This window comes from Eumetopias jubatus, unplaced genomic scaffold, assembly GCF_037043125.1.
Source record: "Eumetopias jubatus isolate StellerSeaLion01/CBP00866 unplaced genomic scaffold, mEumJub1_p1.0 scaffold_5, whole genome shotgun sequence".
NCBI classification, from domain to species: domain Eukaryota; kingdom Metazoa; phylum Chordata; class Mammalia; order Carnivora; family Otariidae; genus Eumetopias; species Eumetopias jubatus.
This window is the reverse complement of record NW_028274811.1, coordinates 1,859,862-1,920,809: the sequence shown is the minus strand read 5'-3', so window position 1 is coordinate 1,920,809 and position 60,948 is coordinate 1,859,862. Positions and strand designations below refer to the sequence as shown.

At 44.5% G+C, this 60,948-nt stretch overlaps 2 protein-coding genes across 2 annotated transcripts; one reads left to right on the top strand and one right to left on the bottom strand.

Moving 5' to 3' along the window:
• Positions 1-10,721: 10,721 nt before the first annotated feature.
• CBY3 (chibby family member 3) lies at positions 10,722-12,616 on the bottom strand. Its single transcript, XM_088023560.1, has 2 exons — positions 12,567-12,616; positions 10,722-11,409 (listed from the first exon to the last, which is right to left on the bottom strand). Exons 1-2 carry the CDS (start codon positions 12,614-12,616, stop codon positions 10,722-10,724), a joined length of 738 nt encoding a protein of 245 aa, XP_087879686.1.
• A 14,272-nt stretch (positions 12,617-26,888) lies between these two features.
• Positions 26,889-60,083, top strand: CANX (calnexin). The gene is made up of 15 exons (XM_088023206.1): positions 26,889-27,046; positions 42,920-43,096; positions 43,357-43,430; positions 44,314-44,372; positions 44,820-44,961; positions 45,526-45,607; positions 46,121-46,313; positions 48,547-48,736; positions 51,204-51,317; positions 51,614-51,770; positions 53,640-53,855; positions 54,536-54,655; positions 55,516-55,642; positions 55,824-55,903; positions 57,712-60,083. Exons 2-15 carry the CDS (start codon positions 42,923-42,925, stop codon positions 57,763-57,765), a joined length of 1,782 nt encoding a protein of 593 aa, XP_087879332.1. The 5' UTR covers positions 26,889-27,046; positions 42,920-42,922; the 3' UTR covers positions 57,766-60,083.
• The last annotated feature ends 865 nt before the right edge of the window (positions 60,084-60,948 follow it).

Genomic DNA, 60,948 nt, shown 5'->3' with positions numbered 1-60,948 from the left:
TGAGATCAGGAGTTGCAAGTCTGCTGAGCCAGCCAGGAGCCCCTAAGAGGGTTGGTGATTTTTGAGATTTCTTCCATAGGATGGGTATATTAAAAAACAAACAAAATGAACAAAAAACCCCCAGAAAGTAACAAGTGTTGATGAGGCTATGAAAAAGATGGAGCCCTCACACATTGCTAGTGGCAATGTAAATGGTGTGGCTGCTTCGGAAAATAGTCTGGCTTCCTCAAAAATTGAAACAGGGGAGCATACCCAAGAGAAATGAAAACACATGTCCACACAAAGACTTTTACACAAATGTTCATAGCAGCTTTATTTATAATAAAGAATACAATAATAAAATAAATGATAACCCCAAACTGAGAACACCCAAATTTCCACCAGCAGAGGAATGGATACATTGTGGTATTTCCACATGATGGGCTACTACTCACTAGTAGAAAGGCACGCTGATGTGCCTAACAACATAAATGAATCTTGAAGTACTTTCGCAGAGTCAAAGAAATTAGGCTTTCAAAAAGTACATACTGTATGATTCCATTTGCAGAAAATTCTGGAAAATGACATTTAATCTATAATAATAAAAAGCAGATCAGTGGTGCCCTGGGGCAGGGGGAGGAGGGCAGGGTTGCCCCTTAAGGCATGAGGAAACTTTGGGGTGTGATGAATATGTTCATTGTCTTGATCGTGGTGATGGTCTCATGGGTATGTAGATACATAGGAACTCATCACATTATACACTTTGGTTTTTTGTTTTTGTTTTTTAAGATTTATTTATTTTTAGAGAGAGCACAGGTGCGGGAGGAAGGGCAGAGGGAGAGAGAGAAGGAGATTCTCAGGCAGACTTCCCGCTGAGTGTGGACCCCGAAGCCGGGCTCGACTGCATGACCCTGAGATCGAGACCTGAGCCGAAATCAAGAGTCAGACATTCAACCAACTGAGCCACCCAGGAGCCTGTAAATTATACACTTTGAGTATCGGCAGTTAATTGTTCACAAAATAGGATAAACAATACTTAACATTTTTAGGGCACCTGGGTGGCTCAGACGGTTAAGCGTCTGCCTTCGGCTCAGGACCCTGGGATCGAGTCCCGCATCGGGCTCCCTGCTCCTTGGGAGGCTGCTTCTCCCTCTGCTTCTCTCTCTCTCTCTCTCTCTCCCTCTCTCTCTCTCCCCCTCTGTCTCTCATGAATAAATACTTTAAAAAAAACAATACTTAACATTTTTAAAACAATGAATGTAAGCTTTTAGACAATATCTTTTTTTTAAGATTTATTTTTAAGTAGTCTCTACACCCAACATGGCCTCAAATTCACAATCCTAAGATGGACAGTCACATGCTCCACTGGCTGAGCCAGCCAGGCATCCCGATATCTTCTATTCAGTTAGAAATTCCTTTCTATTTCTAGGTTTTAGTAAGAATTTTTTTTCAGGTGGAATATCTATCAGATACTTTTTTGGCATCTGTTATATGGGTTTTCTTTCTTTAATCTGTTTGTGTGATACGTTTATAGATTCTCCAGCATTAATTCATCTCCGTATTCCTGGAATAAACACAACTTGATCATGACACATCGTCATTTTAATACGCTGTTGAAATTGATTTGCTAATAATTTGCAGGGCTTTTTGCAATTATCTTTTTATTACTAGCTAATTTAATTGCTTCCATCATCCTAGTGAGAATGGCCTGTGGCTTTCTTGGGCGCACGGTTTGCTCTCAGCTACGCTGGCCATGTGCTGAGGAACAAACGTTCTCTCCTTCCGTTCTCTGGAAGAGTCTGTTCTTTTATGGTTGAGATGATCCGTTCCTTGCCAGTTTGGTGGAGCCTGCCTATGAAGCCAGCTGGACTTGGTAGTTTCTTTGCGGGGAGATTTGTAATGACTAATTAAATCTCTTTAATGGTTCCAGGGAAAATTCAGGCTTCTCTTTTTTCCCTTTTTTTTTGTGTGTGTCAGCATTTTTTTTTTGTTGGTTTTTTAAAAGATTTTATTTATTTATTTGACAGAGAGAGAGAGACAGTGAGAAAGGGACACAAGCAGGGGGAGGGGGAGAGGAGGAAGCAGGCTTCCCATGGAGCAGGGAGCCCGATGCGGGGCTCGATTCCGGGACCCTGGGACCATGGCCTGAGCCGAAGGCAGACGCTTCACGACTGAGCCACCCAGGCGCCCCTTCTTTTTTCCTTTTGAAAAAAAATTTTATTACGGAAAATATCCACCACACAAAAGTATGGCGAGCCCTCATGTCCCAGCTTATGACTGCATCTTTTCATCTGTACCCCCACCCGCTTCCCCTGCCCACATCCTAGACCACATGGAAACAAATTCCAGACACCTTATCATTTCATCCGTAAGTATTCTACTAATTCTTTCCAAAAGATAATGATTTTATTATTTTATTTTTATTTTTTAAAAAGATTTTATTTGAGAGAGCGCACAAGAAAGGGGAAGGGGAAGAGGGAGAGGCAGGCTCCCCACTGAGCAGGGAGCCCAATGCGGGGCTCGATTCCAGGACCCTGGGATCATGACCTGAGCCTAAGGCAGACGCTTAACCATCTGAGCCACCCAGGCGCCAAGATAAGGATTTTTAAAAAACACAAAATGTAACCCTTATACATCATGCCTACACAAATTTAACAGTTCTATAATATCAAATAGTCTGTTTCCATCTTTCCCCAGTTGTCTTATGTGTTGGGGGGTGGGGTTTGTGGTTTTGGTTTTGTTTGTTTCAGTTAGTTTGAAAATCAGGAGCCAATTAATGCCCATACATTGTGACCGGTTGATGTGTGTCTTCAGAGGCCTGCCCAGCATGTGAGCGTTCATGCCCCCCAGTGCCATCTGTTTTCACTTCTCCGGCCACGCAAGGCCCCCCCCCGCATGGTCATCCACACCCCCAAGCCACTGAGCGGCCTTGCACGTTCCCCAGGAGAGTTGCGCGCCTTCTGGCGTAGCCCCAGGACATGGGTCTCAAGGGTCCACACCCAGCCCACCCCCGGTGAGCCCACGGAGTCCCCGAGACATGGCTTCGTCCCCTGACTTCAGTTCAGTCCTGGCTGATCAGAACTAGCACACAGGCCAGTTGGAAACGGACTGAGTAGGTGATATTACAGTATTGTTAAATATATTAGGAGGGGACAGAAAGCAACAGACGGGCCACTGGTGGTGGCTCCCAAGGGGGCAGGGGCCAAGGCTCCTGCTCTGTGTCTCCAGGGACAGCAGTGCCAGTGGCAGCCCTAGGCCACCCTGCTCTCCCCCCGCGAGGCCTCCTCTCTCCCTGACGGTGCTGTTCCTGCTGACCGCACGAGTCCTGTGGGCCTTTGCTCCCTCTGCAGTCCCCTGTGGCTGCACAGGCTTCTGTGGCAATCCTGTGCCACGTGTGTGCAGGTGCACATGGGACATCCTGGGCACAGGCTTCTGAGCGTGCTCGTTCTGGTTCAGGACACGCCGAGGACGGGCGGCAGGCCAGGAGCTGCACGCGGGGGGCCTCCCAGACTGCTTGGGGGAGGGCGTCCACCCTGCTAGGAGCGCCCCCGGAGCAGCAGAGTCTCGCCTGCATCAGAACTGACGGGGGAGGCTGGAGCGAGGGTGAAGTGACCGGGGACAGCTGTGTGGCACGGAGCCGGATGGAAGCAGGACAAGTAGAAAGCTGGTGTGAGGCTTCGCTCCCAGACAGACCAGGCAAGCAGCTGGTTGTGTGGGCAACACCGGGCCGGCTGGGTGCCCTCCGGAAGCGGGAGGCACAGTCCCTCTCACAGGGCACCCCCCCCCCCCACAGAACCGGCATCTGCGCTCGCTCAGCAGTCACTTCTGTTCCTCTCCCTGTGATCCTACACATGTTCTCGAAAGCACGTCCGTCTGGGAATTGCAGGCTGTCTTCCGGACAGATACTGTTTCTCAGACACGGTCTGTTTTCCCTCTGCGCGGCTCTGCCGCTATTCCATTCTGGGCCTGTCTCTGTACCGTCGCCGCTAGCCATGTGTTCTTCCTCTTCATTGCGGGACGATACCTGGGACAAAAAATGGACTGTCTCCACTATTTTCCAGTGTACAGTTCAGTGGTGTGAATGGCACTGACACTGTTGTACCACCATCACCACCATCCATACCCTGACCTCTTCTCTTCTGGCTCAGCTGGAACCCCTGGGCATTTCTGTTGACCAGTCACCGCCCAGCTGCCATCCGTCACCGGGGCCGGTGGGGTGGGTTGAGGGGCAGGTCCTGGGGCTCATCGCTGCTGCCGGCTGAGCCTGCTTCTGATTCTGGCATTTGCCTCCTGTTAGAGACTGTGTCTCCCCCACTCCCCCAAATTCATATGGCAAAACCCTACCTCCCAATGTGATGGCATCGAGAGGTAGAGCCTCCGGAGATCAGAGTTCGAGGAGATCATGACATGGAGCCCTCATGATGGGATTAGGAGTGGTGAGAGAGCGTGCTTCCCTGTTCCGCCATGTGAGGACACAAGGGGAAGTGGGTCATCTGCAAGACAGCCCTTGCCCGGCCACGGGGCCACCCCGATCTTGACCTTCCCGCCAACTTCTGTTGCGTAAAAGCCACCCAGTCTATGGAATTTTGATAGCAGCCTGAACTGAGACATAGCCAAAGGCGGTCCGTTACGGTCACATTTCTCAGCGTCTCATGCTGCCCAGTCTCCTTGTTAGGCTTTGTAGGCAGGACATGTCTCACTCCACATTTTCAGGGGTGCAGGGGATGTGGTTTTAAAATGTTTCTCTGTAACTTACTTTGTATGTCACACCTGCCGCTCTCCTGCAGTGGTAGAAACCTCACTTCAGTGGTGGAGCTTTTCCTAGGACACGTCTAAATACTGACCTGATACAAAGGCATTTTAACAGCAAGTCAGAGCTCTGCAGGCCTGTCTCTCGTCCTTGCTCCCCAACCCCATTCTAGCACTCACTCTCTGCCTCCTTTGGCTGCCCGTGTATTTTGCCCCTATGGATACCATGGCATTGCCAGAGAGCTCTGAGGAGCAAGAACCCCCTTCTTGCTGCAAGGCATGGTAAGAATGCCCTTCTAGGTATCACGTCATCGTCACCCGAACAGTTAATGCCATGCGAGAATCCCCTCATTTCCAATGACACTAGGAAACCCAGCTCCACGGCAGCATCAACTGCTGTCAACTCTAGCCCATGGGGGTCAGCCACCAACAGCTTCCAGATGACTCAATGCCCCCTTCACTGTCTCATCCCCTACTGCCTTAGCAGAGGGACCATCCTCTGGGCAGCCGCCGAAGAACAGTCAAATAGGGGCACCTGGGTGGCTCAGTCGGCTAAGTGTCTGACTTTGGCTCAGGTCATGATCCCGGGGGGTCCCGGGATGAGCCCCTCGTGGGACTCCCTGCTCAGCGGAGAGCCTGCTTCTCCCTCTGCCCCTCCCCCCTGCTCGTGCGCGCGCGCGCGCTCTCTCTCTCTCTCAAATAAATTTTTTAAATCTTAAAAAAAAACGGAACAAATGGTGAATCTTCCGGTTTTATGTAATAAACCCACTCTAAGATCCCCACTCCCCTGAGCCTTCGGGCTCCTTCTTCCAAACTCAGCCAAGGCAACTCTGGCATCTCCAGCTCATTGACTGAGGCCACCAATGTGTCCAAACTTCTGGAGGCATTAGGATAAGCTCTGGGTGTTCTTGGTAGGACTTTAGGTCTTGAGTCATGGGAAATGCTCCCATTATCAATCAACTCGCTACCCAATATTATATATCCCACCCCCATCTAGTACCCTCAGGATCCACTCCTGCATGTGCTGCCCTTAGGTCCCGTGGTTAGACCGTTCCTGCAACTTTTTGGCCAAATGAGCTATTTCCTCCTAGAGTAGGGACTGCGCTTCACTGCTGAGGCTAAGTGGAGACCCAGTTCTAGTTGTTGGTCTGGAGGCAATGGGCGGAGGTGATCTCGAGAGTGATGAGCATCATTTCATAAGACAATCGGCTCAGGTGTGATCTCTGCATGGTCTCCGGGCAAAACGAGGCCATTCTTCTCTATCAAAGGGGGTAAGGAAGCAGCAGCTGCTGGCCAGGGGGATTCGGGGGCTCTGGGGCTCAAGATCCTTAGGTATATCCACCCAAACATCCCCATGCCAGGCCTCAGGAGCACCCCCCCTCGATACCCTGACTTTATAGCACAGGAAAATTGCTGAGAATGACAGGTCTCCTCTGCAGCTCTGCAGCTCTGCAGCCCTTAGGATCACATCGTGGGCCTCGCTGTCAGCATGCTCTGCTTCCTGGCTGCAAAAGTGAGCATTTCCTTACGTTGCCTCAGGAGACTTTCTGGCTTCCATATCATGCCCTGTCAAGGAGGTTCACTTGAGCCTTATGTTCTTTCAGCAAAGTTTCTAAAGCAGGTTTAGAAAAACTAGCCACCTCCATAATCCTAGTAGCTACAGCTGCCTTCCCATCTTTCAAGTGCCAAAGCTACTTCATAAGCCAAGCTCTCCCTTCCACTTCTACCTTATTCCAATCTACCGAAGGTAAGCGTCTCATGCTCCAGGACCCAAGGGGTTAGCACCACCACTGACCAATGGTGGTGAGCGGTCACTGTTGCCTTCTGAATGGTGGATGAGCCATAGTTCTAGAGTCCTCTCCCCACAGGCTCCCTTCTAGGGCTACTCCCTACTGTTTTAGCTTGCATCCCCATAAAAGCTGAGCCTGAGCCTAGAACTTGGGTGCAGTTGATTTGGTAGATGAATCCAGGAAATGGGAGAGAGGGAGTGAGGAGAGTGACACAGGGCAGACGGAAAAGTCAACAAAGTCTGTTTTGGCTCCCGTCCCTTATGGGGTGAAGGCATTTGCTCGCATGCACTCCCAGGCTAGGCCTGTGGGGTTGAGAGAGCTCCTGAGGCTTAGGAGAAAGCCACAGTAGACGCTGGAAATGAGGCACTGACAGTGTCCACGGAGCCATCTACCCTTGCTGTGGCTGAAGTCAGAGGTGGGCTGATTGGATGGAACCAAAAGTTCCAAAACATCTAGTACACCTCTCTTGCCTTAGCAGGGATCAGAGATCTGGGACAATACCAAAGGCCACACACCATCGGCTCCCTGGGACTCAGGTGCCTGCCGCTGTAGACCTTTGTGCATTCTAGAAGTATGTGGAAAGGGCCTACTAAGTGTTGATTAGGACTTTTCTACAATGAGATACAGGAAAGAACAGAATGAAAAGCCCCGAGGAGCTTACGTCCTAGTGGTGGGGGCAAAGGAGACCGACAATAAAATAGCATGCGAAGTGGTTACGGATGCTAGAAAACAAAACGGGAAAGGAGGATCCGTTGTCCTGCTGTGGTTGGGCCAGGGAGAAGACGGACTCCTTTAAACAGTCATCAGGAAAAACCTCGCTGAAGAGGTGATATTTAGGCAGACATCTGAAGGAAGTGAGAGCAGGACCAGCCAGATACCGAGGAGGAGGAATGGGGAGGGAGGAGGGAAATAGTGCCCAGGACTCGTACGTAGTGCCTCGGAAGCCAGGTGAAGACGGTGTTTCCGGGAGGAGCAGGAGGCGTCAACTGCAAGAAATGCGGCTGATGGGCCAAGACAAGGACGGAGATTTGGCCAAAGTCAGTAACCCTGGCGGGTGATGGCGTCGGGCTGGGGAGGACAGCAGGCTGGGGAGAGTGGGCGGTGAGAAACCCAAGCTCGAGGGGTATTAAGAGCGAAGAGGGAGGGGAGGAATTGAGGACAGGGAATACAAGCCACTTTTTGGAGTTTAGTTACAAAGGGAAGCAGAGAAATGGGGCAGTAGCTGGAAAGTCAGGTCAGGTCAAGGAAGGCTAGGTTTTCCAAGATGGAAGATCTACCAGGTTCTCTACTCCCACTTCCCTTCATCTTCCCTCTTGCTGTTGACAAATCTGTGACCTTTTTGACCTCCCTCTTCAAGCCCAAAAATACTTTTTGCAGCGCTCTAGATACCCAGAGAGTTCTGAGCTGTAGGAGGCAAAACCCACAAAGAGTCCTTTGTTGCTGCTTTCTGCTCTGTCACATCCTTCCCTGGGGCAATGAGCCTGGCTGCCTCGTCAGGGGGTGAAATTCCACAGCAGAAAGAACAAAGTCAGATATCTCAAAATATCATCCTGCTCCATTTATTTCGGGCCCTTTAGCCACTTGGATGCCTTTCCCTAAACATGGGGCTCCCTGACTGCCTGCTGCTGGTCTAGCAGGACAGATACCTTACTCTAGAACTGTTTATTTTCAAGTAGTCTGGCCAAAGCAATATTCCCTAAACTTTAGGCATTCTTGGATCACTGCTACGATTTTGGCTATTTTCCCATACCTCATATAGTTTTTACTCCATGTTTTTATATAAAGCACTTTCCTTTACATTTTTTTTATTGTCTAAAATTTGCCTAACATAAAACTCACTAAAGTGTATACGATTCCGTGGCTTTTAGAACATTCACATTGTTGTGCCACCATTACCAAACAGTTCCAAAACATTTTTATTCAGTCTAAAGGGGAACCCTTCACCTGCCAAGCAGTACCTCGCTCCTTCCCACTCCCCCCAGTCCTTGGTAACCACCAATCTGCTTCCTGTCTCTACGGATTTGCCTATTATGGATATTTTATATAAACAGAATTATGTAGGGGTGCTGTCGCTCAGTCGGTTGAGCATCAGCCTTCGGCTCAGGTCATGATCCCAGGGTTCTGGGATCGAGTCCCGTCTTGGGCTCTCTGCTCAGCGGGGAGTCTGCTTCTCTCTCTGCCCCTCCCCGACCTCCCACCCCCCCCCGCCCCCGGCCGCTTGTGTAATCTTTAAAAATAAATAAATAAACAGAATCCCAAAATACATGGTCCTTTGTGTCTAGCTTCTTTCACTTGTATGGTTTCTCCATTAGTCCCTTCTTTTGGGTTTGATTTTTTTCTAGTGTATCCCTTCTCATTTCCTCTTCTGTATATATATTTTTTCTTAGTTATCTTATTTAAAGATTTTATTTTTATTTATTCTTTTTAAGATTTAGTTGAGATAGAGAGAAAGCATGGGGGGGAGAGGGAGAGGGAGAAGCAGACTCCCTGCTGAGGGTCGGGGGGAGGCTCCATCCCAGGACCCTGGGATCATGACCGGAGGCAAAGGCAGACGCTTAACCGACTGAGCCACTCAGGTGCCCCAAGATTTTATTTTATTTTTTAAGTAATCTCTACTCCCAATGTGGGGCTCGAACTCCCGACCCTGAGATCAAGAGTCACTCTGCTCTTCCGACTAAGCCAGCGAGGCCCTCCGCTTTCTTAGTTATTTTAAAAGGAAAATTTATTTCACCATCGTAACTATTTTAAATACTTTGTTTAATCTAGGTTAATGTAAATATAGAATTATTAAAATACAAAAAAGCACTGCTCAAATGTTTTTCAATTTTGTGTCTCATGACCTGTTTTGTATCGCTTTGCTGCTTGAATGAATAAGGACACATTTTTATACAAAGCAGATGTTGAGTAATCCCTACTCTACGCCTCAAACAAAGGCTGAGTCAGGACACCCACTTCTCTCACAGCTGTCATATGGCCCTTGAGAAATGTGTCCCCAGTCTCAAGTTTCAGTGGATGCAGAAATGCACTGTCTATATTCCAGGGAAAGAAAAGGTTACAGATTGCAAGGACCAGTGTCACCACAAGTACAGTACACTCCCCAAAGCACCTTATATAGTGCCTTGTGTGTATGGGGGTTGGGGAAATGGACTCCCCACGTCCTGGGAAAGAACACTGATCCAGAAGGGATCTAGAAGGTGGCCAAGTCTCTTTTTCAGGAGAACACAGGAAATCTGGATTTTTACTGTGAAATCTCCAAATTCTTAAATGTTGGTAACGAATGCAAAAAAGTTTTTTAAAGATTTTATTTATTTATTTATTTGAGAGAGAGAATGAGAGAGAGAGAGAGAGAGAGAGCATGAGAGGGGGGAGGGTCAGAGGGAGAAGCAGACTCCCCGCTGAGCAGGGAGCCCAAGACGGGACTCGATCCCAGGACCCTGGGATCCTGACCTGAGCCGAAGGCTGAAGCTCAACCGACTGAGCCACCTAGGCGCCCACGAATGCAAAATTTTTAAGCAACGTGGGTGGAGCAAATCCTATCTGTGTACAGGATTTGTCCCGGAGAGTGCTTGTTTGTACCCTGGGTCAGACAAACCCTTTATTCTACGGAGGAGAAAAAGCGAGAGGCCTGTAATAGAGAGGCGACTCGCCAAAAGCCACACAGCCAGGCGGGAGAGGCTGAGCCCAGGTTTGAGAAAGACGAGTAAGATACACTTACTCTGGACTCAGGCTGAAACCCTTCTGGTCCGCTCCGCGCCTCCAAACCAGGGCGGGGGGAGCCAGGAGCAAGGTTCCCGCCCCGTCGGCCTGCCCGCCTCATCGCACCCTCCATCACTGAGCGCCCAAGGTTTCGCTGCCCCGCCCCCAGACTCGGTCCTCGGTCCCTTGGGCCAAGAATGCCCCTGCCTGCTCCTTTTTGCCATCCTCGCGCCCCTTCCCCGCCCCGCTCCGCTGGCACTGCCTGTTGCAAGCCTGGCTTCCCATCCCGCGTTCCCAGCGGGCCGCACACACAACACCTTCCTCCACGGCCCTATCGCGCCCTCCCGGGACCGGCTGCTGGCTGAGTCACCCGTCCACACTGGGCACTAAGTGACGGTCCCTACCCGCGAGTCGGGAGCCGGGGCCCGGCCCACTTCACCGGCCACGAACGCGCCGGGGCCGGCGGCGAGGAGCGAAGCGCGCGTGCGCCGCACGGGCTTTATTGCGTCAGAACGACTCCAGAGCGCGCGGCTCGATCATGAGCACGCCGCTCGCGCCTTCGCGTTTACGCATCTTCCTCTGCCAGGCGCGCGCCGCGGCCGCCGGGCTGGCCTGGGTGCCGAGCTTCTTCTCCAGCAGGTGCATGCGCGCCGTAGTCTCAGTCAGCATGTCCATGAGCAGTTCCTGCTGCAGCTTCAGGTAGTTGTTCTCCTCCAGGAGCACCTGGCTCTTGCCCCGCTGCACCGGCCGCTTCCAGCCCGAGATGGTCGGCGAGGACAGCGGTGGCCGCGACCGCACCGGCAGCCCCTCGGCGGCCCACCGGCCGCCACGGAACACGAAGGCTTCGTCGCTCAGGCGCGTGCGCGGCGCGCCGTAGCTGAGGCCCAGCTCGGCCTGGCGCGTCCTGTGGTCCAGCAGGTAGAAGGTGGACATGGAGGAGATGCGGCGCAGCGGCGGGCGCCGCGGCGAGAAGCGCCGCGAGACGTGGTCGGCCCAGAACTGCCGGAACTGCTCCCACAGGCGGCCGGCGTGGCCCGAGGCGGGGCACCTGAAGGCCTCCAGGGCGAGGGCCGAGTGGGCCGTGTCGGGTGCGCGGGTGCCAGGTGCCGAGCCTCGAGGACGTGGACGACCGGGGCTGCGCCCTTGCCTCCGGAGTCCCGGCGTCCGGAATGATGAAGGCGAGCCAGGGACACTGCTGGGGAGCAAGAGTCCGGGTGAGCAGCCTGCTTGGACAGGCTGGCCCGTCAGGCCGCGAGCACCGGCGGACAAAGCTTAGCTCTGAGGTCGGCGCCAGGGGCTAACCAGCTGCTGGTCGCTGGGGAGCCCGTCCCTGCACACTGGCGCTGACAGAAGTCTCCTGAAACTACCTTCCCCAAAGACCACTCTGTGTCAGGCGCAGGGGACGTATATGCAGATGAAGGACCGCAACCCTGGCTTTCTGAGCCTCGGCGGGGCTGCTGGAAGGGGTTAGGGGCCCGGGAGTTGGGACTGGTAGAGACAGGTACTTAAAAGTTAAGCAGGGCTTTGCTAGGTGAATTGGGGGTAGATAAGGGAGAGAGCCACTAGGTAGAGTGAAGAGCCGGGCACAGCTTGCATGTTCGGGATGTGAGGAAGAGCTTGGAGTACGGTAGGTGTATGGTACTCGGCTGGGAATACAAGAGGAAGCTGGAAAGGGGACCAGGGCCTAAACTTCATTCTGGCGCTGCTGGTTTACAAAACCAGGGCTAGCTCTGGATTCAGAAAAGTATTCGGTAGGATATCTAAACTAACCAATGGCATAATGTGCCCTGGGCCAGGCCTGGTCTGGGCAGGGGTTCTTAGCCTGTGGCCGCCCTCAAGATGCTACTGGTCCAGCTTGGAACCCAGATGTGTGTGTAGATGACAGTAGTTCAGTATGCTCAGCGACATTCTGGGGGCACGTGCCCTGGGCTTGGACCAATGCTTAGGGTTTGAGGTCATAGGGGTTATGCAGACTACACGTGACTTTTCTCCCAAGCAGACAACATCCTCAAGGAAGCTGAAGTACAGATAACAAGTCTCATTCTCTGTCTCCCCCAAAGCCTGGAAGTGCTGACTCTATTCTATGGGGAAAGGACTCTATGTTCCCTCTTCTCCCACATGGAGGGTGAAAAGGGAAAGAACCCTCTGTCATGCCTACATCAATCCAATACCCACGTATTCCTCTTGCACATAGCTGGGCCGAGGGGATGGTACTATCCCCTAGATCTGACTCAGGGTGACATCTCTGAAAGCCCAAAGACGGCCCAAGAGGGTGCAGCCAGGCCCACGTGTAAGGCTGCATCTTCCCAGAGGACCTTTTCCCGGTAATCCTCACTGCAGGTTGTGCCTCACCTGGAGGATGTGTTGGAGGTGCTGAGCTGCTGTCCCAGGCCTGGCCCCATGTCTGAACCACTCAGCTGCTCTCCACCAGCTATGACTCACAATGCCTCCAGGCCAGACTAGCCCAGGACAGAAGGGGTGCCTACAGTCTAGCCATAAAGCGGACTCTGGGCTCTCCCTGTATTCATGCAACACATGTATAGAGTGTTTGCTGTGTTCCAGGCACAGCTCTGCAGAGCTGGAGATAGGAATTTGATGTAAGGGAACGAACAAGGTAGTCCCCCGTGAAGCTTTCCTAGGGTGTTATGGGTCAGGTTCCCAGAAGCAGAGCCAGAGATGAGAATTCTTGTTTGAGTGATTTATTGGGGAAGTGCTCTCAGGAGAACGGTGTGAGAGAAACAGGGCAGGGAAACTATAAAGTAAGCAGGAGAGTGGCCTCAAGTGGAAACTAGCTTCAGCCCCATCCCACAGATAACTGCATAAATTGCACCACAGAGTTAGGCACCACAGGAAAGCCAGTCTTTTGTACCCTCTCCCTTCTCTCCCACACCCTCATTTCCCATCAGTTATTGGCAGGGGCAGCTGTGAGGTGTCAGCCAACACTTAAGGCACATATGGGGTGAATGCATCAGCAGGAAAGGGGCTCCGTTGGGTCCCAACAGCATAGAGGTGGGAGGAAGAGAATAAATAATAAAAATAAATAGAAGGGGCCCCTGGGTGGCTCAACAGGTTAAGCGTGTGCCTTCGGCTCAGGTCATGATCTCCGGGTCCGGGTATCGAGCCCTGCATCTCGGGCTCCTTGCTCAGCGGGGAGCCTACTTCTCCCTCTCCCTCTGCCTGCCGCTCTGCCTACTTGTGCTCTTTCTGTCAAATAAATTTTAAAAAAAGTTTTTTGTTTTTTAAGATTTTATTTATTTGGGCGCCTGGGTGGCTCAGTTGGCTAAGCGGCTGCCTTCGGCTCAGGTCAGGATCCCAGGGTCCTGGGATCGAGCCCCGCGTCGGGCTCCCTGCTCAGTGGGGAGCCTGCTTCTCCCTCTCCCTCTGCTTGCCTCTCTGCCTACTTGTGCTTGCTCTCTCTCTCTCTATCAAATAAATAAGTAAAATCTTAAAAAAATAACATATTTATAATGTACAATTCAATATGTTTGTATAACTTGATGTATGAAATCATCACCCAAATCAAGATAATGAAGACATCCATTATCTTCAGAAGTTTGCTCTCATCACTACATATTCATTTGTATTTTCTAGAATTTTATATAAATAGAATAATTTAGTATGTCCTTTTTTGGGCACTAGCCTCTTGCAGCATAATTATTTTGAGATTCATCCATGTGGTCGCACTCATCAACAATTTCCTTATTGATGAATATTTCCCATTGTATGGAAATACTACAGTTTGTTTTCGCGTGTATTTGATGGAAATTTGGGTTGTTTCCAGTTTGGGGGCTTTTACGAATTAAGCTACTATGAATATGTGTGTATAAGTCTTCGTGTGGCCATATGCTTTCATTTCTCTTGAATAAACACCTAGGAGTGGAATGGCTGGGTCATATGGTAGGTGTGTGTTTACCTCTTTATGACGCTACCGGACTTTTTCTGGAATGGTTGTACCACACCCCCAACAGCAGTGAAAGAGTTTCTGTTCTTCCACATACTTGCCAACACCTTGTATGGTAAACCTTTTTAATTTTCGTCATTCTGGTGGGTATGTCTAAATTGTGGTTTTAATATCATTTCCGTGATGGCTAATGATGTTGACCATGTCTTCATGTGCTTATTTGTTACCCTCTTTGGTAAATTAAGGTCTTTTGCCATTCTTTTTTTTTTAACTGGATTGTTTGTCTTATTGAGTATAAGGAGTTCTGTAATGCTAGATAAAAGCGGATATGTGGATATGGTGGACATGTTTTGCAAATATTTTCTCCCATTCTATGGCTTTGCCTTTCAAAGTGAAAGTTTTTAATTTTGATAAAGTCCAGCTTATCAATTTTCTCTCCCGTAATTCCTGCTTTCTGTATCATATTTAAGAACTCTTTGCCAAACCTAAGGTCACTAAGATTTTCTCCTCTGTTTTCTTCTAGAAGTTTTATGGTTTTAGCTTTACATTTAGGTCTGTGCTACATTTTGAGTTAATTTTTATTTTATTTTATTTTTTAGAATTTATTTATTTATTTGGCAGAGAGCGAGAGAGGGAACACAAGCAGGGGAAGTGGGAGAGGGAGAAGCAGGCTTCCCGTGGAGCAGGGACCCTGATGCGGGGCTCGATCCCAGGACCCTGGGATCATGACCTGAGCCGAAGGCAGACACTTAACGACTGAGCCACCCAGGCGTCCCTTGAGTTAATGTTTTAAAAAATATTTTATTTATTTATTTGAGAGAGAGAGGGCATGAGCGGGTGAGAGGTGGGGCAGAGGGAGCGGAGAGGCAAACTCCCCTTTGAGCTGGGAACCTGACATGGGGCTCAATTCCAGGACCCTTGAGATCATGACCTGAGCCGAAGGCAGACACTTAACCAACTCAGCCACCCCAGCACCCCTTGAGTTGATTTTTTTAAGATTAATTTATTTATTTTAGAGAGAGGGCACAAGTGGGAGGGGCAGGGGGAGAGGGAGAGAGAGTCTCAAGCAGACTCTGCACTGAATTCAGAGCCCAACACGGGGCTCGATCTCACAACCCTGAGATCACAACCTAAGCTGAAACCAAGAGTCAGACTCTTAACTGACTGTGCCACCCAGGTGCCCCTTTTTTGAGTTAATTTTTGTTTTTAGTGTGAGGTGAGAGTTAATTTTTTTTTCCATATAGATGTCAATTTGACCTAACAGCAATTATAGAAAAGACTAGGCCTTCTTCCTAGTTTCAGTCCTGTCATTCGTGACTGTCCGAGTGTTTCTGGGCTTTCTGTTCCTTTCCATTGGTCTCTTTATCTATTCTTGCCCCACATCGTATTTTCTTAATTATTGTAGCTTACAGGAAGTCTTAATATCTGATAGAGTGCATCTTCCAGCAATATTCTTTAAAGATTGCTTTGGTTTTCTAGGTCCTTTGCAATTCCATATAATTGAATTTCCATCCTAATTTTAGAATTTGAATGTCAGTTTCCACAAATAAACCCTCATGCTCACTGTTCAAATCTCTCTCTTCCTATCACGAGAACACTTGAGAGCTCAGATCAGCCCTCAGAAGGTTGTCTGATTGACGCGGAATCAGAGCCCAGGAATATTTTAATCAAGCCAGTGATTCATTCTCTCTCTCTCCAAATTTGTCTGTGTTATTAAAGCTAATTTTCATTAATAATCTCAATATTTCAGGCAGGTCATGGGTGGCCATGGTCTACAGTAACTTTCAATTTCCCCTATTTCCTTACAAAAAAGGAGAAAACTATAAAACCCAAGGAAGTCTTTATTTGATGATATGAATGGGAAAAATTTAGAGATGATGAACAATTAACATCTTAACTCCTTTCACAAGCAGACCTTGATTCTGAGGAATTAAACTCTGTGTCGATGTCCTCACTGAAAAGACTAGACCTGGAGCCCTTCAGTAAAGGAGAACCAGGTACCGACAGGTCCGAGTTTCAGGACATAAAGTTCATTCTAAGGGCACAGAGGAAAGGAGAAGAGGACCTAAAAATGAATTTTCACTTCCTCACACCACAGGCAAATGCCATAGCAACTGTGAATGTCAGTGGATTGGATCCCTTCTCTTGGCAACCTAGAATACTCCCAAAACCAAGGAAGCGAACTCCTGTTTTGCCCCAAGGCTATTTCACTTGGTTTCTGAGATACTGTTCGTGACATTTGCCCTTCCCTGAAACAATGAGACGTTCTCTGTGCTAACATAGCGAATAAAAAAAAGAATTCTGCTTTTGTATAATAAAATTTGATAGAAGTCATTTAGATAGTACCGGGATGCCTGGGGTGGCTCAGTCAGTTGAGCGTCTGACTCTTGGTTTCTGCTCAGGTCATGATCTCAGGGTCGTGGGATTGAGCCCCACGTTGGGCTCCGCACTGGGTGGGGAGTCTGCTTGAGATTCTCTCTCTCCCTCTGCCTCTGCCCCTCCCCACCATGCTCTCTCTCTCTAAAATAAATAAGTAAATAAATAAATAAATAATTTTTTATAAAGTCATTCAGATAGTACAGAACACATAGAACACAGTTATAAACAATGCACATGCTTCACTCTGCCTTTTTACGAAGCACAAATTAAACAGGAAAAGGTGCCACCTGCTCTGTGGCTCATCCTTCCCTTGGGCTTTTTTCTTCTTTAGCTTCTCCTCCAGCCTTCCTCTTGGGCTTGGCGGTGACAGCGGTGGGGTGGGGGGCAGCACGCAGGTTGGCCCCAGTAGCGGTCTAGAGATGGCTATGATTCCTGTCCCGCTTCCCCATGCTGCTCCAAAACCATTGTACCTTAAATTAGTTCCATGCATGTTATTTGGGATCTGTAAGTAGTCTACGAAAATATGTTTAAATTCTCTGTTTTAATAAAGAGATCTGGAAAAAAATGTTCATGCATAATCTCTCTGCCCTAGATAACCACCTTGTAACCAGGAAGCACCACGGAACCCGAGAGTCTACATCTGGGCTTGAGTGGTGGAGGCTAAGGAGAGGGGAAGGTGCGCAGGCAGGCACGAGAACACCAAGCTCCGCTGGTTAGGGGAAGATCGCAGTCTTTCTGAAGAGTCAAAAGTAGACTGAGCGTGTGCCAGTTGGGCTCCAGCACGTTTGCCTTGGGGCACTGGGACCAGGTCACAGGGCACATAGCACTTATGTTCAGCAGAAAAAAAAATTTTTTTTTTTGTTATCCTACTTAAATGTGAATTTGAATATTTGTGATTAATAGGTAACTTATACGTTTATCATGCTTTTATATTTGAAAGTTGGAAATCAATGAATGTATGTTAAGTTTATGTTTCTAGGCATTTGAACAAAATGGTGAGGTGGGTTAATATTTTGGAATTTTAGCCCCGTATAGTTTTTGTCCTAAATAGTTCTCTTTTACACAGGTACCTGTTATCACCTAAATGAAAGTGAGGCTTTCTGCAGAAAACAGAACAGCTTTCTGGGCTTTCAACTTCCAAAATAGGCTCTGAACAATTGTGTTGGATTGTGAAAGCCTGGCTTTTTTTTTAAGTTGTAAAGTTGGAAATTGTCCAGGGAGCGGTACCTGGGAGGCTCAGTCGGTTAAGAGACTGACTCTTGATTTCACCTTGGGTCCTGATCTTAGGGTTGTGAGATCAAGCCCTGGGTTGAGCTCCTCGCTGGGTGTGGAGCCTGCTTAAGATTCTCTCTCCCTCTCCATCTGCCCTTCCTCCCTCACCCCTGCTTGTGTGTGCTCTCCCTCTCTCAGAAAAAGTAATAAAATAAAATAAAAATTGTACATGGAACACCTGTATACCCTTTATTTTATTTATTTATTATTTTTATTATTAATATATAACATATTATTTGTTTGGGGGTACAGGTCTGTGACAGTCTTACACAATAGACAGCGCTCCCCACAGCACATACCCTCCCCAGTGTCCAACCTCTATACCCTTTATCCAGATTCCCTTACAGTCAACATTTTACCCTATTTCCTTTATCATTTCTGAGCCATTTACATATATCATGGCCCTTTGCCCCTAAATACTTGTGTGTATTATCTTATATGACCAGAGTACAGTTATCACCCTTATGAGTTTATTTCACTACAAATTACTTTAATCGACCCTCCATATTTCAATATTGTCCACCTACTTATAATGCCTGTTAATAGCCTTTTCAGTACAGGAGCCCATCTAGAGACATTTAAGTTTTGCAAGGGAGCCTTCTGTACTGTGGGCAGACACTCTAACACCACGTAAATATCCTGTTCCTCATCAAAATTTCCCCCCAGATTTAGCCTCTGGTGGTGATTCTTTTTTTTTTTTTTAAGATTTTATTTATTTATTTGACAGAGACACACAGGGAGAGAGGAACACAAGCAGGGGGAGTGGGAGAGGGAAAAGCAGGCTTCCGGCCGAGCAGGGAGCCCCATGCGGGGCTTGATCCCAGGACCCTGGGATCATGACCTGAGCTGAAGCGATGCTTCACGACTGAGCCACCCAGGTGCCCCCTCTGGTGGTGATTCTTGCCTGAGCCAATCTTTACCATTATGTTTGCAAAGTGGTGCTTTTCCTATGCTAGCACTAACTTCATATTAGTGAGTTGGCTCTCCACATTCTACTATAAGCAAGAGGTCTCCATTCTCGGGGCGCCTGGGTGGCTCAGTCATTAGGCGTCTGCCTTCGGCTCAGGTCATGATCCCAGGGTCCTGGGATCGAGCCCGGCATCGGGCTCCCTGCTCCGCGGGAAGCCTGCTTCTCCCTCTCCCTCCCCGTGCTTGTGTTATCTCTCTCGCTGTGTCTTTCTCTGTCAAATAAATAAATAAAATCTTAAAAAAAAAACCACTTAAAAAAAAAGTCTCCCTTCTCTATCAGTATCTTGAGATAATAGAAAATCTATATACTCTAGGGGCACCTGGGTGGCTCAGTCGGTTGGGCGTCTGCCTTTGGATCAGGTCATGATCTCAGGGTCGTGGGATTGAGCCCCACGTCCGCCTCCCTACTCGGTGGAGAGCCTGCTTCTCTCTCTCCTCCCTGCTTGTGCTCTCTGTCGCTATCTCTGTCTCTCTCTCAAATAAATAAAATCTTCAGAAAAAAAAGAAAATCTATATACTCTCTCTACTGCACCCCCCAATTCCGGACACAGGACTTCTAAAACCCTTCTAATTTACTAAGTGGTAACAGTACTAGGTGCATCTTTTGTTGTCATATTTGGTCTTTGACCCTTATTTTTGATACAGACCTTCCAAGTCCCTTGGAATTTCCTCGGTAATAGCAGTGTCTTTTGTTCTAACGAGGTAGGTGTTGGTGGGCTGCTGGCTGGGGGCTGGTCCCCAGAAGGACCAAGCCATGATTAGAAGCTTGGAACTTTCAGCCCCATCCCCCATTCTCCTGAGAGGGAAGAGGGGCTGGAAATGGAGTTAACCATCGATCATGCCTTTTCTGATGAAGCCTCCCTAAAAACCTGCAAAGTATGGAGTTCAGAGAGCTTCCAGGTTGGTGAACACATCTGTGTGCAGGAAGGATGACATACCCCCAACACCACAGGATGGAAGTGTCTTTGCTTGGGACCCTCCTAGACCTTGCCCGATGTATCCTTTTATCTGGTTGTTCATCTGTATCCTTGGTCATATCTTTTCATAAGTTGGTAAACATAAATAAGTATCTCCCCCAAGTTCTGCGAGCTGTTCTAGCAAATAATCAAATCCAAGAGGAGGTCGCAAGAGCCTCTGATCTGGAGCCAAGTTGGACAGACATTGTGGGTAACCTGGGGACCCACTACTTGTGATTGGCATCTGAAGTGTGGTCAGTCTCATAGACTGAGCCTTTCACTGGTGGGATCTGACGCTAGCTATCTCCAGGTAGATGGTGTCAGGATTGAGTTAAATTGTAGGGCACCCAGCTGGTGCCATAGAATTGCTTGGTGTGGGAAAAACCCCCACACATCTGGTGTCAGAAGGGTTATGGGTATGGTACTGGTGTGAGTAAAGGGGAAACACAGGAGCGTAGGTTGCTTTTTTTTTTTTTTTTAGGTTTGTCTATTTTTAGGTAATCTCTACACCCAATGTGGGACTTGAACTCACGACCCTGAGATCAAAAGTTACATGCTGTCCAGCTGAGCCAGCCAGGTGCCCCTAGTTTTTTTTTTTCTTTACACTTTATTAATTTCTATTTTTTTTCTTTTTTAAAAACTTGTTGACATTTTCATTTTTCACTGACTTTTAATTATTTTGAGTTTCAAATGGCTGTGCTCTCCCCCTAGAGATTCTGATGTGATGTTCCACGGGTACAGCTTGGGCACTGGGATTTTTAAAAGTTTCCAAGTGATTCTAATGTGCAGACAAGGCAAATAAATATCCCGTGCAATGTAAAACATAGAGGCCAATGCAAGAAAACAGAAAAAAAGCAATGTCTAGGGAAGACACATAGAGGAAAAAAATCTTCAACTAAAAGTATGTGAGCATAGCAGCCTGGTGAAGTGAGGAGATCAACAATTCTCTCTCCAGAAAACGATGATAAAGTTGGAGGAAAAAAGAAATCCAAAAAACCATTTAGGGTTCTGGAAATTGACCAAAAGCAAAGGAGAAATTGAGAAGCATTTATCCATGACAAACCACTGAACTCTGGGTGAGAACAGAGAGTCTGTGGCATTCTTGCCTGGGGCTGCTCACGGTCCCCCAGCCTGGGCAGCAGGGCAGCCGACCACGACTGGGCAGACCGTACCACCCAACAGTTTCGCTGCCAGAGGGGGCTCACTGAATTTGGAACAAACCACAGCCAGATGCTCCTACACACCCACTAGAATGGCTGCAACAAAAAAGACAGACCATAGCAAGTGTTGTTGATGCTGTGAAGAACCGAAACCTTCCGGCGTGGGAATGTGAAGTAGAACAACTACTTTGGAAAACAACTGGGCAATTCCTTCTAAAGCTAAACATAAATTTACCACATAAGCCAGTGGTTCTACTCCTACATAGTACCCAAGAGAAATAGAAATGTTTGTATAAATACTCATATCCCGATGTTCCTAGCAGCATTACCTATGATAGCCCCAACCTGGAAACAGTTGAAAGGTCCATCAGCTGTTCAATGGATAGATAAATTGTGGCATATCCTTGCAATGGAATATTATTCAGCAATGAACAGGGATGAATTCCTATACATGCTGCTGCATGAATGAACTGCAAGAACATTATGCTTTGTGAAAGAAGTCAGATTCCATGACTGCATATTGTATGATTCCACTTATTTTTTTAAATTTTTATTATTTTAATTTTTTAATTTAAACTTAATTAGCCAACATATAATACATCATTAGTTTCAGATGTAGTGTTCAGTAATTTATCAGTTGCCTATAACACCCAGTGCTCATCACGTCACGTGCCCTCCTTAATGCCCACCACCCAGTTACCGCATTCCCCTCCAATATGATTCCACTTATATGACCTCTCTAGAAAAGGGAGATCAATAAAGGGAGAAAGCTGTTCAGCGATTACCTGGGGTTGGCTGGGAGTTGACTGCAAATGCGTACAAAGGCTGATATATCATAAACTTGGATTGTGGTAATGGCTAAAAATCACTGAATCATTTACTGACAATGGGCTAACTTTATGGTATGTAAATTATATGTCGATCAAATAAAAAAAACCTACGTGAGGGTAGAATAAATAGATTTTTTAATTTATTTATTTATTATTTGTATTTTTATAGATTTTATTTACTTATTTGCGAGAGAGAACATGAGCAGGGGGGAGAGGGAGAAGCAGGCTCCCCACTGAGCAAGGAGCCAGACGTGGGGCTTGATCCCAGGACCCTGGGATCATGACCCGATCCAAAGGCAGATGCTTCACTGACTGAGCAACCCAGGCGCCCCGTAAATAGATTTTTTAAAAAGGTTTTATTTATTTACTTGAGAGAGAGCAAGTGAGCACAAGTGGGGTCAGCAGCAGAGGGAGAGGGAGAAGCAGACTCCCCACTGAATGGGGAGCCTGATGCGGGGCTCGATTCTAGGACCCTGAGATCATGACCTGAGCCGAAGACAGATGCTTAATCGACTGAGCCACGCAGGCGCCCCAAGAGATTTTTCTTTTTTTTTTTTAAGATTTTATTTATTTATTTATTTTGAGAGAGAGAGAGTATGAGAGGGGGGAGGGTCAGAGGGAGAAGCAGACTCCCCGCCGAGCAGGGAGCCCGATGCGGGACTTGATCCCGGGACTCCAGGATCATGACCTGAGCCGAAGGCAGTCACTCAACCGACTGAGCCACCCAGGCGCCCCCAAGAGATTTTTCTGATGTGCAAGATTTCAACAAAACCTTATTCCACAGCTTGGGCAGCAACAGGAAGACGAAATTACCAACTGTGGCAGTAAACCAAGAAAAATGGAGGATGTTGGGTTATTGAGAGAACATTAAAGGATATATCTGTACAAAGAGTCTATAGCAGTTTTATACCATACAGTCCCAAATTGGAAACAGCCCAGATAACTGTTCCTTGGTGAATGGATAAACTGGCATGCTCATACAATGGAATACTACTCAGCAAGTAAAAGGAACAAATTCGTGATAAATGTTACTGTATAAATGAGGATCTCAGAAGAATTTGTTCAGAGAAAGAAGCCAGACACAAAACACTATATACGATATGGTTCTATTTATATGAAGCTCTAGAAAAGAGAAATCTGTAGTAACAGAAATAAAGTCAGCTTCTGCCTGAGGCTGGTGGTAGGAATCTCTATGAGGGAATGGTAGTATAATAAAAATCAGTCATTGTTCTGGGTTCCTGGTGCCACAGCTCTTAAAATCCTTGGAATTTCCATGAGCGATAGGAGCGTCTTTTTATTTTTTAAAAGATTTTATTTATTTATTTTGAGAGAGGAAGAGAGCGAGAGCAGGGGCGGGGCAGAGGGAGAGAGAGAATCTCAAGCACACGCTACACCGAATGCGGAGCCTGATGCTGGGCTTGGTCCCAGGACCCTGAGATCACAACCTGAGCCGAAATCAAGAATCAGACGCTTCACCAACTGTGCCACCCAAGTGCCCCAGGAGTGTCTTTTGTTGTTCATAAGGAGCCCCTTTCAGCCACACCTGAGTTTATGCTAATAAGGTGATTATTGGTGGGTCCCTAGAGAGCTTCGGGTTGGAGGCTGGTTACTAGCCTAACCAGTGAGAAAGAACTGAATAGGAACATAGGGTGCTCCTTCTGGCTGTGTCCCCCCCTTTCTCTTTCAAGCAAGGGAAGGTGGGGATAAGCAAGGGTGAGGGTGACTTTGCAGAAAGGGGGGAGGGGCAAATTAAGTTATAAGCAGCAATTGGATAGGAAGGATGGATTGGTCAACAATTTTGTTTATGGTGAGTTTTATTTTTTTCATTTTATTTATTTTTTAAAGATTTTATTTATTTATTTGACAGAGACATAGCAAGAGGGGGAACACAAGCAGGGGTAGTGGGAGAGGGAGAAGCAGGGAGCCCGATGTGGGGCTCGATCCCAGGACCCTGGGACCATGACCTGAGCCTGAGGCAGTTGCTTAATGACTGAGCATCCCACGCACCCCTATGTTGAGTTTTAAACATTTTATTTTTTAAAGCTAAACACAAAGCGGACATTTACGTGATTTTAAGTAAGCTCTATTCCCAATGTGGGGCTTGAACTCATAAGCCCGAGATCAAGAGGCACATGCTCTATCAACTGAGCCAGCCAGGTGCCTCCATTTAGGTGATTCTTTATTGAAAACATAACATACACACGTTATTAAAAAGCCTCCTTTTCACTTTTCACTTGTGGAACCATATATTGCCCAGGAGGTACCTGAACCTTAAGTTAGAAAATGAACAAATCCACAAGTGTGGTTATGGCCGAATCAACAAGCAGCCAATTGCCCTGACAGATAACACTTGGGTTTCTCCATCTCTTGGTAAATATGGCATTATCTGCATGAAGGATCTAATTCATGAGATCTTCACTTGGAAGTGTTGGAAAATACTTCAGAGAAGCAAACAACTTCCTGGGGCCCTTCAGATGATCATTTCCAGGAGTGGAATGAAGAAAAAGACCACCCATTTTGTAGAAGGTGGAGATGTTGGCAACAGGGAAGACCAGATTGGCGGGCTTATTAGAAGGATGACCTGAGGTCTCTACAGTGATTATTTTTGTAATCTGGTCAGTTAATCAACAGTGACTGCTTTTAAATTGGGGGGGGAAAGATACTCCTTGGGGTTTGTCCTTTGCTTCCTTTTTTTTTTTCTTTTTTAAAGATTTTATTTCTTTGAGAGAGAGAGAGCACAAGCAGGGGGAGGGGCAGAGGGAGAGGCAGAAGCAGGCTCCCCGCTGAGCAGGGAGCTCTGCTTGGGGCTCTAGCCCAGGGTCCTGGGATCATGATCTTAACTGACTGAGCCACCCAGGTGCCCCTTGCTTCCTCCTCTGAAGAACATTATGCTTTAGGAAAAAAATCCCCAACAGGACTCTTAGCAGGATCTCGAGTCCTGCCCTGTCTTGGGCCCAGACAGGATCCCCAGGATCAGCCAAGTTTGAATTCCCTCTTTTTTGGGGGGCTATACAGTTCACCTCCAGTCACTCAGGCTCACACTCCCAGTGTTGGCTTTGATTCCTCTCTTTCCCTAGCCTCCTGAGTCCAACGGACCATTCTTCAGCGTCAACATTTAATGCTTTTGTTTCTATACATGCTGCCATTCCCTAACCCTGCCCTTAAATCACCTCCAAGAAGTGGCTTCCTAACCGGCCTCATAGTCTCTCTGTTTTCAGACCTCCCTGGAATAATACTAAAATAATCTAAAATCCAAATCTAAAATCTAAACCATCTCCCTGCAGACTCCTTGGCTCGTCCTTCAAGGCCTGCCCCTAACCCAACCCTGGAACTGACTCCCATCACTTTCTTAGATACCTTTCTCTGGCCAAAACACTCTTTGACACCTTCCTCCAGCCAAAGAAATAAAATCTTTAAAAACACTCCAGCCTAAACACACGCTACCCATTTTCCTGTCTTTGCCTATGCTGTTCCCTCAGCTAATGAAGCGTTCAACCCTCCTCCAACTCTCCGACTATAGAAATCCTGCGTATCTACCAGGTCCAGCTCAAGTCGTACCTCTTTCCCTGTCCATTCTAGATGAAAGCAGTTCCTCCTAACTCAAAGCTCCATTACCTTTGCTCTCTCTCTTTTTTTAAAGATTTTTATGTATTTGAGAGTGAGAGCGAGAGAGATCACAGGGAGAGGGAGAAGCAGACTCGCTGCTGAGCAGGGAGCCCCATGTGGAGCTGATCCCAGGACCCCTGAGATCATGACCTGAGCCGAAGGCAGATACTCCAGGGACTGAACCACCCAGGCGCCCCTCCATTACCTTCTCTTTACTCTCTGTCTATATCTATTTATCATCCATCTATCTATCTATCTATCAATCATTGGACAAGCAGGGGTGAAGGAGCGGGAGAAGCAAGCTCCCCGCGGAGCAGGGAGCCCTTGGTGGGGCTCCATCCCAGGACCCTGGGATCCTGACCTGAGCGGAAGGCAGACGTTTAACCGACTGAGCCACCCAGGCGCCCCTTCTCTTTACCTTTTAGCACCTTTATTGGAGTAGCTCTTTTGCTCACATACCGTTCCTATAACTACATTTTAAGGTCATTGTTTGGAACATGTGGCCTTCAAAATATAAGTAAAATTCTCTTACATAGATCTGGGGGTTGAAGAACTGGAGAATACTAAACTCAGGCAAACACCAAACTCGGACTCCTCTTTTCTCCTTCCAAGTGGCAGGAGGAAATAATGCTGGTTCCTGGGATAAGCGATACACCGGCTGATTCTAGTTTTTTTCCATCCCAAGATTCAGCCTTTGGGCCTCCAAACAAACGGAAGACCAAGACCAGGACCTATAAACGTCTAGAAAAACCATAGACCATTTCCATTTTCTGAGGTTCTCAGCATATTAAACCTGAAGATGTGTTAAAAGCGGGTTACACAAGTTGTGATGGGTCTGCAATCTTCCCATCCTTTTCTCCCAAGCCAGCCGTCAGTCCGTCTCTGTGCCCTTACGTTTAATCTTATTTAAGGAAACATCGCAAACTGAAAATGGAAATAACCTTGGGTTATATCGTATTCTGGACTCTGTGTTGGATAAGGAGGCGGCAGGCTGCTGCGCCCAGAGAGATGACTCTGCAAGAACGGTGGCGCCTGGTTACACAGAGCTGTGCAGTCAACTCCAGGCCCGGCCAGGGGCGCCCGCGCCGGGTTTCCTCCGGGGCCCGCACATGCCGCCTCCGGGAACAGGCCCTTCCCCAGTGGCCCAGACGATCTCCCACCCCTTCTGCCGGCTGCCATTTGCCCCTTGAGCAAAGGGAACGGGACGCCCATCCCGGGGGCCAGCTCCAGGCACCGGCGGCGTATGCACCCAAGAGGTCGGGACGAAACGCCGGGCAGCGGGCCCACTGAGGAATCAGGGCGACCGGGTGCCGGAACGCCTGCCCGGCCAACCCCGCCCCAGGGCGCGCGCGCCCCAGGTTCCCGATTCCGCGGCGGCCCGCCCCCTTCCCTCCCGCCCAACCAACAGCCACTTCCTGCCTCACTTCCAGCCAATCCCCACACTCCACGAAGAATAGCCCTAGGGGGCGTATGGGAAGGTGCGGAGAGCGATGGCCGCACCGGCCAACCAAATCCCGGAGCTTGCGTGGGGGGGCGGGACTTGGAGCTGGCCCTAGCTACTCAGGAGCGGGGGGCGGACGCAGGGCCGGGCTTCGCGCGGTGGGGCTCGCTCGCGCGGCAGCAGCGGTAGCCGAGGCCTCTTGGTTCTGCGGCACGTGACGGTTGGGCCGCCTCTGCCGCTGTCTCCACTGCAGCGCGGGGCCAGGTGTGCGGGCGGGTGGAGGCGCGGGCACCACCGGCGGACCCCGCAAAGCTCGAGGTGAGGCAGGAGGCCCGCGCGTGTCCTCGGGCCTGTGAGGACCTCGGGGGGCCTGGGTGCGCGGCGCGGCGGCCCAAGGGCCGGGCGTGGCCGGGGCCGAGGGGGTCGGGCTGGGCTTGAGGGCCCACAGTCGCGAGGGACGAGGCCCGGGCCCGAGCCGGGGCAGCTTGGTGTGGGGAGCCGGGCCCAGGCCGCGCCGCCGGGGTCGGGAGGCGTGGCAGGTGCCCTAGAGGCTCCCTTGACCTCTGGGTAGCTAACTTCTTCCTATGGTTTTGCTTCTAGGGCTTTCTGAGGCCTTTTACTGGCTACCCGGGAAGCCGCAAGGTGGCTGGGAGTAAAGGGGGAAAGGTCTGGAGTGGGGTAGGGCCTAGTCTGTACTCGTAGCAGTGGGAAAAGGTGATATCAGACCGGGAGAGAATGTCTGGGATTAGCAGCATTACAGGTTCAGAATTGAAAAATAAAACCGTAAAGCGAGGACCGAACCCTAGCACCCCGAAGAGTGTGGAGAATGTGCCAGAACACGCCTGGGTTGAAAAACTTCAGTCTTAACATTTACACCTATTGGGGGGTGGGGAGTAATCCAGTCGGAAATTCAGTGGACGTTTTAAAAAGCAGGAAAGCACCTGAAAGCCCACTGAGGGCATGGCGTTTTTTGGTGGAGGAAACAGATCCAGAGCTATAAAATGACAGGCCCAAGGTCATGCCATTAATTTTATGATCACGTTTGGGATTATAGTTGAGGGCAGGGCAGTTTTGGTGTAGGGGTTGGGGTTAAGTTTAAGGCCCTGGTTCAAGCCCTTTATGGCCCGTTTGTTGTGTGAACTTAGGCAATTTACTTCCCCTTTGTGTCCTAGGTCTCCCCAAATAATGGACATAATAATACGTGATGGAGTTGTTAGAATTAAATTGGGTGTACAATAAGGTAGGGAAGTCTGACACATGATAACTGTGGTATAAATATTGATTGCATTAAGTTACTATAATCCAAATGCTGCTGGTCCGCTACACTCACATCCTGCGCTTTGAATTAAGCCCTGTTTCCCAGTATCTGAAGTCACATTTACTTATTTACTTTTAAATCAAATTTTAGTTAACATACAGTGCAATATTGGTTTCTGGCTGAAACTACATTTACAGTAATGGGAGGGAGAAATGGATCTGGTGGGTCAACTGCTGGGCATGGCACACGTGAATGCTGGTTGAAGGAGGTTAAACTGAGCTGAATATTAAAAGCTTGTGAGGACAAAGGTGAGCCACGGTTAAGTCTCTTTACCTCTAATTTAAGAAATGGAACATTTTGTTTAATTTTTTAATGAGTAGACTTTTGTTGTTTTTAAGAGAAGAATTGTGTTGAGTTTTGAAATCATTCTGTATCTCAGCTTTTCCCCGCGTTGTTCGAGGGTCATGAGTAGAATCACTGCCATGTTGTACACGCGCTGTAATTATACTTAGAGCAGCCTCGGAACAGAGGTAAAGCACTGTGTGGGAGTTCTTTGCACCATCCAGGGTGCACAAGCCAACAAACCTGGTAACTGGATCATGAGAAGGCTAGAGTGAACTCTGTATTGGAGTGGACGAGTCCTACCACGACAGATTTTCTGACCTATCTGAAAATGGGTGTTAGCATCCCGCTCCACCTAACTATCTTAACTGGACAGACAGTTCAACTAACACATTATCTTCCAAGAACCATGAGAGGTAAACGTTTGGGCAGAAGCTGTGGCTGCCGTTTTGGCAATCATGCTGTTGCATCCTTTCATGAGAGTTCACTTTGCTCTGTGAGATAGCTTCAGGGACAAAATGACCGTTGGTAAGCAGAATGCAGAGTCTTGAATTCCAGGCCCAGCATGGTAAGTAACTAGCTTATGAACCACCTTGGTTTCCCCATCTTTAAAACGGAAATGGGAAGTCTCCTGGCTGCCTCAACTTTCGGAGGCCACTGGGAGGGACAAATAAGATGGGGAACAGGGAACTACTTTGAATAGTGTGCTGCACTGTGCAGACAGAAGAACTGGCAGTCCATAACAACTCCTAGGAAAAATAAAAGGGCCTGAACATAGTTGTAACCTGTATAGCTCACTGTAGAACTTCATCGGGAAAGTGCTGCTAGTTGGTCGCTTTTTTAACTGCAGCAGATGTACTTTTAAATTAAGCTTGACTGTGAGCTATGAAACCTATTTGGAGTTTTTTTTTTTTTAAGAATTTAGAGGATTTTCAGCAATGTATTCTGAGTATTCACATGTTAAACCTACTTAGGTTATAGGAAAAAAAGAAAGTGCTATGGAAAAACCAATTATGTTCCGGTCAACGAAAAACAAAATTCAAAACTGTAAACAAGGTATTACAGATATATTTTTAAATGGATGAGCATTCCCAATAAAGATCATGTTTTATGTAGTTCCCCCTTCTTAAATGCTTTTACTTTTTGACTAGATGCATGTGTAATACAGTGAGAAGGTATAAAGAGTAGTAAAATGGTTCATCTGTGACTGGAATCAAATCCCTTTTAACTGGTTCCTTTCCAATCTAAGGCTTAAAATTTCTTACTTGCCTTAAAACTTCGAGTTTTAGAACCATTAAAACTTACATGGTATCACTGGGCAGTACCCGGTAATAGTAGAAATCACTGCTAGTGTTGCTCATATGTCCTGTAAGCCAGGCACGTGCATTTTGTTTATACAGTGACCCTAAGAAGTATATAGTGTTGTTATTCTCATTTAAGAGATGAAACTGAGGGCCCTGAAGTTAGTAGTTCACTCAGTGTACCAAGTTATTGGATAGTCCAGGAGGGATTGTGACTTCTGAGTTCCAGCTCATAAACACTGCTCTATGTCTAACTGTGACCTCGGACAGTTTCTGTAATTTCTCTTAGCTTTAGTTTTCTCCTGTGTCAGCTGAGGGTGATCAAACCTCCTGGGGTTCTTGTGAGGATTAAATTAGACAACCTAAGATACTTAAACCCCATAAGACCAACATTTTGAAAAGGGTATATTAATAGATGAGTGGATAACCTGCCTGAAAGAAAGACTGCCTCATTTCCTATTATATACTGCCTTAAAAAAAAAAAAAAAATCACTTTTTTTTTTTAAACAACCAAGAACATTAGCTAGGTTATTTCTTCTTCTAATTTCTCACGAATTAAAGGAATTATTTGAAATATCTTAACTTCTTTTAAGAGACAAGTCCCACAAAGAAAAGCCCAGAACCAAATGGCTTTACTGGTTAAATCTACCAAATACTTAAAACGAGAATTAACATCAGTCATTTACAAACTCTTCCAAAAACAGAAGGGAGCACACTTCCCACTCATTCTGTGAGGCCAATATTACCCTGATACCAAAACCAGAGACTTCACAAGAAAACTGTAGACCTATATCTTTGATGAAAATAGATGCAAAAACCCTCAAAATGCTAGCAAATGGAATCCAGTACCATATAAAAAGGACTATACATCATGCCAACTGGGATTTATCCCAGGAATGCAAGGTCGGTTGAACATACAATAATGAATGTAACACACTACATTAATAAAGGACAAAAACCACATCTCAGTACACACAGAAAAAAGCATTTGACAAAATGCAGCTCCCTTTCATGATAAAAAAAATACTCAACAAACTGGGAATAGAAAGAACTTCCTCAACCTGCTGAAGAGACAAATAATCCCTTCCTGGGGATTTCTTCTGTTCCTCTTTCTAATTTCAGATGGATTACAGGAATTAGGGTTGAAATTTCCTAACTTTGTTTAAGAAACTAAGTCCCACAAATAAAAGCCGAGAACCAAACGGCTCCATTGGTGAATTCATTCAGAAACCTAGGGAAGAATTAATACCAATCCTTCCCCAAACTTTTCTGAAAAATAGAGTACTTCTCAACCCATTTAGTAAGGTCAGAATTCCTCAAATACCAAGACCAGACAAAGACTTCGCAAGAAAAGAAAACCATAGACCAAAATATGTTTTTTTTTTTTTAACGTAATCGCTGTGCCCAGCATGGAGCTTCAACTCATGACCATGTGATCAAGAGTCGCATATGCCCTACTGACTGAGCAGCCAGGTGCCCCAGACCAATATTTCTTATGAAAAAAAAAATAGACTTAAAAAGATAAAACATAAAAATTTAAATTTAATAAACTTAATAATATAAACCTCCATTTGTTTTAAGGATCATTTTTTTCCTAAATAGACCCTTATTGAGAGTAAAGTTTTGTGCCTTACAGGGTACAAATTTACTATTTCTTTATTGTGCCTATTCCTAAAGTTGATCTAAGTGGTTGTCGGATTTGCTGAAATTCAATGCAGATTTGTCTGTTTCTGTTAAATAAGATATTAGGTGTTCAGGTGAAGTCTCATGTGCATTATTAAATGCATGTAGTAAAATAATTGGGATTGTCTTTTTTCAGAATGTGCTGAGAACAGAATTACAATTAACCAAAAATAAATGGAGTTTTGGAGAATCCATGAACAGAAATAATCAGTGACTAAGCAGGAAAAAAATCACAGATAAACATGGACATTTCTATATACAAATGCTAAAATTGTAGAGACACCATTGCGAGGAAGAGTTAAATCCTATAGTGTGATTAGAGGAAAGCAAGTTTTCCTGGCTATGCAAAATTATTCAGCTTTGCTGAAAAACTTTGGAGGAGGAGGCAGGTATATTAGACCTATGGGTCTACTATGAGAACTGAAGGTGTGTTCACTCTGGTTGTACTAATTGTGCACCAAAGAACAAACTGTTTGCATATACCTACCTATAAAGTCCTGGACTCTAATAGACTTTGTATTATCTTTTTCTATTTTCACAGCAGGCCTTCCTGCCAGTAGTACTATTACCCACATCTGTAAAATAGGGAAAGAAGACTCCTGGGAGCTCAGTAAGCTGAGCAGGGGAGTCTGGAGCCCAGGTTTCTCTGACATGACAGGTTATACCAGCCATGTGCACCATACTGCCTTGGGTTATCAGGAATTACTTTTCTGAATCGGCAGTTTTAAGATAGGAAATTTCCGTCTCTAGAAGTCAAAATGAATTCACTCTTAAAAGTTAAAAAGCATGGACTGCAGTATTAAAAGTGAGTGGATTAGGTGCTCTTGAAGCCTCCTGTCCCTGAGATTTTGAGAGTTGGACTTTTTGCTCTGTCCTTGGGAAATTGGGAAGCAAGCCAGAAATCATGTATATAGTAGTATAGCTTAAATGTACATGTATGTGTTTCATTCCCGCTTTCTTGGCTTTGTGTGTGTTTGTCCGTGCAAACCCAGAGGGTGGAGATACTCTGGCCTGGATGTAGATAGATAATTACATTTGATTACCAAAAACAAAACCCTTATAAACTGGAAGGAAAAGAGAAAGACTTGACCTCTTCAAGTTCAAATTTCTCATCAAGCTCACATTTCTGAGTCTTTATAATTTCATGCTTTATAGAAGTAGCTCAGTTTAAAGCCGGTGTCTGGACAACTTTGCTCAAGTCTAAACTGACATCTTTGTTGATCCAGTATACATCATTTTAAAAAAGCATTTAATTTTGAACTAATCATAGAGCTGTAAGAAATGGCAAAAATAGTACAGAGCAGTCCCTGGTACCCATCACCCAGCTTCCCCCAATGGTAGCATCATCTTTTTTTTTTTTTTAAGTAGGCTCCATCCCCATTGTGGAGCCCAGGGCTGGGCTCGAACTCACGACCCTGAGATCAAGACCTGAGCCAAGATGCAGAGTCAGACACTCAACTGATTGAGCCACCCAGGCGTCCCCCCAGTGGTTATCATCTACATAACTATAGTACAATCTCGAATCCAGGAAGTTGACTTTGGTACAATCTACAGACCTTATTCATAATTTACCAGGATTTGCATGCATGTGTGTGTGTATGTATATAGTATGTAGTTCTGTGCAATTTTGTCATGTTGAGAATTCATTTTTGAAATTGTTACTTTTTTGGCATTATTTTTGTAGAAAGAGAATACTACCATGAGTCTTAAGTGGTACTAACAAACCTGTGCATTTTTTGCAAGTTAGATAAAGAAAAGATAGGTTATAATATTATGAGTTTATTTTGATACTGACCCAAAACCCCCAAAATTGATTTGTAGAACTAATACTACAGTATATTCATAAACTCTGAAAACATAGGCGAATATACATAATGTCATCAAGGTCACTTTTAATCTATAAAATATTTTTATGTTTCCAGATTTTTTTTTTAAAGATTTTATTTATTTGAGAGAGAGCATGAGAGAGAGAGAGAGCGCACCAGCAGAAAGAGAGGCAGAGGGGAAGGGAGAAGCAGGCTTCCTGCTGAGCAGGGAGCCCGAAGCGGGGCTTGATCCCAGGACCCCAGGATCATGACCTGAGCCGAAGGCAGACGCTTAACAACTGAGCCACCTAGGCACCCCTCCAGATTTGTTTTTTTTTTTGAATCCCTTTGCCGCTTATGTTTCCAGACTTTATAGACACCATATTATAGATTGAGTTCCTAAAGGTCAGAGACCGACTTTTTTTTTTCATATTTGATGCCTACTTGGCAGTCGTGGAATTGGATGCCATCAACAAACATTGGTTTAGTGTCTCACTCTAGCCAGGTTTTCTGATGGGTATTAGATGATTTTCTCCTTTAACCCGTTGGTAATACATAATTGCCAATCTAAGCCTGTGATTGCCAGAAAACATTCTTGAACTCTGCCACCCAACTTTTATCAGAAGTCCAGTTGATTGATTGATTGATGAGGATTTGAAGGATATGCAGTCTATTGATTTCTCTAGAGCCTAGATATTGTAGGTTTTATTTTTATTTTTTATTTTATTTTTTAAAGATTTATTTATTTGAAAGAGAGCACGTGCACTTGCAAGCATGGAGGGGGCAGAAGGAGAGGGAGAAAATCTTAAGCAGACGCCTGCTGAATGGGGAGCCTGATTTGGGGCTCCATCTCCCTACCCTGGGATCAGGACCCCAGCCAAAATCTGGAGTCAGATGCCTATCAGGGCGCCTGGGTGACTCAGTCGTTAAGCATCTGCCTTCGGCTCAGGTCATGATCCCAGGGTCCTGGAATCAAGGCCTGCATCGGGCTCCCTGCCCCGCAGGAAGCCTGCTTCTCCCTCTCCCACTTCCCCTGCTTGTGTTCCCTCTCACTGTGTCTCTGTCAAGTAAATAAATAAAATATTAAAAAAAAAAGATGCCTATCAAGAGTCAGATGCATAACCAACTGAGCCATCCAGGTGCTCCATAGGTTTTGTTTTTAGATCTAGATCAACAGAAATCAGAACTTGGACCATATGGTGTTGGCCCCCATAGTATTTTGGGGTTTTTATTGACGTAGTCTTTGCTTACATTAAAGGGTATCTTAAGACAGAGCCACACAAAACTCACATTTGTATATAACTTAAGGGTATTTTTGAGACAAGTTGTCCAATTCAGTAGATTCATAGATGTTAAAAGATTTTCTTGTTTGTGCTTTTGTTTTTTACTTGTGGGCTGGCTGTCCTAGAGGTCCAGACCTGTAGTGATGATAATTTGACTAAGATAGGAATTTAAGCAGCCCACTGTGAAACTTTTTCTTGTAGCACTGAGCTAGTTACAGGTTATGCATTCACCCAGCATTTGCATCCTGGCTCAGAGGGGCTTTGCTGTAGAGTTTAAGGTAAGAGTCTTGCAGTGATAAAAATTACGAGAGACAGGGAGAGAAGATGGCCCCTGAAAGAAAACCAGAAAATGAAGTGGTCTAAGAATATAATGGCTTAAAGTCGGGGGTGGGGGATCGGACTGCTGTAATGGCATGCAGGAATGCGGGAAACCTTGCCCTTGAGGAGCTGATACATCAGCATGAACTGTGAAATAGAATTTTAGCAAATGTGGTCAATGTTTCTTTATTACAGGAAAATGTTTCTCGGTTAAGGGCGCCTGGGTGGCTCAGTCGTTAAGCGTCTGCCTTCGGCTCAGGTCGTGATCCCAGGGTCCTGGGATTGAGCCCCGCATGGGGCTCCCTTCTCGGCAGGAGGCCTGCTTCTCCCTCTCTCACTCCCCCTGCTTGTGTTCCCTCTCCTGCTATCTCTCTCTCTCTCTGTCAAATAACTAAATGAAATCTTTGGGGCGGGGGGGGGGAAGGTAATTTCTTTATTCACTTTTACTCCTGAATTTAAAAAATCTAGGAACCACTTGCCTGTGGCTCAGGGGAAGTTGGGGGGGGGGGCGCGGTGTGCTGTTTGTTTTCTAAAAGCATTCTTGCTTTGTTGTTGAACTCCTTGTTCTATATTTCCTATTGATAATCTTAGAAACAGGAAAGCAAAGTGACAGAAGTACGCTCTCTGCTTAGGATTCTGTCAGTGTAAAGACAAATGAAGACTTTAAAAGGGAGGAAAAAACCTGAAATCCTCCTAGATGGTAAAATATGTGGAAAATCACATTGTGTCTTTCAGGCAGAAGCATTTGTAGAATTACCAAGTAGGGTGCACTGCACCGGGATGCAGGAACCTTGGCTTCTGATCCTGATTCTGCCAATAATTTGATTTTTGGCAAGTTGGTCTCTGGACCTTAGTCTTGTCAAAAAGGAGAGCTAGACTAGATTCCTCTGGTATATTTCAGCCCCAGGATATTTTTGAAGGGGTGGGAGATCAAACATTTGAAGCATAATCGTGGAACATCTTTTTTTTTTTAATTAATTTTTAGAACAGTTTTAGATTTACAGAAAAATTACAAAGATAGCACAGAGGAGTCCCAGTTTCCCCTACTATTAACAAATTAGCGCAGAACATTTGTTACAATTAATGAACCAATATTGATAGATAAATATTAACTAAAGTTTTCTTTAATTCAGATTTCCTTTGTTTTTACCCGTTGTCCTTTTTCTGTTCCAGGATACATTACATTTAGTCATATTTCCTTAGGCTCTCCTTGGCTGTGACCGTTCTTTAAATTTTTTTTTTAATTTTATTTATTTATTTCAGAGAGAGAGAGAATGAGAGATAGAAAGCACGAGAGGGAAGAGGGTCAGAGGGAGAAGCAGACTCCCCGCCAAGCAGGGAGCCCGATGCAGGACTCGATCCCGGGATTCCAGGATCATGACCTGAGCCCAAGGCAGTCGCTTAACCAACTGAGCCACCCAGGCGCCCGGCTGTGACCGTTCTTTAGACTTTCCTTAGTTTTGATGACCATGACATTTTTTAGGACTACTGGTTAGGGTGTTTTGTAGAATGTCCTTCTATTGGGATTTTGATTTGTGTTTTTCTCATGATTAGACTGGCGATAATGGATTTTTGGGAGGAAGACCACAGAGGTTAAAGTCCTTTTTTCATCACATTGTGTCAAGGGTACCTACTATCAACATGACCTTTCACTGTTCATGTTGACCTTGGTCACCTGGGTGAGATAGTTTTTGCCAGGTTTCTCCAGTGTAAAGTTCCCCCCTCTCTCTCCCCTTTCCCATACTGTGTGCTCTTTGGGAGGACATCACCTGGTGCAGCTGCGCACACGTAAGGAGTGGGGAGTTAGGCTCTCCTTCCTTGAAGGAGGAGTAACTGCATAGATTAGTTGGAATATTTCTGCATGGGAAATTTGTCTCTCCTTCCCCATTTATTTCTTTACCCATATATTTGTGTCAGTATAGATCCATGGTTATTTATTTTCTACTTCGGGGTATTATCTAGTACCACTTACTTTGTTGCTCATAACTGTTCCGCTTTGGCCACTGGGCACTCTTTCTTGTGTTCCTTTGACATACCCCCCCCATCATTATAGGTGTTTTATTTTTGTTTTCTTTTTTGAACACTTTACTGGCAGTGTGAGATGTTCCAGGCTCACCTTGTGTATTTCCTGCCCCAATTCTAGAGTTGGCCATTTCTCCAAAGGGCTCTGTTCCCTTTAATTGGAGGTGGTATTAAAAATCAAGATCTTGGTACTAGGTGTATATTTATTGCTACGGAGACGTAGTTTCTTTTAGGCCCTCAAGGTGACACAGGAGGGAAACGTGTGCATACTAATGGGCATATATGCGCCTGTCTATAAATACTACTATATGTAACCCTCTGTAAATTAGCCACAACATGAGTTTACACTGATGTCTCCAACTGTCTCCCGTTACCATAGGGGCTCTTCCAGCCTCTTTCCTTCGCTTATCTGTCAGTTCCCACACCCAGTGGTTAGAACGTGGTTCCCGCCATCCACTGCCCATATACTCGTTCAGTTCCAGTGTACGCATACAGCAGCATCAGCTTTGTTAACCTGTCCCCTGTGGGGAATAACTTACCAGCTGAAGAAGGGCTTTCGCACCGTCTAGTTTACAGACTCCACTTGTTTCTGAAGTTACGTAGGTCAGCATCTTCCCTCCATCCCTTCCAGTGAGGTGGTTAATATATCTGTAACACGAACAATTGTCACATCCTGTGTGCTGTCCTTGGGCCACTTGACCTCCTAAATGATTTTCTAAAATTTTCATCCATTGAGATTCACTCTCTCTGCTGTGAGGTTTCATGGGTTTTGACAAATGCGTAGAGTTATGGATCCATAATCTTAGCATCCTACAGAGTAGTCTCACTGCCTGAATTACCCCCCTGTGCTGACATATTCATCCTGACCACTTCCCCCAGACCTCTGGTGACCACTGATCTTTTTACTGTATCTGTAGTTTTACTTTTTTCAGAATGTCCTATAACTGGAATTATACAACACGTCGCCCTCTCGGACTGGCTTCTTTCACTTAGCAATATGCATTTAAAATTCATCCAAGTCTTTGTATGGCTTGAGAACTCATTTCTTTGAGTTGCTGAGTAATATTGCATTGCAGTTTGTTTATTCATACAGCTATTGAAGGATATTTTTGATCCTTCCAAGTTTGGGGTGGTTATGGGTAAAGCTGCTAGAAATACTGGTGTGCGGGGTTTTGTGCATCTGTAAGCTTTCAGATCAGTTGGGCAAGTACCTAGGAACATGATTGCTGAATAGATGGTAAGATTCCGTTTAGTTTTGTAAGAAATTGCCACACTGTCTTCCAGAGGGGGTATGCTATTTTGTATTTTCACCAGCAATGAATGAGAGCTCCTGTTGGCTTCACACCCTTGCCAGTGTTTGGATTCTTGGCCATTCTAATATGTGCATGCTTGTATCTTGTGGTTTTAATTTGCAGTTAGCTAATGGCAAATGATATTGAGCATCTTTTCATATGCTTATATTCCATCTGAATATCTTTGGTGAGGTATCTGTTCAGAATTTTTTGTCCCATTTTGTAACTGGATGGTGTGTTTTCTTATTGGTGAGTGTGAGTTCTTTGTACATTTTGGAAACCAGTCTGATAATCTGTTATCAGATGTGTGTTTTCCAGATATTTTCTTCTTGTCTGATTTGTCTTTTAATCTCTTTAAGTCTTTCACAGAGTTGAAGTTTTTAATTTTAGTAAAATCCAGCTTACTGATTTTTCTTTCCATATATCTTACTTTTGATGTTTTATGTAAAAACTCACAAGATCACCTGAATTTTTTCCTATGTTTTCTTTTAGAAGGCATAGTAGTGCAGCATTCTGTATAAATACCCACCCAGTTAATGCTACCTTTTGGATTCCATTTGGTGTAGGGGGACTGAAAGAAGATGGGGGGGATTCTGTGTCTTGGTAATGTTGGATTTTCATTAACAAAGCAGAGAATTAAGGTCACCTTAAAATGTCTTGTTGAATTCTTTGTAAGTATGGACAAATCTCGGAACATTTAAGCTGACTTACTGGTGGCTCTTGGAACTAGAATAGACCTATTGGCTGTAGCGTTTTGGGGGGTGGGTATTGGCAAATTCCTGGTGTTAACGCAGCATATATAAAGCTGGCAGAGGGTAAGTCTCATTAAGTGGCTCTGAGAGGCGTGGTTTGGTGAGACTGACTCCTCACAGGTTCCACAACCTTTTGAATAATGTGAAAGGAGCAGATGAATGCCTGCACACTTCTCTCCCCTAAAGAACAAGGTTCTGCACCTCGAGTGTAGAGAAAACGGCAGTGGGCGAGAAGTGCATTTTCTGAAGCTTGCTAGAGACTTTCTGTGTTCCTGACAGGACAGGTAGCCAGCCTTCTGCTCTCTGAAAACGGTTTTCCTTGCAGGGAGACCACTCTGCCTCCCCAACACAGATGCCTTCTTTCCCCCTGTTCCTTGGCCCACAGCCTGGGCTCGCTGTTCTGCAGTCACTCTGCCCTCACTAACCCTACCTGATACCCCCCCCTCCCCCGCCCCATTCCAGATCACTCCCTCCTAAAGGCTCCTCCTGCCTGGTCTTCTGTCTTGCTTTCCATTGTACCTTCTCAGCACGCAACTATGTAGCGTTCTGTCTAGTGTGATAGAAATACAGGATTTGAATTCTTTTGAGTCTCACTGTGATAATAAGTAGGTTATTTTGATTTCATTAACGTGTAAAATAAAATGAGAGTAATACCTCACGGGAGGTTTACATGAACAGTGTACGTGAAAGTGCTTTATAAACTGGAAAACAGAGCCCAAATGGATTATTCATAAACCCTAAACGGTGGTTCTCAAAGTGTGGTTCCTGGGACTTGTTAGAAAGGTAAAAATCCAGGCCTGGACTGAATCAGAAACTCAGACTGAGCCCCAGCAGTCTGTTTCAGCAAGCTCCCTGCGTGATGCTGATGGCTGTTTAAATTTGGGAAACATGGCTCTACATTGTACTTAAAAACCAAAGGAGAGCTATTGCAGTCTGCCCAGGCTGCCGTATAGAATACCGCGGCAGGGGCTTAAACAATAGGAAATTATTTTCTCTCAATTCTGGAGGCTGGAAGTCCAAGATCAAGGTGTTGTCAGGATTGGCTTCTGGTGAGGACGTTTCTCTTGCTTGCAGAGAGCTGCCATCTGGCTGTGTCCTCACGTGGACTCGCCTCTGTGCATGAACACTCCTAGTGTCTTATGTGGACAGCAGTTTCGCTGGATTAGGGCCCTACCTGCCCTGTGACCTCTTAACCTTAAGTACTCTCTCAAAGGTCGTGTGTCTAGATACAGTCCCATTGGGAGTTAGGACTTCATCATGCAAATTTGGGCAGGGGAATACAATTCAGTCCATAGCAGCAGTATATCAACACATTAAAACTTGTTGAGGGGAAAAAAAAATCAGTCCTACCTTTTTTAAAGGTAAGTAGTTAGCCCACCAGACCATCTCCCTGATTAGCTTTTTCTTCTTGGATAGCAGTGTTCCAGCACCAGTACTCTGTTCTAAGTAATCCATTGCTTTGTACTTTTTTTTTTTTTTTTTAAGATTTTATTTATTCGACAGAGAAAGACACAGCAAGAGAGGGAACACAAGCAGGGGGAGTGAGAGAGGGAGAACCAGGCTTCTGCCGAGCAGGGAGCCCGATGCAGGGCTCGATCCCAGGACCCTGGAATCATGACCCAAGCCGAAGCAGACGCTTAACGACTGAGCCACCCAGGCACCCCGCTTTGTACTTTTAATTACTACTAGTCTTAACACATTTTATTTACTTTGAAAAAGTCAGCTACATACTGTTTTAGTTGTGTTTGGGGCGAATTTGTAGCTTATACCGGGGAATCTAATCACCATTTATAGCATTGTTTCTTTTCTTTTCTTTTTTAAAGATTTTATTTATTTAGGGGCACCTGGGTGGCTCGAGTCAGTTAAGCCTCAGACTCTTGATTTTAGCTCAGGTCATGATCTCAGGGTCTTGAGGTGAAGCCCCATGTGGGGCTCCATGCTCAGTGTGGAGTCTGCTTGAGATTCTCTCTCTCCCTCTACCTTTCCCGCCGCTTGCACGCACTCTCGCAAAATAAAATCTTTAAAAGGAAAAAAGCCTGCGCAACAGTGGGGTGGAGCGGCAGAGGGAGAGGGACAGGCAGATTCCATGCTGAGCACGGAGCCTGAAGCTGGCCTCCGTCCCAGGACCCTGGGGTCATGACCTGAACCAAAGTCAGATGCTTAACCGACTGAGCCACCCACCCAGGTGCCCCTATAGCATTGTTTCTATGAGAGAGGACTTGGGAGTTGTATAAAATTGATTTAGATAAAAGGGTTGAATCAGCCGGTTTAGTTTTCAGAGAGTAAGTTGTAAATCAAACAGGGGCGCCTGGGTGGCTCAGTTGGTTAAGCGACTGCCTTCGGCTCAGGTCATGATCCTGGAGTCTTCTCCCTCTGACCCTCTTCCCTCTCATGCTCTCTATCATTCTCTCTCTGTCAAATAAATAAATAAAATCTTAAAAAAAAAAGTTTTAAGTTGTAAATCAAACAGCAATATTGCTATGCCATTGCAGAAAACAGAGGTCTTTCCAGTGAATAAATGAGAGATTACTTGTATTTTTTAAGTATAAGAAACTGAAGCAGAATGTTGACATGAAGAGTTTTTTCTAAAAACTAATACGAGTCCTAGGAAAGGTAATAAATGATTTTAGTTAGCACTTTCATTTTCCGCACTAAATTCTAAGCATTTAGGAATCCAGTCTCCCTTTCATTTTGTGAACATAGTCCTAAGATGCATAAATAAAGAAATACCACTAAATAATGCATGAAAATCTAGTTCTTTGTGTGAGGTTACTATAAAGGATTATAAAGTTTATAAGGAATTTGGCATTAAATTGAGCATTAGAATAAATTGATCTGCATTTTTCTAGAAACTCAATTGGTCAAAATGTCAGCGTTGGTTATGAATTGAGACCATTCGAAGTTTATGAAGGAGCTCCTTCAGGTTTTTTTCTTTTTGCACTTTGCCTAAGAAATAAAGGTCATTGTAAACAAGAGACTAGAAGTATTAAGCTCAGGTGTTTTTTCTTAAATCTTTTTTGTTGTTGAATTAAAAACACATAAGATTTACTATCTTTTTTAAAAAATTAATATTTGTTGATTTACTATTTTCACTATTATTAAGTGTACAGTTCTGTAGTATAAAGTATATTTACATTCTTGTGCACTCATCACCTCCAGCCATCTCTAGAACTCTTTCCATCTTGCAGAATTGAAACTGTACTACGTACTATTGAATCATGTTGTGCATCCATGGGACTCAGCTTTTATATCTTAAAGATCTGTGGTCCTTGAGAAGAGGGCCCACTGCCACCCAGGACAGTCTAACACAATACACAAGGCATCTAAGTGTTTAAAAATTAAGAGATAAAAGTAGCTGGTCCTTGGTTTAATATTTTTGTTGAGTCTTAAAACACTAATTTAAAACCGTATCTAAACTTGATGATCTTTGAACAATAGCTGTTAAATCTTTAATGTGAGGCTATTCAGCTCGTCTGTTACCATGTGATTGTAAATTGTAAATTAATATGCAGAAGAGGCTTTTGTCTATCGGCAAACTCTTTAAATGCAAGCAGTTAGTTTGAAATTGCATTCAGACACCCTGGGTCTGGGTAGCCAACATTCTATATGGGGACAATTGTTTTGAGTTTCGTTTTGAAATTTTCTTGAAATTCATTCTTTTAACTAACTGATTTTGGGAAAACCCCCTTCATCTCTCTGGGCTCACTTTCCTTACCTGTAAAATGAAATAGTCACAATAAAATTCTTTTAGCTCTAATTTGAAAGCTTTAATTTTATTTTTATTTTATTTTATTTTATTTATTTATGTTTTTAAAAGATTTTATTTATTTGACAGAGAGCGAGAGAGGGAACACAAGCAGGGGGGATGGGAGAGGGACAAGCAGGCCTCCTGCTGAGCAGGGAGCCCCATGCAGGGCTCGATCCCAGGACCCCAGGATCATGACCTGAGCTGAAGGCAGACGCTTAATGACTGAGCCACCCAGGCGTCCCTTGAAAGCCTTAATTTTAAATAAGAGAGGGGTCACTGATCTTTACAAAATGTTTAAAAGGAAGTAATAACATTTCACTGATTGTACCAGTATTTTTTTTATATTTTTTATATATTTTTATATTTTTTTTATATTTTTTTGTGTAGATAATGGAAGGGAAGTGGTTGCTGTGTATGCTACTGGTCCTCGGAACTGCTATCGTTCAGGCCCATGAAGGACACGATGATGATATGATTGATATTGAGGATGACCTCGATGATGTTATCGAAGAGGTGGAAGACTCCAAATCGAAACCAGATACCAGCGCTCCTCCTTCTCCAAAGGTTTGAAGTGGTCTTTGAATCTGTTGGTTTTACCTCTTGAGATAGTCAAAGGATGAAGGTAAATTTGGATCCTTTTCCAAGGGGAAGCAAAGTTAGCTAAAATAGCAGGCTTTTTTATATGTTGCCAATGATAAATTATATATATATGTATATAATCGTGAGCCAGCTATAAAAATTTGGGATAATTCAAAGCAAATCTTACTAAGAAGGGAATCATGCTGAAAATTAAAATTCTCGATACATTTTTATATTTAACACAGGTCACCTATAAAGCTCCGGTTCCAACAGGGGAAGTGTATTTTGCTGATTCTTTTGACCGAGGAACTCTGTCAGGGTGAGTTTCTTAGGGAAAAATGTCTTGGAGGCAAACATCCTGTAAATATGATGTGATAGTGGATTCCTTTTTGGATAGCATTTCATATAGTAAAATGTCTTAACTATTTTATGTCCCCAGTGTTTGTGCTCATTTAGGAGAATTTAGAACATGTCCATTTAGAAAAGTTTTTTAGAATATGTGGGTCTAATTTCCATTTCTCTTTCCCCCTTGACTGTATATATTGTTCTTTTGAACTGAGGAATTTTTTTCTTGTGAGTCTTAAAAAGAGGGGAGGGGCGCCTGGGTGGCTCAGTCGGTTAAGTGTCTGACTCTTGGTTTGAGCTCAGGTCATGATCTCGCAGTCATGGGATCAAGCCCCGCATCGGGTTCCATGCTCCTTGCATAGTCTGCTTAAGATTCTCTCTCCCTCTCCTTCCCGCTCATGCATGTTCTCTCTCAGTAACTAAAATCTTTAAAAAAAAAAAAAAGTGGAATTATTTCATGGGTTTGTGAGTTGAAGAGAATGTATTACTGTTTGTGTGGCAGATTTTATTTTTTTAAAGATTTTATTTATTTATTAGAGAGAGAATGAGAGAGAGAGAGAGAGAGAGCACATGAGAGGGGGGAGGGTCAGAGGGAGAAGCAGACTCCCCGCTGAGCAGAAAGCCCGATGCGGGACTCGATCCCGGGACTCTGGGATCATGACCTGAGCCGAAGGCAGTCGCCCAACCAGCTGAGCCACCCAGGTGCCCCTGTGTGGCAGATTTAAAAGTTGAAAATAGTAGAGTGGTTAAGTAGGCTATAAAGACTTGGATAGATCCTGCTTTTGTTAGTATTTACATTGTTTCTTTTCACAGGCTAGCTGTCGTTTAATTAATTTGGGGGTTTGTCTTAATCACAGGTGGATTTTATCCAAAGCTAAGAAGGATGACACTGATGATGAAATTGCCAAATACGATGGTGAGAGTCCATTTGATTTACATAGAATAGCAGATTGAGGCTTCACGTGTGGTTTCTATAGTGTCTCTTAAGGCTGGTTTGAAAACAGTATGTATACGTTTTAAGATTTTTCCTTGGAAGCTTTGCTGTCTGTGTGTTCATAGGATTAGACCTGTTGATTGGTTTGCACCATAAAATGGAGAGGTAATGTGTCACCTGTAGTGCTGTCTTTTGGAAATGGAAGGTCTTTCTAGTTATTGATGAAGTAAATATGCTATAGGTTTAAAAACCGTATCCTAATACTTGTCACATGTTTGTGGTTAATAGGCTAGCTCTCATAGGTAAATGGAATAGGTTTAAAAATTTTCCAGTATGATAGATGTGCACACCTTGGAGTTTTGCCTGTTACCATTTAAGGGATCTTCAAAGGCATAATTAGGAAGTGGATTTTTTTCTGATGTCTTGCAGGAAAGTGGGAGGTAGATGAAATGAAGGAAACAAAGCTCCCAGGTGATAAAGGGCTTGTGTTGCTGTCTCGGGCCAAGCATCATGCCATCTCTGCAAAACTGAACAAGCCCTTCCTGTTTGATACCAAGCCTCTCATTGTTCAGTGAGTGAAACGTTTGCTTGATAGAAACTTCCCGGATCTCAGGAAATTATTACTGTACTCTAAAAAATTATAAGAATAATTATATGTTACAGTAGAGGGTTTGTGGTGTACTTAAGCATCCTCTAATCCAGTACTTTTTTTCCTTCCCAGTAAATTCTTTTGAAACAGATTGACTTATTTTTCTCCTGATAGCAAATGATCAGGATTTTGTAAAAAGTGTACACTGGGAATCTGCATTAAAGTTTTGTTTTATTTTAACTTATGTTTGGGGGGTGGTTGAGTAGCCATTCAAAAGCAATAGAAAATGAGGGGCACCTGTCTGGCTCAGTCAGTAGAGGATGCAACTCTTGATCTTGGGGTGTGAGTTGGAGCCCCAGTTGGGCGTAAAAATTACCTTAAAAAAAAAAAAGTCTTCAAAAGCAATAGAAGATGGAATTTTTCTTAAGGATAAAAGTATGACCTGTGATAAAACATGTGATCAAGACTGGGGGAGAGGGGAAGTAAATTAAGAAATCTGATCTTTCAGAATGCCTTATGGTTTTCTACTTTTCTCTTTGAAATCAGATATGAAGTCAATTTCCAAAATGGAATAGAATGTGGCGGTGCCTATGTGAAACTGCTTTCCAAAACCCCAGAACTCAACCTGGTAGGTCCTTCCTGTTTCCTTGTGGCCACCCACCGTTGTCTTTTGAGAATCTTAGAGAAAAGGAAAGACAATCTTGTAAGACCTGGGAAAATGAAGGCCTCCTCTCCTACTGTTGAAATATTTAGAGGATTGGGAATATTGACTTTGACTCTTCTTTGGTTTTTATTTGAAATGTGAATTTCAAAGCCATTGTGCCTTATCCCTGATTTCTGTTCTGTGTAATTTTTAGTTTTGGCATGCATACTACTTTGTTTTATGAAAGAAGCAGTAACTATGTAGATACATGCATTACTCTTTTTTTTTTTTTTTTAAAGTACTTTCGTATATCTTCATGTAAAGTTCTCTGGTAATTTCTGGTTATTCCTTTTCACTGGTATCTAAATGAATCACCTTTTTCTTTGAGGTGCCAAAAATTTACTTGGGATTTTATTAGAGGAAATAGCACACTTTGAAAGTTTGCTTTTCAACACTTTGATTGAGTCACTTAAAAATAATTCGTTTTTGTTTCTGAAGGATCAGTTCCACGACAAGACCCCTTATACGATTATGTTTGGTCCAGATAAATGTGGAGAAGACTATAAATTGCACTTCATCTTCCGCCACAAAAACCCCAAAACCGGTATATATGAAGAAAAGCATGCCAAGAGGCCAGATGCAGATCTGAAGACCTATTTTACTGATAAGAAAACACATCTTTATACATTAAGTAAGAAAACATTAATTTGGGGGTATTATGGCGCTATACATTTATCATCTGTTTAATTTAAAGATTGCACATCTGCAGAAGACCCACGCCTGCAAATAAGAGTCTCTGTTGACTTAATAGCTTAGTGGTAAAAAGGACTTAATTTCTCAGCACTAAGAAAAGCTTCTTTTCCCATAGGTTGAATTGAGAAGTGGGGTTTGAGACCGTTTTAAGAGTAAGCTTTTATGTTCCATAAAGAGCTTTGCTGATTCTCCTCATTTTCTCCCACTGTGTATTTTGTTGTTGATAACATGTTAAATAATGGAACACAATAGAAATACATGTACATTTTTTTCAAATTACCTTTCAGTTGAACTTTGGATGCTCCAATACCTAGATAGTTGGGGTTTGTGTGTGTGTACGTGTGTGTTTAAGATTTTATTTATTTGTCAGAGCACAAGCAGGGGGAATGGTAGGGCACGGGGAGAAGCTGGCTCCCCACTGAGCAAGGAGCCCGATGCGGGACTTGATCCCAGGACCCTTGGGATCAAGACATTTAACCGACTGAGCCACCCAGGCGTCCCTAGACAGTTGAGTTTAATGATTTGGACATTGGAATGCACTTTTTATTTTATTATTATTATTTTTTAAAGATTTATTTGTTTTTGAGAGAGAGAGACCATACAAGGGAGGTGAGAGGCAGAGGGAGAGAGAAATCCTCAAGCACGCTCTGCACTGAGCACAGAGCCTGGCGTGGGCTCGAGACCAGGACCTGAGCTGAAACCGAGACCAACTGCTTAACTGACTGAGCCATCCAGGGGCCCCTGGAATGTGTTTTTTATTTTAATGAAGCTTTTCCTGCTGTTTTGAGTATATGTGGACATGCCTCTTTTCCTAAAGAATACAGTAACCTTTTTTCTTTATAACAAAAGTAACACATGCTACACATAGAATTCAAAAGCTAGAAGTAAACAAAAGACATTCGAAATTACCTGAAATACCAACATTGTAATATGTATTTGGCTGTATGTGTATAAACACATGTAATGTTTTATTAAAAGTTAAACGTGCTAGGGGCGCCTGGGTGGCTCAGTCGGTTGAGTGGCTGGCTCTTTTTTAAAAGATTTTATTTATTTATTTAATTGACAGAGAGAGAGAGACAGTGAGAGAGGGAACATAAGTAGGGGGAGTGGGAGAGGGAAAAGCAGGCTTCCTGCCGAGCAGGGAGCCCTATGCGGGGCTCGATCTCAGGACCCTGGGATCATGACCTGAGCTGAAGGCAGTCGCTTAACTGACTGAGCCACCCATACTCCCCGAGTGGCTGGCTCTTGATGTCAACTCAGGTCATGATCTTGAGGTCGTGGGATTGAGCCCCGCGTCTGGCTCTGTGCTCAGCAGGGAGTCTGCTTGAGGAGTCTCTCTTTCCCTCTTCTTCTGCCCCTCTCCTTGCACACATATACGCGCTTTCTCTCTCTCTCAGATAAATTAAAAAAAAAGTTGGACGTGCTATATTTCACTTGCTCTCTTCGCAAAAGTAAGAATCTCTCTGTGAGAGTACATATGACTGATAACATTGCTGGTCTTCATTATCACTGATGTCAGTGGTATAGGTGCTCCTTGCTTTCCATAGTACTCTGGATGTGCTGGGACTTAGTCAGTTGCCTATGAGACATTTAGGTGTGGGATCCAGGCTTCAGAGTAAGTGTCACTTAAGATACCTTTATGGATTTCAAGTTCCACTGGATTCCAAAAGTACAATCGTAAGTAGACATGTGGTTTAATAAATAAAATCAAAAACTTGTGTACTTTGGAATTTTGGTGACATAGATGGTAGTAGTACCAATTCAAAAAATGAGGAAATGGGCTTTTTTGTTTTTTTTTTTTTGCTCGGAAGTGGTGGTAGGAATAAATAAACTTATTTGCCTGTTGACTTGTGTGTAACCGTTTGTGTCAGACTGTTATTGCATTAGTTCTTTGGTGTTTTGATGTTTTTAATGTCTATAAGTAGTCTTCTGGCGTTTTAAATTTTATGTATCATTTGCTTTAATTTTAAAATCCTGAGGAACTACTATTTATGATTTACAGATAAGGAAGAGACAGTTAACTTACATGAGGCTCCAAGACCATGTTCTGATTAACACCCTGAGGTCATTACTCTGTGCTTCCGTTTTCTATTAGAAATATGATCGGTAAAGAGAGCTTGGGGAATGAGTGGTTAATTTATTTTTTTTAAATTGCATTTCATTTTTTTCAGTCTTGAATCCAGATAATAGTTTTGAAATATTAGTGGACCAATCTGTTGTGAATAGTGGAAATTTGCTAAATGACATGACTCCTCCTGTAAATCCTTCACGTGAAATTGAGGACCCAGAAGACCAGAAGCCTGAGGATTGGGATGAAAGACCAAAAATACCAGATCCTGATGCTGTCAAACCAGATGACTGGTGAGTCTTTGCAGTGCAGCATTTCATATGTTCCACGTGGCTTAAGCAACTCAGTGTTGGCTAAGATCTCATAATTTCAGTAATCTATGATGCTATCTAAACGGTAGGAAAAATGGAGACCACTATAGCTGAAAAGGGGCGATAATGGCTGTCTGGATTGCCTAATACCATTTTACAAGCCACAAAATGCTGAAGGTGATGAGTTTGCCTGTGGTAACATGGATGGTTTGTAGCAGAACCTTTCTTGGCCTGGCTCTTCCAGTGCTTTTATGAATTAACATTTGAAAGTCTTGAAATTTTATTTATTTTTTTAAAGATTTTGGGGCACCTGGGTGACTCAGTTGGTTAATCGTCTGCCTTTGGCTCAGGTCATGATCTCAGGGTCTTGGGATCTAGCCCCGTATCGGACTCCCTGCTTAATTTTTATTCATTTGAGAGAGAGAGAACTCATGCGTGCACAAGCAGGGTTGCGGGGGAGGGTTGGGGGAGAGGGAGAAGAAGACTCCCCTCTTAGCAGGGAGCCCAAAGTGGGGCTCGATCCTAGGACCCTGAAATCATGACCTGAGCCAAAGGCAGTTGCTTAACCGATGGAGCCACCCAGGTGCTCTGAAATTTTAAATTTTAATTTGAAAAATAACCTTTTCCCCACTAAATAACACTCAAGACATCTCTGCTCTGTATTGGGCAATGGAATACAAAGCCACAGGGATACCAGCTGCCCGCATGACTCCCAGTCCAGTTGTGAGATAGGCAGGTGAAGCCTATTCATGGCATGTATGTGGTGAGTGATCTAATAGTAGGTATTAGTAAGTGACCAGAGCACCAAGTATACCTGGTCCAGGGGTGGTTTCTTGGACCAGAGCAAGTCAAACTGAGACTTGGAAGCCGGGTAGGAGTCAAGCAAATGGTGAAGACGGGAAATGGTATTCCCAGCTTGTGCAAAAGTAGAGGAATAGGAGTGAGCTTGACGTGTGAGTGAACTTGAGTATATGCTGTATAGCCTCTTGCAGGATACGAATCGGAGAGTGACGAGCAGTGACAACAGCGGGGCTGTACTCTTGTGTACGGCCCTGTTCGAGCCCCGATACAGTGACTTTCAGAGATGTCAGGAAGTGACAAAGAGCAGTTAAATTCTAGCTGATGTTTTTCCTTTCTTAAAGTATGTGTACCTGAACTTTATGCTGCACTGGTATAAACGCTGAATTTATTTTTATTTGTGTATTCATGAACACAGATCTGGGATTCAGCCTATTTCAGTATCACGCTCCTTAACTAGCGGATTTCTTTTGGGGGTGGGAGTGTGAATGTTTAGCTTCATTAAAAGGGCCAGCTCAGTGTTATACAATGTTCTCATGCAATTAATTTAAAACAAGCATGAGTCAAAAAGAACCATAATCCTGATAGAGGATAGAAGATGTCTTTGCTTACCAATTAATATGGTATGTTTCGTAGTAACTGTGTAAAACTTTGAAATTAGTTACTTGATGAACTTTTATTTTAAGAGTAATTGTTTGAGTTACAATTCACATACTAAAATCCACCCTCTTAATTGGTACAATTCAGCAGTTTAGTATATTCACAGAACCAGCCCCACTGTCTAATTCCAGAACTTTTGTATCACCCAAAAAGAAATCCATACCCATTAAGCGGTTACTTCCTGTTTCCCCCTTCCACCAGCCCCTTGGCAATCACTAAACTACTTTCCATCTCTGGATTAACCTGTTCTGGACATAGCATACTGTAATGTATGACCTTTTGTGTCTGGCTTCTTTCACTTAGCATAATGTCTTCAGGGTTCGTCCATGTTGAAGCATGTGATAGTACTCCGTTCCTCTTTCTGAGTGAATAATACTCCATCGTGTGCTAACTGCCACACTTCATCCATTCCCCGGTTGACTAACGTTTAGGTTTTCTCCCTGTTTTGGCAATGGTTATGAGTCCTGCTGCTAGGAACAGTCATTACAGATTTTGAATGGCTCTGCATTTTCATTGCTCTTGGAGCAGAATTGCTGTTGTTTTTAACTTTCCCACCAGTAATGTTACGAGAGTCCTGGTTTCTCCACATCCTCGCCAACACTTGTTTTTATCAGTCATTTTTCTTACATCCATCCTAGTGGGCATGAAGTGATCTCTTATTGGGGCTTTGATTTGCATTTCCCTGATGGCTAACGATGTTACACATCATTTCATGTGCTTATTGGCCCTTTGTGTATCTTTGGAGAAATGTCTATTCACATCCTTTGCCAGTGTTTAAGTTGGGTTGTCTTTTTATTATTGAATTGTAAGAGCTCTCTATTCTGAATACTAGACAACTATCATAAGAATGAATTATTCTCTTCTATTTTCTAGAAAGAATTATTTTAAATTTTGAGATTGTGACTGAAATATTTTCAGATTCATAATGTGGGATCACATTGTGATTTTTCAGTCAGTGTTGTCATAATTAGCTTTTTCTTTTGTGTTTAAGGGATGAAGATGCCCCTGCTAAGATTCCAGATGAAGAAGCTACAAAGCCTGAAGGCTGGTTAGATGATGAGCCCGAATATGTACCTGATCCAGATGCGGAGAAGCCAGAGGATTGGTAAGAGCTTCAGTTAACTTTTTAAATTACCTGCTTTTTTATTGAAGTAAAAGTTAATGATTAAATATAGCCAAGCGTCCAACTTAAGTGTAGAGCTCAACAAATTTAATTATGCGTTTGTCTTTAATGCATCTGTCATGAAAAACCCTTGTTACTGAAAATGCAGGAATAAGATAAAACTCTCGTGACACAGTCTGACCCTGGAAGCGTTACTGCGGGATTTCAGGGGAGCCCTGGCATGGCCGTCCTGGTCCTGCATCACAGAGTCTATTTGTAATTTGTTTGTGTCTCCACAGGGATGAAGATATGGATGGGGAATGGGAGGCTCCCCAGATTGCCAACCCTAAGTGTGAGTCGGCCCCTGGGTGTGGTGTCTGGCAGCGACCTATGATTGACAACCCTAATTATAAGGGCAAATGGAAGCCTCCCATGATTGACAATCCTAACTACCAGGTTTGTGCCTCCTGATGGTTGAGTTACCTCATTGATCTGTTTGTTTGGATAGAAGTTTCGTCTGTAGTGAGGCTGTGTGGTTGATCACTGTATTCAAACAATTGAATTAAAAGCAAACTTCAGGGGCGCCTGGGTGGCTCAGTCATTGGGCGTCTGCCTTCGGCTCAGGTCATGATCCCGGAGTCCTGGGATCAAGCCTCGCATGGGGCTCCCTGCTCGGCGGGAGGCGTGCTTCTCCCTCTCCCACTCCCCTTGCTTGTGTTCCCTAGCTGTCTCTCTCTTTGTCAAATAAATAAAATCTTTAAAAACAAAACAAAACAAAACTTCAGGGGTGCCTGGGTGGCTCAGTCAGTTGAGAGTCCAACTCCTGATCTCAGCTCAAATCTCAAGAGTCAGGGTGGTGAGTTGAAGCCCCGTGTTAGGCTCCACGCCTGACTTAAAAAAAAAAAACAAACAAACTTCAGAATTGAGAGAGAGCTTATATGGTAGGTGTTGACACCTAGGGACTGGAAAGAGGGGGTTTCGTAATTGCTTTGTAACTTGTGTTTAAAAACAAAAGAAAAATGGAAAGCTTGTTATTTGGGCACCCTGCTGTGTGTAGTAGGGATGTTGAAGCCACTGGATCCAAACTGGCGATCGTGGGATGGGGTGGATAGAGCGTGGAGACGGGAGGAGGCTCCCTGACCCCAAGTCCGCCCAGTGCTTCACCTCGGTATCTCAGCTGTGAAAAGACCATACAGATGGTGATGTTATAAAGCTGCAGCTTTGCTACAGACGTAACCCCTCAGACCCTGGTTTCCTCAGTCTCTGTCGTCAAATGATTTGTCATCATTAATTTCCACTTTGTCCCCCTTTATTTTATCTTATTTTTCACAAAATATTTATTTCAGAGAAAAAGAGAGCATAAGTGTGCAGTAGGGAGGAGTAGGAGAGGGAGAGAGAGTGTTAAGCCAACTCCAGGCTGAGCATGGAGCCTGACATGGGGCTCGATCTCAAGACCCCAAGATCACGACCTGAGCCCAAATCAAGAGTCAGACATTCAACCAACTGAGCCATCCAGACATCCCTGTTCCCCTTTAAAATGTAAGGTATGGGTATGTGTCTCTGTGCATATACTAGGTGTATACTTTTCTGTTTGTAAGTGTATTTTTAGCTGTGCATTCAAGCAATAAGATAAATTAAAATTGCCCTTGAATTAAAACCGCCCTTTAGCTGTTCTGTGGATGGCCATTTGGGTGGATTGCCTTCCACCCATTTTTGCTTTCAGAGTCTTTGCTGCAGTGATCACCCTTACGCATGTCTGGGTATGTGTGGTAACTATTCCTCTAGCTAGTTATCAAGAAGTACAATTGCTGGTTGAAGGTCACGTACATTTCGAATCACCACTGAGCAAGCCTGTGCTTGTTCAAGGCTATTCGTTGATAAGAGTCTTTTTGGAATGTGCCAGGCAGAGCGAGGTGTTGGTTTGGGTCAAGGTCAGGGTTGAGGTTAGAAATTGAAAGTAGTTGGAGTCCAGACATCTTCATCATTTTCTCCCTGGTACTCAGTTATGTTTTACAAAGTCAACACTACTGTCATTGATCATGCAGAATTGGTCTTAACTCTTATTTGTGTTGTTCATTATCTGAAATGTTTGGGTTTTTTAAAAGATGTTATTTATTTATTTGACAGAGACACAGTGAGAGAGGGAACACAAGCAGGGGGAGTGGGAGAGAGAGAAGTAGACTCCCTGCAGAGCAGGGAGCCTGATGGGGGCTCGATCCCAGGACCCTGGGATCATGACCTGAGCCGAAGGCAGACGCTTAACAACTGAGCCACCCAGGTGCCCCTATCTGAAATGTTTTTTAAAAATATATTTTTTTTCTCCAGGGAATCTGGAAGCCCCGAAAAATACCAAATCCGGATTTCTTTGAAGATCTGGAACCTTTCAAAATGACTCCTTTTAGTGCTATTGGTTTGGAACTGTGGTCCATGACCTCCGACATTTTTTTTGACAACTTTATTGTTTGCGGGGATCGAAGAGTAGTTGATGACTGGGCCAATGATGGATGGGGACTAAAGAAGGCTGCTGATGGGGCTGCCGAGGTTCGTGCTCACTTGCCTCTTAGGCATTTATGTCTGTTATTGCTGGTGACAAATCGTTCCTTTTGTGGCAGGCAATCTTCTAGGATTTGTCTTTTCCCTTATTTGAGAATATTGGCATAAAATGTGGGACTGGATGCCTGCTAAAGACAAAATACTGGGTGTTTGGACATATTTTGTTAGTCTAATGTAATGGCTTTAGATTCCCTATTTGTGTTATGGGTAGGGTTTTTTGTTTTTTGTTTTTTTTAATTAACGTGCTAAAATATGTTTAACAAAATTTGTCATTTAGGGTATTTTAATGCACTCTTAAATGTTGAATCTTGGTTTACCAGTATATGCAGTTTTCACACAATTGGCCACATGGTCGAGCTGTGAGTGGGAGAGCCAGAGATACTGATCAAGAAATTCTTCATTCACTGGCCCTGAGGTTAAGGGGGCCTGTGGCAGGTGATTAAGAAACCTGCGTTGACATCTGTGAAAGGGAAATCGCCTTGATGATGAGAGTGGGGGGCGGGAAATGGAGGCTTTTCCCTTATTTCCTTTTTATATTGTATGAATATCTTGGCTTGAACGCTTTGACAAAGGAGGAGCCTGAATAGTGCCATGCAGAAATTGAACAGTGCAGCCTGTGTTTGGTGTCAAAACCAAGGACCTGAAGTTTGTCCTGTTCTGTTTTACAGCCGGGTGTAGTGGGGCAGATGATTGAGGCAGCTGAGGAGCGCCCGTGGCTCTGGGTGGTCTACATTTTGACCGTAGCTCTGCCCGTGTTTCTTGTTATCCTCTTCTGCTGCTCTGGAAAGGTAAGAGTTTTTCTGTTTAGTCAATTTATATATAGTATGACTACGATCTTTTGCCTGAAGTTTTCTCGGTAATGACTGGGCCGCATCTGAAACCTTAGTCACTGCTCTCAGTGGCCATTTATTGTGCCCAGGTGGGAGGGGGATTTACAGCCCTTCAGTTTCTAGTAGTAGTTAAACCTGCTGTATTACTCTTCCCTAATATTTGGCAGCAGCTTTCTGGAAAACCAAAATAAAAAACCCAACAACTTACATACAAAACCAGCCGTCTGGACCCAAACCAGCTTTTCCTCCTTGTCATAGCTGTTTGTATTCATAGACTTTATAATTCGTCTTTGATTTTTTTTTTCATTATCCATTCTTCCCTCAGCATCCCTACCCTCCCCCCAAAAATGCATGTGGGGTAATCCAGCCTTATTTTAAAGTTTTTCTAATTTAGTCTTTGTTGTGTGCAATCCAAAAAGCAGGAAAGAAAATCTTGTTTAGGGTGCTCTGCTTCTATTAAATGAGGATTGTGTTTCACCTTGCCTTCGATGTTTTGTCACCTGATCCCCAAATTTCCTGTGTCAGTCCTCTCCCCCCATCACGCTTCTGTCCACGTGTCTGTGCCGCAGTCATCTTGACTGTTCACGTCTGCGTGTTCCTGCCTTGCCCCTTTGTTCTTACTGCTCCTTCTGCCATTGACACACACGTGCTCACTGAAGAGAAAGCTCTCGGGGCAGGAATGGTCTTAGCATTTTTATTTACCGATGCCGGTGTATGGCCTCGTGCCGACCTTTGTTCGCAGGCATGAAATAATTATGTGACAATGTAGTACGTACAAATGTGAACGAAAGTGTTGGTGCCCTGGGGGAATGTTTCAGAGACAGTCGGGTCCCGTGGAGTATAAGAAGACCGATGCTCCCCAGCCGGACGTGAGGGAGGAGGAGGAAGAAAAGGAAGAGGAAAAGGGCAAGGGGGATGAGGACGAGGAGGGCGAGGAAAGACTCGGTAAGTGGACCCCCGCCCGTCTGCTTTACGCCGAGACCCTGAGCTCCTTCAAACTCAAAGCAAGTGGCAACAGTAAAGATTGCCCTAGACTCCAGAGGCGCGTCCTAAGGCTTCTGGTCTCATTATCAAAAACAAGTATGAGGTTTTGCTCAGTGTGTTGTACTTTTGGTCTCTGTCTCAGAAGAGAAGCAGAAAAGTGATGCTGAGGAAGATGGCGGCACTGCCAGTCAGGAGGAGGATGACAGGAAACCTAAAGCAGAGGTAATGGCACAGGGTGTACGTATTCCAGCCCGAGCAGCTTGGGGGAAGATGCATTTAAGCGCAGGGGCTTATTTTCACAGAGTAATTTGCATGGGCTGTGGCAGTAAAAAAAAAAAAATTTGTAAGTGTAATTTTTAGCAACACAGGTACACATTTCCTTGGATCATTTTCAACTACATCTGAACCTCAGAAGTATTTTTCTGTGCTGCAGATGGTTTTCTGGAATAGGCAGAAGGTTTCGGGGGAAAACCAATAAAATGTTTGCGAAAATGGTAACTTCAGGTTATTATTGAACACGTCTGTCTCCTCTCTCTCCCTGCTGTGCCCTGAAAAAGTATTTCCTTCCTTGGTGGTCTAGTGGTAGGGAGGAGAAAAAAAAATATTTCTTGAACAATGATTTCATTGTATTCTAAAATTTTTGTCCATGTGGCTTATGGATGTGTTCATTCAACAAATATTTATGGAGTGCCCATCATGGGCTGCACATTGTCAGTGAACAAGACAAAGATACCCTTCCTTTGGGGGGGCCTAAATTCCATTGGGAGGAAATTGACAATAAGCTGTAGGCGTTACGAGGAAGCAAATGAATAGTATGTTAGGAAGCGATAGGCCGTGAAAAATAAAAGTAGGGCAGGAAAAGGTATTGGAAGTACTGGAGGTGGGATGGGATGGGTTGCAGTGTTAGGGATGGTAGGCCTTGTTGAAGAGGTGACCCTGGGGCAGACCAGAAAGAGATAAAGGACTTTGCTGTAGAGGTGTCCATGGGAAGAATGTCCCTGCGGAGACAACAGCCAGTACGGAGGCCTGAAGTAGTCGTCTAGAAGACCCTGTGGCCAGTAGAGTAGGGGGTGGAGGAAAGGAGGGTGGGGCCTCCCAGGCTGTGGTGTGGGCCTGGCTGCTTCTGGTGAAATGGGCAGCCATTGCAGGCTTTGGGGCACGGCTGTGACAGGATCTGCTTAGGCTGGCTGCCGTGGTTTCTACAGAATCAACGAGGCCAGGCCGGAGGCTGCTGCGATAATGCAGGCGGGATCTGGGGGCTCTGAGCAGGGTGATAGGAGAGTGTGAGAACTCACTGGGCTTCTGGGTCCAGATTTGGGTGCATTGGATAGGACGTATGACGGAAAGAGAATGATCTACACCTTTCTTGGGGCCCTTTTCAGTCTGCTCCTTCCTGGAAAACCCTCTGCAGTTTCCATTCCAGCTTCTACAACTGCCCCTCCATCGATAAAGGTCAATGCTGTTTCTATTTTCTTTGGCTATATTCTGTCTCAACTACGATGTAGACTTTCAACTAGATGTGCTTCTTTCAGGCAGGGACTGGTCTCACACACACATTTCATATTCCCCAATCTTCCTCACTCTGTAGAGTAGGAGGAGCCCTGGGCTTACAGTCTTGAGTGTTGTGTGGGGCTCTGCTCGGATCGTCTTCCATCCCCTGAGATCCTAGCTTTCCCAGCCTCAGAACGGGGCCGATGTGCCCACAGGCCAGTAGGTTCGGCTATTCCGGATTCAGCAAGATCACATGGGAAAGCAGGGCAGCTGGTCCTTTTTAAAGCAAATGTTGATGGGTTAGATTGAGGAAAGTGGATGTTTACAGAAAACCATACAGACTAAATTAGAGCACACAGAACCCTGCCACCTCTGAGATAGCCGTTGTTTCTGGTGCATTTTCTTCTAATCATTTTTCTTTTCTTCTTTGGTCCTCAGATGGGTTACCCTCAGCCTGGCTGATGTTGAAAGCTTGGTGAAGTTTTAACTTGTTTAAAGCATGCTAATTATAGCGAATTTCTTATTTTTTCAACCAACAGGAGGATGAAATTTTGAACAGATCACCAAGAAACAGAAAGCCGCGAAGAGAGTGAAACAATCTTAAGAACTTGATCTGTGATTTCCTCTCCCTCCCCTTCCCCTGCAAGCGTGGTCCTAGGAGAGGGCCTGGCACACCTTAGGTTGAAACTCAGAAAACCTCCAGACGTCACCATCGACAGGCTCCAGTCGAACACTAGCCCGTGTAATTGTAAACATCTAAGCAGTCAGTAATTGCAGTTGTGACATAAAGGACCCTGTTTCTGTAGAAAGCAAGCATATAACATTAATGGTTGTGAAATGTAACATGAAGCAACTAACTCGTATTTTTGTTTTTGTTTTTAAACATCCTTGTTTTTTAAAATAGAGTAATAGAACTTTGCCAGTCTTTAAAATCTTGGCTTAATTTAATATATTAATCTGTCCATACAGAAATAACACCAACCTTTAGAAATGTTAGGGGGATGAATTGCAGTTTTTATAACCAAATTTTGTTTTTTAAGTTTGGTATTACAAAACATTCAGGTGTTCTCTGTCCCTTAAAATGGATAATCATGTTGAAAGTACAGTCGCTACGTGGTTATAATCTTGTTTTGCTTGCTTCCATCACCCAGTTCCTCTTAAGGAAACTGAGGAGATGGACTGGATGGAAGCCCAAATTTATAGAAAGGTTCTGTTTCAGTTGTATTAAAAATAGACATACAGAAAGAAGAAACTTTTCCTCTTGATGTTGGTTAGACCATACCGTGCGTGTGTTCTGTAGCCCTTGGAACAGCTGCATTCCCAGACAGTCAGTGGAGGAGGTGACATAAGGTGGCACTCGGGCAATCATGCTTCCCCAACTGGGAGAGTCTGGGCTCCAGCCTTCCGGAGCAGGTGGCTGTTTAAGGAATGCTCCCAAGGCACAGGAGCTCCCAAGTAGATGCAGATGTTTTCATCACTTCTTCCACTGTGTTGACACTGTTTCCTTCCCTGTTGCCCCAGATCCCCGGCTTTCTCCTCTGCTATGCATTTTCTTCACAGCGCAGCTTGCAGTCCGTCGCTGAAAATGATTATAAGCTCCGCATAGTGTTAAGCTTTATTGTGATTAAGTGTATGTTTCTTCTTCCTTTTTTAAGCAGACCCACACCTTTCCAGGGTCAAAGTACAGGATAGAATACTGTCTTTCATTTTTATCCATTTCTTTTACTCTGTGTAAAGACTTGAGAAGTCTGAGCCAGAGGTGAGCCAATTCAGAATTGACTGTAATTGAACATAGGCGAAAAGTATTTATGGGAGGAGTGACATACAGCATGAATTTTCTGATTTTTTTTTTTTTTTTTTTAGCTGCTAAACTTTTTAAGTCTTCATTTGCAGTTCATGTAACCTTTGTGTCTTAAATTACATGATAAAGCAGTCCTGTTGAAAAATTTTTTTGTTTGGGTATGTGGTTTGTAGAATTCTTTAAAAAGTGATCTGACATTTGTTTTTTTTTCATGTGGAATGCAGATGGGTGCTATCAGAGCCTCTCCCCCATCACTATAGTGTAATATCATTATTACACCACACTGAAATGTATTCAGAATTGTTTTAGCTTTATTCTTTCTTCAGAGGTGTTTCAAATGTACCGGTGATACTGTTTCTTGCACTGAATATATAAACACTCCAAAGTGTTTATATTGGGGAGATTTGGGGAGGAAGTATATTCGTAAAAGATGAAGGCTGTATCTGTTTATTTTGTTTATCTTCAATTTTTTACTGGTTCACTGAAATTCTTATGAGGGTGGGATGAATTTTTCTTGCTGTTCAGTGCTTTATCCTTTTCATCTGTTGTTCTGTGGTCACAGTGACCTTAGCTATGTAGCAGACTTTCCCAAATGTATTGAGTGCAAATAAACAGTTACTTAGCAAGACCTGAAAATATGTCTGCAGGTTTCTCCTTGAAGCAAATATGTGGGATTATTGCATTTCCAGAAACCTGCCTTCACTGACCGTTGGCGTTACATCTCGTGTCTCACTTGACAGTTCCTTCCAGCCCAGCTGTGGAATGACAAGTATAAACTAGAGTGTTCCTTTGCCCTTCCAGGATTATTTAGCAAAGTTTGTCAAAAAAAAAAAAAAACAAAAAAGTCTTTTCTTGGTTCTCTTTTTCGCTGTTTGTTGAAGGTGCACTCTTAGATTAAATGTCTGACACATCAGTGAATGACCAGCAGTGTTTAGCTCTTCAAATGCACTTACATTATAGTTTTACGTGCTGGCTGGCTGTCACAGTGTTGTAAAATGCCCACTCCATCAGATGTGTTTCTCGATTTCTCTTATCCACAAAATACTCTCCATTTTTCTCAGATTGTCTCATCACTAAATGGTATTACATTAAAGCCCTGTGTTAAGTGTCTGCTTTTGACTGAACTTCTTCATGGTAACTTTCAGTTCAAGTGTTTTACTGCAGAAAACGTGAATGGTTGAGTATTACTTCATGTCCTCGTGTGGATTTGATCCAGTCAATTCAGTGTAGATTCTGCCGCCTTTTTCTGCTGGACTGGGGGTCAGCAGTTTCTGTTGTATAATAGGGATAGCAGCTCAGAAGGGGGGGGAGGCAGTAATTTGTAGATAATTTTTTTTAAGATTTTATTTATTTATTTGACAGAGCACAAGCAGGGGGAGCAGCAGAGGGAGAGGGAGAAGCAAGCAAGGAGCCAGACATGGGGCTCCATCCCAGGACCCTGGGATCATGACCTGAGCAGAAGGCAGACGCTTAACTGAGCCACTCAGGCCACCCCCTCTTTAAAAAAAAAAAAGGTTTTATGATAATATTCTTTAAGATGTATGGGAGCCATTGAACTTTTAAATTTTTATTAGAGAATGTTCAGAATCAGACTCCCATCTTTTACATATTCTTAAGTATTTCAAGGATGTTTTTGAAAGTTAGACCAAAACTTCTTAAATATGTGCTATAGGCTTTTGGATTGCTTACTGGAAGAGAAGTACACAGAGTGTAGTACTCCACTATTATCTCCCCTATTAGAAAATAACTTAATTCTAATGTAAAATACATATGTTTGAAGACTTGGAAAAAAAACTATTGATGTGGCCTTCATGAGCTCTAGACACTTTTGCCTTGGGCCACTTGTATTTATTTTTTACTGCATTTGTATAAAAATAATACTTGAATAACTCATTTTTTTCCCTTCTGATTTTAAAATATTTTTGTGGGCCCTAGTAAAATGTTAATGTAATAAATGTTTGAGGTGTTGGTGGTC

Coding starts and splice junctions, on each gene's coding strand:
- CBY3 (XM_088023560.1), bottom strand. CDS start 12,616: ATGGGGCCAGGCCTGGGACAGCAGCTCAGCACCTCCAACACATCCTCC. Junction 11,410..12,566: donor ACCTCCAACACATCCTCCAG/GTGAGGCACAAC, acceptor CTTGCTCCCCAG/CAGTGTCCCTGGCTCGCCTT.
- CANX (XM_088023206.1), top strand. CDS start 42,923: ATGGAAGGGAAGTGGTTGCTGTGTATGCTACTGGTCCTCGGAACTGCT. Junction 43,097..43,356: donor GCGCTCCTCCTTCTCCAAAG/GTTTGAAGTGGT, acceptor TATTTAACACAG/GTCACCTATAAAGCTCCGGT. Junction 44,962..45,525: donor ACCAAGCCTCTCATTGTTCA/GTGAGTGAAACG, acceptor CTTTGAAATCAG/ATATGAAGTCAATTTCCAAA.